This window comes from Eurytemora carolleeae, unplaced genomic scaffold (assembly GCF_000591075.1).
Source record: "Eurytemora carolleeae unplaced genomic scaffold, Eaff_2.0 scaffold965, whole genome shotgun sequence".
Classification (NCBI taxonomy): domain Eukaryota; kingdom Metazoa; phylum Arthropoda; class Copepoda; order Calanoida; family Temoridae; genus Eurytemora; species Eurytemora carolleeae.
Window position 1 is genome coordinate 73,331 of NW_019396854.1, and position 63,238 is coordinate 136,568.

Below are 63,238 nucleotides of genomic sequence, written 5' to 3' on the forward strand. Positions count from 1 at the left end.
TAAATTTTTCAGGCTTTGTATTTATATAAAAATCATATGAAGACACAGTAGCTAAAAATAAATATTGTTCTCCTGTTATTCTAATCTATAGCTCCTTCAGTGAATAACAAATTTCAAACATGTTTTATTCTGAAAATAAAAAATAATAAAAAAGCTTAAACAATAAACATATTATAATTATGAGGAATCTGGCAGAAAATTGTATACTTATTTAATNAAGGATTGTGGATTCCTGCAGCAAAAACAAACAAAGTACAATGATATATATCTTGAATCAAATTAAGGATTGTGGATTCCTGCAGCAAAAACAAACAAAGTACAATGATATATATCTTGAATCAAATTAAGGGGATTGTGGATTCTTACAGCAAAAACAAACTAAGTACAAGCTATGCCTGTCTTTTACTTTACAACATGAAAATTTACTTATTAGACTTAGTTGGAGAAGGAGATAATTTGCAGGGTCACAATTAAAACCGTTTATGGTCTTCAGATATTATTTGAATATAAAAAAAAATTTTAATTATTTTTACTGGTCACCATTTGTTTCTGACACGATTGTCATTTTAAATAAATTAATTTTGGATGAAGTAAAAGCAAGAGAGTGGTAATATACAATGTAAAGAATGAAAAAAAATATGGAATTTATGGATACTTTGATGTTTTTATGTATATTCCACGTTTTTCCTTCGTAATTTCATCTGCGAAGGATCCGAAAAATCATGCGTCTCTGTGCTATCTGTTTATTGTAAACACTCCCTTTAATTCCCATACTCATTGAAACTCCCCCGGTAGAGCCAAATACTTGAAGGCATGTAAGGTGTTTGAAGAAAGAAGCTCTGGTCCGGTTTAATTAAAAAAATAAAGGCTTCTTCTCTAAAAAGTAATTAAACTGACTGCAGTGCACCGTATACCACTGTAACTTATAAACTTAGTTCTTTATAAACCTTTGCAATCTTTCTCTTGTTTCAGGCATTTTTTTCAAAAATAAATTTCTTACAAATGATTTGAATCTTTGCCACAAGCTCTGATTTTCTAATTCCTATATCTTTAAAATCTAATCTCGGAGACCTTAGACATTTCAACCTACACACTTTGTAGGATCAAATAATCTAAATTTGAAATGTCTAAGGACACTTCATCAGGTTGCACAGATAAAGGGATTAGAAATATGTAATAAAGGGATGAGATTTAATCAATGGCGAGACGTAGATGAACTAGGAATTTAAACCACATTTCTTCAAAGCTTGTTTCAACTACTTATATCTATTCATTTAACTATGTCCCACTGGAATAATAACGACGCATAATACTTGTAAAGATGGCTTAAGAATAAAGTTCTATGCTTGTTTATCTTTCTAAAAAAACTAGAGTTCACTGTATTTGTAAACAAATCTATTCTATTGGCCTAATTCTTGATAAATTCATTGCTTTAAGGGTCGATTAAAAAAAATTTAACTAAATAACTCTTCATTTTTATTTTATTAAAAAACATAAAAATAAAATTCTTGACATCGAAAACTATATATTTACGTCAATAACAACATTTGAATAAAAACATATTTTCAAAATAAATATGATACAAGAAGACTTCAAAATATCTACAGTGCTCATACTTTGCTTTTTGACCAAAAGTCAGAACTTTTATGTTGTGAATTTTGGGATCAAGCATTGATATCCATCTTATGCAGATCTTCGGATTTATTTAATTTCTCTTCGATATTCCGTGAAGGCCATTCATGGTGTAGGAATAACTTTATTGAAGGGATCAAGCATTGATCCTAAAATTTGAAAGTGCTCACATTAGATATCGAGATCATGCAAACGTTGTAGATTAACAATACCCGAATACAAGTTCTAATCTCAAGCCCACTAAGTTAGTTTAAACAAGTTCCATGTTTAAACAAAACAAAACACCTATTCCTGCTGGGCGGGGGGGGGGGTCAACTTGACCCCCCCTCTATAGTATTTTTACATAACTCAAAAAGTATTGGTCTGAGGATGTTGAAATTTTCTGACTTTTCCGAAATACCCATAGCCCTCCCTAAAGGTCTAAAACCGGGCTTTTATACTAACTGCCTGAATTGCCTGAAAAACTACGCTTTTACGCGCTAAAAAATGTCAAAGGAATCGAGTCTTTGGCCTTTGCAACAAACTCTAATTTTCTAGTCCTTGTATTGTTCCAACCAAATGTCGTAGACCTTAGATATTTCAAACTATGAATTATGTTACCTTAACTGATCTAAGTTTGAAATATCAAATGTGTACAACATCAGGTCGATAAGATATTGGAATTCGAAAATTTAAGTTTGTGGCAAAAAATCAATTCCTTTGCCAACATTTCCAAAACGATAAGAAAGTATAAAGATGTTACAAATGATTATTTAACAATAGTATTTTCATACAACTTTTTTATTTTGATTTTAAACTCATGTTCACTGTTAATATTTAAGATTATAATGACTGGTAGGTGAAAAAAAATGCATTTCAAAATACTTTATACTATTTACTTTAAATTTATTTTACCTGTATGTATTTTGCTTTACGGTATCTTTAGCCTTTGAGTAAAAATTGAGTTATTTTGTTATTTATATTGCATACACATTGAAATCAGTCTGCTAAACACAACACTATAGTAATTAACAATGATTTCTACTAAAATTAATCGTAAAGGTATTGTACAGTGTATATGAAAGTGGCTTTCCATTCATAGGGTGTCATGTACCATTCACACGGTACTTTTAAAAGTGTCTAATCAAAAATGCGTTAGATTTCCATCTTTCATCTTTAAAATAAGGTAATTTTCAATTGCGGCATTTTGCTAGAAAAACAACGATATCTTCCACATATAAAGTTAAAGGTTTACAGATCTAAGTACCGCTGTGGATCGAACAAAACTTAAAGGTTACTTAAAAACTCCATTTAACATAACAAAAATAAAACATAATTTCTGATACTTTCATGTTTATGTATTAACTTCCAGACTCAGAACATCATAGTATCCTGGGACTACTGTATACGCTAGTGCTGGTGCTGTTGAGGGCGATCTCCTTGAACACCTGGAGCTCGGCCTCGTTAAACGGGTTTATGGAGAAGTAGATGTAGAAGAAAAAAGCTATACCAACTATTATCACCAGGTTGCAGTACAATATACTCTGATAATAATAATAGTAAATAATAATAATAATAATAATAATAATAATAATAATAATAATAAAAATAATAATAATAATAATAATAATAATGATAATAATAATAATAACCTTTTGTAATATGGTCTGAGGTAAATGTGCAAGTTCCTAAAAAAAGCTTTGATAATCTTAGTTTCAACTATTCTTGGATACCCTTAATATTTGTTTTAACTAATGTTGGATATAGTTAATTTTAGTTTCTTAACGTTCATTAAAGTTTAAGGATATTGTATGCATCTGTGATTTACAAACTCTGAATAAGTTTGAATTAAATGTTTGGATAAGACCCAGAAACTCTGTTGAGCTGAAATTGGAATCATTGTTTGTATTAAAGTTTGCTGCAGCATAAAGTTGGAACTTTGCTTCACCTCAATATGAGATTTCAAGTTCTGATGATGTTTCTCTCCATCCTTTCTTTCCACTCCCCTCAGCCAGTCCAGTAGCTTCTGCCCCACCCCCTCCTCAATCCTCACATCATTTTCATCATCAGCTTCATCATCATTGTCACAATCCAAAGGGTCTAGGAGGTAAAAAAATCCCGTCAGGACATTTGGAGGAAAATGTACGCTAGATTCTGACGTGTGTATTTTGCCTAGTCAACTACACTGAGCATTGTTCTTAGGTGCAGTACGTGGAAAAGGGATATGAAAATAAACAAAAATTTCGTGGGAGGAGTGGGGGGGGGTATTCATGGTCTATTTGGGTTATAAAAAGAATTGTAGCTTTTTCTTCACCTTAATCATAAATAATAAAATGGTAAATAAAGACAACTACTTTTCATAAATATACAGTGCTCCCCAAAATAATATGGTAAATGATGATTACCATTCATAAATATAAGGGCTTCTTGAAAAAAGATTACATATCAAATAAATTCGTTTTCACTTCACCATTTTATTACTGTATGTTACTGTAAATCGAAGGAAGAAATAAGAAGAGAAAAAAAGGAAGAAAGAGAAAGTGAGAAAAGAAGATTTATTTTGGAAAGCACTGTATATTTATGAGCAGTCGTCTATGCTTACCATATTATTTTGGTGAGCACTGTTTATTTGTGAAAAGTAGTCATCATTTACCATATTACTTTAGGGAGCACTGAATATTTAAGAGAAGTCGTCTATACTTACCATTTTATTTTGAGGAGCACCGTATATTTAAGAGAAGTTTTCAACGCTTATCATTTTATTTTGAGAAGTTTTCAATTATTATTATTTTATTTTATTTTGAGAAGCACTGTAGTGTATATTTTGAAAAGTAGTCAATGCTTACCATTTTATTTTGGGGAGCACTGTATAATTATGAGAAGTTGTCTTCATTTACCATTTTCTTATAAAGGTGAAGAAAAAGTTAAAATTCTTTTTATAACCCAAATTTAGACCATGAATAACCCCGCCCCCTTCCCACCCCCACCAAATTTTGGTTTATTTTCGACATATCCCTTTTTCACGTACTGCACCTAATAACAATGATCAGTGTAGTTGACTAAGCAAAATACACACGTCAGAATCTAGCGTACATTTTCCTCCAAATGTCCTGACGGGAAAAAATATATTATATATAAAATATATTATATCATTAATCTTGGAAAATGTTTCCGGAGTTAATTATGAATATTTTTCTATGGTACTCTTCCTCCTCCACCTATTAAAGTTTTAAATTGAGGTCCGTTTTTAAACATTTCAGTTTATTTAATTTTTAAGATAAATCCTTATCGTATTGAGTCGTATGAGCAACTTTTTGAATTTTTATGGAAGTTAAATTGTTCGGTATGAGTAGCTTTTAACAAATTTCTCCTTAAAGACGCAACAGATAGAAGTAAGATTATAGTAGTGATCACCATCGATAATTTTTCGCAGTAAGCCTATACTCCCTTTTCATTTTTCGCGAACACTCCCTTTAAAGGGTCTGTAAAGGAAAAATGAAAGGGGGTAGCTGAAAGCTAATCACTATAGCTCTTGATCGCGACTCATGAAACGTCTATCTGAAGTTCCTGTCTCGAGAAATTGATATAAAACTGTGTCAAATTTATACGAAAATTCATATTCATACAATTTTGTATAGAAATAGTAGATTTAAACAGATCATATTCAGCAAATACGCAATCAATCTGAAAAAAATGATATCCCAGAGAAAGCTAATTGTAACTTAGGTTTTCTCCAATTATCATAATTTTTTTTTTTTTATTAGATATAATTTATAATTTCATTTAAAAGTCCGTATTACGTCACCAGAACTCCCACCAATGAGAGTGCAGTATACTGGTCACGTGATACAAACAGAGACACATGACCAACATACTGCACTAAAATTGACGGGAGGGTTGGTGACGTATTACGGACTTATAAATAGAAAATTTTCGCCGTTAGCCTTTACTCTCTTTCATTTTTCGAAAACACTCCCTTCAAAGCCAAGAAACCTTGAATGTTTAAAGAACGGACCTCATAACGATGCCTATTTCTAATTCCTAACAATTTTTAAGAAGTACTAGGTTTTAAACTTGCTGGTAAAAAAACAACCAAGTCCACAACAAATAGGAACAATAAATACCTTTCAAGATTTGAATGATTAGCATAAGTTTAATACAAAAGTGCTAGGAACACGTTGTTCATTTATGATTTAACAAATTTAAAGATAAAGTATGTTTATGATGTTCGTCCTTTAACATTAAATAATTTTGCTCAGCTTTGAAAGCAAAGGATCCAATTACTAACTTCAAAGCACGAGCATTCAAATCTCGTAGATATTTGATATTTCAAACTAGAGTCCGAATTTAATGAATTCAAGCCGCGGTTCAAATCCCCCAAAAACCTGATTCAATTGAGCGCCGGCTCAAGTCTTGAACATTTAAATACAATTTTAAATGAAACCAACCATATTTGAGCCACGACGGCTTAAATTTAAGCCGCGGCTAAAAGAACAAATAGGCAAAGTTTAAAATATCGAAGATTTATGGCATCAAGTTGCAAATATATAGGGACTCTAAATTTTGTATACATGGCTAGTTACCAGTTTCTTATTCAAAAGTCTAAACCTTTGGTTTGTCACGATATAGCAATTAACAATCATGTCAAAAGAAATATGAAATTTTCTTATTTTCATTTTTATATTAAAAATTTACCTTTTAACATTTTTAACCTTATACCCTCGTCATCCTCTTCAGTCATCTTTTTATCTTCATCCTCATCCTCATCCTCCCTAACCTCTTTACTCTTTCTTGTCTTGAAGGTTGTTCGGATCAACTAAACAATAACAAGATTCAGAACAGTTTGTTTGCTGAATCTATGTAGGATGTAGATACTTTGCTTGTGTGTTTTTTGTCTGTTTGTTTGTTTGTTTTCCTTGTTGTATCAAAGGAACGTCAAACCTCACATAAACCTAGAGAAAAATTTTGGATAGTCAAAATTTCAAAAATTAGCCTTCAACAAAATTCGATTTTCATTAAATTTTAAAAATCCACGTTTTTTTTTACAAAATTCGATAACTTTTTTTTCACAATGTATACAAAGAGAAAATGTTCACAGTGAAAATAGAAGATGAACGTGAAGCGCCCTGAAAGCCTACAAGAACAAGTTCATAAGGCCTGATCAAATCAGGGTTCAGTCATGTGTTTGTTGACTATTCTGAACCAATAGAAATAGTATGGCGGTAACACCTATCTTTCTATCTATCTCATTATCCAATTAGAGTTATGAATCCTTCAATCGGCGCTATCTGTAAATGAAAATATTTACTTCTACTGAAATTATAGTGTCTAAGGGATTATGAATCTTTTTTTTTGAATCCACGATATCCATTACGATATTCCATTACATTGTAGCATTGTATCTGCAAGCGCGCGCAGTTCTTTTATCTTTCAAGTTTTAAACCTCTTTTAAATTACTCCTCCCCCCTTCAAAAATATTTGTGGGGGGTATTATATAAAACATGATTGTTCTCAAATTATTAAAAACGTATTTCTTTTTTTAAAATAAAAAGTATTAATGTTAAGTGCCAAGAAATGGTATCAAACATAGAACTTAATAAAAAATTCTTATTAAAAAAATATTAAAGCACATTTAAAATGATTCTCATTCTTATATTATTGAAAATTAATCAGATTTTTCATTAAATACTATTCTTTCAGTATAAGATATCACATCCATAGTAGAGATGTATAAACAGATAGATAGATAGTAGAGATGTATAAACAGATAGATAGAAAAATATCAAAATAATGAACAACTAAATATTATGAAATGTTCATTTTATTTAAAAAAATCATCAACTCATTTTCAATCAAAGGAATTAGTCTTTACCCCACATTTTCTAACCTGATGGTGTAAATCTTTGATATTTCTAACTTATTAGATCCAACAGAATTTATAGTTTGAAATATCTATATCCATTGGGTTGCAAAGATATAGAGATTAAGAAAATCTGAGTTTGTGGCAAATGCACGATTCATTTTTAGTTTTAGTAGAATGTGGAATGAATTATATTCCTAAAGAACCGGTTGAAAATATTTTATATAAAATATCTGTTGAATATCTGAAAAATGCGCAAAATGGCACGTCGGCAATTTGGCAGAATGACTTCTATTTTTACACTCAGAAAAGTGAATTTCATTCTTATATATCTTTCGGACAAAAGAGTATAAAGGGAAAGTTTGCAAACAAATCTTAAAGATGACGACAATGTAATCTCAAGTGAACCTCCATTTAAAGAGATAACCCCTGAAATCTTTATTTCGATAATGTTGAAAATACAATAGTTTTTCTAGCTTTGTTAGATTATACGAATTCCTCCATTCTTTTGTATCACAAATCCACCTGCGCCAAATAAACATCCAATCTGATATGAGCAGAAATCTTTAGAAGGGTGGATATCGTGATAAATTCTTAATCCTTTCTTTTTCTTGATTTCGAGACTAAACTAATCTTGTGTTTGTATCCTGAACAGTGAATAGAATTCAACCAATCAGAGTTAAGTGTTAGAAGCCGTGAAATTGACTCTCTAATTTTGAAAAACCCGGTTTTTGATTTTTCTGTACTATATCCAAAAAGAATGGATAAAGCAAGAAATTAAAAGTGTCCACATTTGACGTTCTGATTAAGCAGTCGGGATTAAAGGTATCCCATTCTAAAGTTCCCAGCTCTGAATACATGTATCACACGTAATACGTATTGTGAAACAAAGGATTCTATGAAGAAAATTTGGTTACCATATTAGCTGGACAAGGAGGAGTAGCTAGACTGACAGCAACTGTAACTAAAAAGAATATTAGTAATGATGTTAATAAAATAATATTAATTATAATTATAACAATAATAGTATAATTAACACATGAGCCTTGTATTAAATCTGCACTCTTTTAACATCAAAACGTAAAACTCTCACGCACGAAATAGCAATTACACTTATCGAGAAATCCATTATTAATTATTTTCAATATTCCGTTGCATTAGAATTAATTAGAATTAGAATTAATTCCTAACAGTTTATGAACAAATATTACCAATGGCAGTAGAGATGAACAGACCAGCTGCAAAGTACATGTAATGAACCTAAACAGAAAATAATAAAATTATTTCAAACCGGGCCATAAAGTAAAATTATATCCCGTTAGGGAATAATACTAAGTAGGAAAAAGCAAGGCATTTTAGTTAGTTTATCAAAATATTATTTTTTCTTTGTCCTACTCGGAGATAAAAACATTCATATTTCAACCAACTTAAAACAAAAGAAAATATTTCAAAGCTGAAAGAATAAATATAATGGGACACTGGACCTTTAGTCGACGTGCTTAATATCTTATAATATGAAGACACGGGACATCGTCATTTTTCTGTTTGTTTTAATTTTCACATTTGAAACTTAGACGACTGATATCGCTGTTAATCGTTAGATTATATTATCAATTAGTTCATAAGGAGCAATTTCTAGATTTTTATTGAACAGTTCTATGCATTAAAGCTCTTAAAATCGAAAAATAAACAGAGCTGAAAACTTTAGAATGAGATATTCTTAATCCCATCCTTAATCTGAGTATCCAACGGACTTACTTTTTATTTTCTTCTTAAACCATAGTATAGAAAAACCGTAGTAGTTGTAGTAGAGAAAAATCAAAAACGGATTTTTTTAAAATTTAGAGAGTCCCTCACGTTTCTGTATATACTCTTTAAGGCGCGCAAATTTTCAAATTTATCGGCTTCATATGCGATTCTGAATGGTTCAATCTTATACATTTTTGAGGATACAAGTACAAGATTAGGTTAGTCTTGATATTAAGAAAAAGAGAGGATCAAGCATTAATCTCAATATCCACCATTCTAAAGTTTTTAGCTCTGGACATATTTAGAATTTATGCATATATTAATTGAGCCATTTAGATAACAAAACAAAAAACCTTCTAGAAAGGCAAAAATGTCACTGACGTTCTCACCTTACTAACAATAGAAGGTCTGTTATCCTGTTCCATACAGTTAGGCTCCTTGAACGAGAAATCTAGAATCATCCGAACTAATCCAACCACCAATCCGTACATTAGCCCCCAGAATGCCCCCTAAACATAACAAGTTAAAAACTCACCTCATAAGACTGTTTATATGTCACATGGGTCCAATCGTTGCACCATATTTCATATTACAACCGTATCTGCTCTTTTTTTACTCTTTTTACATTATCATTAAAATCCTGTCTCTATAAAAAAAAAATATTTTAACCGAAAAAAAAGGAAAATTATCTAAACTTTTCTCCACAACAAGGCAGAAGTATTTTCATTTCCTTTTTAATACAAAAAGTTTTCTACGTGACAAACAGTAATATATGCGGATGGAAAACAAGATAAAAAGTAAGTTTTATATGCTATAATAAAACAAAACTTTAAAATAAATGCTTAAATATCTACTTAAAAACAAAACAATATTTGCAATACTAGCCTTAGAGGGCGCTTCGCGCCCATCTTCTAAATTAATTGTGAACATGTTCTCTTTGTGTACATCGTAAAACAAAACTAAAATAATTCGCGGATTTTCACAAAAAATTTCGTGGATTTTCAAAATTTTCAAAAATTTAATAAAGATCGAATTTTGATGGAGACAAATATTTGAAATTTTGATCATTCATAAACTTTCCCTGGGGTCCCTAGATGTCCCACAAAAATTTTAGCCCGATCGGCTCAGCCGTTATGACGTTTATTCGATACAAACAAACAAACAGACAAGCCAAATTTATATAAAGATAGATAAGAGGTTTTAGGTGTTTAAAGCTGTATGCACTTTTCAGATGGGAAAATCCATACAAAAAACATTTTAAAACTTGAAGTATATTACCATAAAAGAAAAAAAAAACATCCAAATGCTCCTTCGTAAACAAATGTTTGCAAATTCTTATGAGAAATGTAAAACCACCCAAAATTCTATGAAAAATTAAAAGGAGTATAATCAAGCGACCCTTAATTTATAGAGGGGCAGGGCCAATTTAAAACCATACTTCTTTAACATTAAGGATAAAAATAACCTTGTTATCTAAGCTAAAAATTATATAATTTCCAATTTGGGGTTCTTTTTAAATATTGAACTAATTTCAGGCAAGAATTGAACACATTGGAGATGTAAAACAGTAAAGTAGTAAAATAGTAAAACAGTCTTCGAAACTAAATAAATAATCCACTTCTAGTAAGATTTATCTTTTATTAGTTTTGTACTAAATTTTAGACAAAGGACTTGAATCTTTGCCACAAATAAACTTTAAAATCCCTATATCTTTGCAACCTTATTTTGTAAACCTTTGATATTTCAAACTTAGATTATTGGATTTACCAGAATTAATAGTTTGAAATATTTAAGGTCTACAACATTAAGTTGCAAATATGTAGGAATTCGAAAATCAGAGTTTGTGACAAAAATTCAATTCCTTTTACTGAGGATGTTGATTTTGATTAGTTCCAGTAATAGATATTTACCGGTTCATTAGTTCGATCCCAGAATATCGCCAAGCAGTAGACAATAGCTATTGGAGGAGAGAGGTAGGCAGCTACAGACTTTAATAGAAACATTACTTTTCATGCTGATTTTTTCTTAGATATAAATTATAAATTTGAACTGTGGGAGAACCAAAAGTATAAGATTATCAAAAGGAAAAGTTGCCAATTGTGGAAAGAAGTTGATATTTTAGATTTAAAAATATTTGATCTTACAGAAATTAAAGTTTAAAATATCTAAGTTCTACGAAATTGTGATACTAAGTCATAGGGATTAGAAAATCAGAGTTAGTGGCAAAGACTCAAAATTCCTTTATTTTAATTTTTCCCATAAAAACTTTTATAACAAGAAAAAAGAAATTATAAAATGAATGTTTTTAGAAAAAAAATTTAATTAGTTTTTCTTCCTTATAACTCGTAAAAAGGTTATATTTTGTATAACTACAGTAGAACTCACAACTGTTCTCCTTCTCGGGTAAACACAGAGAAGTGTAGGTTTAGAGTTGGATGAGGAAAAAGTTTTCAAAAGTTAAAAAAAGTTAGCTGAAAAGTTAACAAAATTCATGAGAAAAGGATGACTAAGCTAGCTTTACCATGCATTAGCTGGATAAAAAGTTAAATTCAAAACAAAATATCTTTCAATTCAGAAAAAAAAATTTTAAAAAAACAATTCAAAACATTTCAAATCATTATGAAAAATGGAATAAAAAAATTAAAAATATTCCCACGAAAGCACCAAAATTAAATTCTGAAGCCATCAATGCTTCTGAAAGAGATACGGTATCTTAAATAAAGCTATTTTGTTTTAAAAGATTGTTCAATCATTTGGCTTTTGATATTTCAAAATACCAAAAGAACAAATATGAAAAGCCAAAAAAGTGATCAATATAATTTTACCTGTATATACATTTTTAACTTCAATAATCTATTTTAATTAAAGGGAGTGTTCGCGAAAAATGAAAGGGGGTATAGGCTTTATGCGATAAAAAAGGGCTTTTGATCGCTACTAATCTTACTACTATCTGTTGCGTCCATTAGGAAAACATTGTTATAGACGTCTCTTACCGAAGAACGTAGCGCCCATACAAATTGAGGAAATTGCAACATACGACTTAGACCGTAAGAAAATCAATTTGATTTCAAACAAATCATTCAGATATTACAACCTATAGTCATCGATTATCTTTCGCCACATTTGTTTATATTTTATATTTTATAATATTTTTTAGTTAATTTGTTTTGAATTTGATTATTTTATTCATTTTTTTACATTTACTTTTTCAGAAAACGTTTTTAACGGATTTCGAAAAATGTGAGTGGTGCGCGGGATTCCTAGATAGTTGCGCAAGCGACAAGAGAAATAATCAAATTCAAAACAAATTAATTAAAAAATATTATAAAATACCGTTACCTGTATATATATATAGAGCTGTCCTCCTTGCATTTCTTGTATAATAGGAATCCAACCAATTGATATACACACCATCAGCAGTATAAAGCATCTGGTAAATATAATTTTTTTAATTTATCAATTTTTTACATTTTTCAAACCTTCTAGAATCTTCATATATCCTGTATATTGCTCTAAAATAACAAAAATGTGTTATTCAGCCATTTCCTTTCAGTGGTTTTATTTATAAAAATTAATCCCAAAATTTCAAAATAAAAAATGTTTTAGGTGTGAATATATTTCCTTGACTCTTTTATTTAAGATCGGACCCTGCCCAAAACTATACGTTTTTAATTCAATAACTTTTTTTTTGACATTTTCCATTAAAAGTTTCAATACTAAAAGATGACAAGAAGAAAAGTAAATTGGTTCTAGAAATCCTACCTTCCAACCAACAGCAACTCAGGAATACCGGCAGATTTCCTACAAATATATCAAATATATCAAATATGTCAAGAAATATTCATGTATTTACTTCTGATATTGATATATTTTCTAAAAATATTAATATATTTCCTGCTGATATTGATATTTTTCTAAAAATATTAATATATTTCCTACTGATTTTGACAAAATTTTAAAAATATTAATATATTTTCAAAACATATTAATGAATTTTTCAAAAATGCTAATGCATTTTCTAAAAATAATAATGTATTTTTAAAAAATATTAATGAACCGTCAAAAAAGTTTAATATATCTTCTAAAAATAAATTAATATTTGATAGATTTTGAAAAAGAAATATATTTCTGGATAATTTACGCATAATTGAGAGAAAAAAATAAGAGTGTGACATACAGAAGACTGTTGAAAAAATGCTATATGTATAATAAGATAAAAAACATAAAAATACAGAATAATTGATTGAAAACAAATTTCTCACATAACAAAAACAGTGTCAATATTTATATCTATTTATGCAAATGCCTTGTGTTATAAAACTTGACATTATATTTTTACTTAATTTAGTTTGTTTGAGTTTAAAATTCGAAAATATTTAAATCCCGAAATACATAACAACACTGAGTTGAATTATTAAATGGTGATACTTATTTTCTCTTTTTTTTCTGTATCAAATTATAATGATACGGTTTTGAGTTTTTTTTATTAATACATTTGTTAATTAAGAAAGCAATTTGATTATGATGTGCCGAAACTTCCCCTTGGCAATAATTAATGACCTTCTGTCAGATTCAGAAGACATCTTGATAAAGTTAAAAATGCGTATTAGGATCCGGATTCGGATTCTCTGCTCTCTTGGGAGGGATATAGGGACCAAACTTAATGAATAGCGAGAAGTCCTTGAACTACGGAGTACGGAGACATATGTTGAACCGCGGCGCACAAGAGAAATAGTTTATCGGCGTCTACATGGTTCAACTCCTAATTAAATCTGGTCTGAGATAAAGTTCTTGAGAAATATTTTAAAGCCATATTTGATCTTAATCTTTAGACAAATATACACCTGAACTGTTTGTAAACATCTATTGTAAAGAATGTACTGCACCTGAACTGTTTGTAAACATCTATGGTGAACAGTGTACTCGCTGAATTGAAAATTGATGTAAGATCTGACATCAAAGCTGCCAACATTACAGCAATCATCATTCCTCTGAAACAGATTTAAATTCAGATTATTTCAATCCTACTTATTCAAAAATTTTTAAAATTAAAGAGAGATTTCGTGAAAAATGTAAATGTGGGGGGGGGGAATTCAAAAAAATTGAACAGAAAATAATTTTAAGAAAAATAACGATTTATTATCACCGAAACTGATCTAAGAAACATAACGATGGACACGATGTTTCAATATACATGGTTACCCACAAAGGATGAGACTGCAAATACGACCTAAAACTTTTGCGTTGAATAAAGTCTTTTAAAAGCAACGCAAGCTATGTCGTCTAAATTCAATCAAATAAATCAGAAACATAGCTAAAGATTTGTACTTTTATAACTCTTATAATTAAAATCTATTTCCTGAAATATTCCGTGCTCAGTTTCAGACTTAAATCATAATTATTGTATCTTATTAAAAGATTAAACTACAGGTGTAGGCGATTTTATCAATACAATGAAGACGACTTTCGATTTCTATTTATATTTGTACCAAGCTGTTAAACAGCTTGGATACACATAAACACGGAAACAAATAGAAGCTGTTAATAAAAAAAACTTCTCTTTGATTACTTGTAAACTTGTAATTCGGAAAAAGCTTGTAACAATTAAAACTTAAATAGAATAGTCGTCTTCATTTTATTGATATAATCGCCTACAACAGTAAAAAACTTTAACCTCGTTTTTTCTCTGTATGTAGATGTTAACAAGTTAAGCGTTCATGCACTGAAACCTTACCGTAAACCTTCCGGCATAATTCCAAGAACAAGAGCAGGATATGCTGTATTTGAACAGGAGACTGGGTTTCCACAAACTGCCTAAAATATTAAATATGAACAGGATATGCTGTATTAGAACAAAAAAATATGGTTCCATAAACAGCCTAAAATATCAAATATGAAAAGAATATGCTGTATTTAAGCAAGCGACTGCATGGGCTCCTAAAACAGTCTGAATTATCAAATTTGAACAGGAGAAGCTGGTGTTCCTCTGAAACAGTCTGAAATATGAAATATAAACAGGATATGCTGTATTAGAACAAAAAAATATGGTTCCACAAACAGCCTAAAATATCAAATATGAAAAGAATATGCTGTATTTAAGCAAACGACTGCATGGGCTCCCAAAACAGTCTGAATTATCAAATTTGAACAGGTCATGCTATATTTAAACAGGAGATGCAGGTGTTCCTCCAACAGTCTGAATTATGAAATATAAAAAGGATATTCTGTATTAGAAGAAGAAAATAGGGTTTCACAATATTCTGATATGTGAAATATGAAGAGATGTAAACCTTTTATTTAATTACGGTAATATATACTTAAGCTCGATATTCACTGTGACAATTTCTAAATTTCAGGATAATGTGCTTAATTCTAGTAATCCCTGCCATTGGTTCTGACCTGAGAGAACTTAATATAATCTTTCCAACTCAAAATCTCAGAATATATTCTAACTTAAAGAAACTGTAGAATATACAATAAAAAAGAATTATTTAAACTTTTCCTTTATTGCCTGTTAGAGTGAAAGCAATGTTGATAAACCCAATAAAATGAAAAAGTAGAGAAGATTGAGAGAAAGGTTATTAAGTATAAAAGAAAAATGAAAAGAATAAATCAAATCTAACCTGACATATCTCTGGGTCTACGCATCCAACCTAAAACAAAAACAAAAAAATTTCAAAGAAATATTTTTTTGCAAAATATAAATTTTAAAAAATAAAAGTCCAACTCACATGTTCAATTTTTTAGATTTTAATATTTTAGATTTTAATATTTTGGTGGTGAACTGTCAGTACTTTTTTGCAATGAACTATGAATGTATTACGACGAGAAATATATCTATATAATAAAACAAGACATTCATTTTTATTTATGTTGCGTACAGCCGGACAAACGGCTGAACCAATTGGGGTGATTTTTTTTGTGGTCATAAGCCAAAACTAAATTTTTTTTTAAATTTTCTTTTGTTAAAAAAAAAAATTTTCCACGGGCAACGCGGGGCCCTTCAGCTAGTAAGAAATATATACATATTTTACACTAGTTTTGAAAAAATGAAAGAGAAATGTTTTGATTCGTACTGATTTTCGACAACCTTTATGATTAGCTGTATCTATTATTCATCATTTTACACCTATAAAAACATTTAAACAGTTAACACTTGTTTTAAAGAGTAAAAGGATAATTTAAAGTTTTTATTAGATTTTTTTTTATTTACCGTGTCTGGGTAAAGGACCTTGCTAATCATCCCTGGAACAACAATGAGAAACATTGGAAGAATCTGAAATATTTTTATTAGCAAAGAAGAAAAAAAGAATCTTTGATATTTTTAGAAATTTATAAAACCTAATCTTTAAGAATCTTTGTTATCTTTCGATTATTGGATATTTTTCCCCATTGCAATCTAATGCATTTCACCCAACCTTAATTTTTTCATACTTTTCAGGTATTATCATGGAAAAAAATTATCTCCAAAGAAAATTATATAAAATTAGCTATTTTCTCTCCTGCAGTATCTAGATCAAAACTGCAATTTCTATTTATCCCTTTCTAACCTACTGACTTAGCTTTGGTTTTCCGCTAGAAAGCCGAAGAAAAAAGAAACAGAAAAGTCTTTAGATTCTCAAATGATTTAAGAAGATATAAGTTCAAACTATTTTTTTGTTTAGAAGTTAGAAGAGCAGATCAAATACTGAAGATAAAAGTCAAACTTGGGTCTCAACTCTCAACATACTTTTTCCCCACCAGGGCTAAAGGGTTAAACCTTTTATAATATGATCAGTAATCTATCTAAGGACAAAGGATAGTTTTAGCAGCAGCCTCCAGTGCAAAGGTTGCAAAATCTTGTCAAGAAATATCCTTTCAGAATTATTTATAAACATCTTCAAACTTCAAACTTATCAATTAATTTTTGAAGGATACTTCTCAACCATTTTATAAATACTACCTTCTGAAAAACCTTTGTAATTTTTATAAACTATTGTTGTGTTTATAAACTGTTGTTGTGTTTATAAACTGTTGTTGTGTTTATAAACTGTTTTTGTGTTTATAAACTGTGGTTGTGTTGATAAACTGTTGTTGTGTTTATAAACTGTTGTTGTGTTTATAAACTGTTGTTGTGTTTATATTTCAAAGGATTGTTCATCTGTTTTAAAAACATGTAAAAGTAAAACCCTTGTTTCCAAATTAAATGTTTTGCTCTCAATGCATGGTTTTCATTAGGACCATTAAGAACCCCATTACCTTTAAAAAAATCCGGTTCTGAGAAGAAAAGAGACAAGCCTGGGTGAGTTTATTCACCGATTTGTTAGTTGGAGTGAGTCCGAATTTAAACAATTTTAACCACGTCGCTGAATCCCAAAAAAACCGGTCCCAATTGAGCGCCGGCTCAAATTTCGAAAAACTTACTAAAATTTTAGGTGGAACCATCCATGTTTGAAGTTATCAAATTCGGTCTCTGGGCATTGTTATTATCCGTATTTTTTAATTTCAGGATATCTAGGCTTTTATAAGACTCCTACCTTTATCCATCCTGTGAATATTGTTGCTCCCTGAGCATCAGAGAGAGATTTAGCAGACAGTGCTTTCTGTACCATCATCTGATCAGCACACCAGTACCTACAATACAGTACAATACAGTGCTATCTGTATCATCATCTGATCAGCACACCAGTACCTACAATACAGTATAGTACAGTGCTATCTGTATCATCATCTGATCAGCACACCAGTACCTACAATACAGTACAGTACAGTGCTATCTGTACCATCATCTGATCAGCAAACCAGTACCTACACTACCGTACAGTAAGTGCTATCTGTACCATCATCTGATTAGCACACCAGTACCTAATACAGTACAGTACAGTGCTATCTGTACAATCATCTGATAAGCACACCAGTATCTTCAGTACAGTACAGTACAGTGCTATCTGTAAAATCATCTGATCAGCACACCAGTACCTAATACAGTACAGTACAGTGCTACCTGTACAATTATCTGACAAGCACAGCAGACCCTACAGTACAATACAGTACAGGGCTATTTGTACAATCATCTGATCAGCACACCAGTCCCTACAATACAGTACAGTACAGTGCTATCTGTACAATCATCTGATAAGCACACCAGTACCTACAGTACAGTACAGTACAGTGCTATCTGTACCATCATCTGATCAGCACACCAGTACCTACAATACAGTACAGTACAGTGCTATCTGTACAATCATCTGATAAGCACACCAGTACCTACAGTACAGTACAGTACAGTGCTATCTGTACCATCATCTGATCAGCACACCAGTACCTACAATACAGTACAGTACAATGCTATCTGTACAATCATCTGATCAGCACCTACAGTACCTACAATACAGTAGAGAAGAGAATTCAAGTCAGTACTTTTCTTTACAGAACAGAACAGTTATATACAATACAGAACAGTTATATACAATACAGAGCAGTTATATACAGAACAGTTATATACAATACAGAACAGTTATATACAATACAGAACAGTTATATACAATACAGCACAGTTATATACAATACAGAACAGTACAATATGATACAGTACAGTAAAATATAGCAAAGTACAGTGATCAATTAGTTTGGTTCAGTGAAGTATACGAAAAAGTACAGACTACGGTTAGTATTTTGATAACAAAACAAATGTTGTATCTCGTAATTTTGTCCAAAGTCTATGTAAAAAAAAGTTGATGAGAAAATCCTGATTCCCGAGAAGAACGAATAATTTTATTTATTTTATAACTTGAAATTGGCAAGTTCGAAACTTTTTCTAAGTCTGTCAACCCAGAAGAGTTTTTCTTCAAAAGTTTTATCTCTCGTTTTCTCTTGGTAGTTTTTTTCATGTGTTTATTATTACTATTATTCATTATAGAAATATTCGTATTTTGGCCAAAGACTGAAAATATTACATATTCATGAATGAATGAATGAATGAATAAATGTATAACTCTAGAAAACTAGCGAACCAATTATCCTCCCTGTTAGGAAATCAGAAAGAAGAGAAGTGATTGAATGTTGATTTAATTCAGATTCTAAACTTTCTAAGTTTGAACTAAATTGGATTGAGTTTTAAACTAATGAAATGTCAGATAAACTTCTTGAATTATTCATCACAGATCCAAGAGGTTCAGGTTTTTGTATATTTCTATTTGTATCTATATTATATATATATATAATCTATGCACAATCTACATATATTTAAGGAAAACAAGAAATCATGTATCTATATTATATATATATATCATCTATGCACAATCTACATATATTTAAGGAAAACAAGAAATCATGTATCTATATTATATANGGGGGGGAGCGTCCCACGCCACTCCCATTATAAAAGGCCTTAGAGAATAGGTATAGAATTAAAATGCATAATCATAGACCAATTTTTCAACGCCAGCTCATTGAAAAAAAAATTAGACAGATAATTCTAATAGTTGGGCTCTAGGGAAGGTTGAAAAAAAAGCCAAAAAAAGGTAAAATTGTAATTTTTTTAAACAGCTATTTTTTATAATCTATTCTTTAAGGAATTTTTAAAAATATAATTTTTAGATCTGTAGCTTTAATCACAAAAAAGTTGAAGGCCTTATTAGATTTTTTTTTACACAGACCGGACTTTTTACCGCCCTGTACCCTACCCTATGCATTAAAAAAAAATTGACAGAAAAATCCTTTAGATTAACTATTCATTAAAAGTCACAAAATTTCACGATAATAGTGACAAAAATGAGAGTGCTAGGACAAAAAAAAAACTATAGGGCCGGCCAAGCCTGTTTAGGGTTAAAAGCTAAAATAGTTAATGGGTTAGGCCTAGTTTTTACTAAACTTCTTTAAATAAATTAGTAAAAAAATACTCTACAGATTGACCCCGAGAAGTAAAACGTATTCAATGACCTCTTCAAATGACAAGTTCATGATGTACAAGGGGTTGTACAATTTTCAGCTTTACAGTCTGCATGAACAATCTATTCTAATTTATCTAGGTGTAGAGACAATAAAGGAAATTGTCAAATTTCAACTCATTTTAATCGGAGGGTCGATAGTAACTCCATTTATTAGGTGTAAGCAAAAACTTTATATTTGTTATAACTTATTCATTATCTTAAAAAAATATGCAGTGATAACCAGAAAACAATGGAATAGAAAAATGACTTTATAGCAATACATAATTAAGAATATTTGATGTTGTTAGAAAGCAAATAGTTTCACTATATACTTATCAAATCACTAATTAAGTGAAATGGGCCTGTTTAAGAATATATGCTTAACTGCTGTGTCTCGTGTTCATTGGACTATTTAATTAGACAAAAATTGAGTCTAAAAGTCGTCTTCCTATTTAAGAGTTTTCTGGTTATCACATATACTAACCATACAGATGTTGGAGTTTGTCCGAGTATGAAACCAGGCCAAGGCATATCAGATTCATACGGTTCTCTGCTCAGTCAAAANCCCCCGCCTTTGATTTTGCCCTTGAGATATGGGAGTTAAGTGAAGAGTTCTAACTCAGTTTTGTAAACTCTAGACCTTTTAAATTTAATAGTTAAGTTGATTGACTGAAACAATGTTTTACATTAAGTTTTCATAGTTTTTTTTTCTCAAAAATGTTATTTTAAGGCCCGTAGGTCAATGATATATTGAAAAGATGTTTGGACTTATAAAGTTTTTTTTCCGACCATCTTGTATTAACACCCTTATGCATCACATTTATTTATTTTTTGATTTTAAGCATTTGAATGCAAGCCAGCTACTTTGAGTAAGTTAGAAAAGCAGCAGTGGGAGAGGGTGGGGATAGAAAATCTTTAAAAATTTTGGACTGTCCCTTAGTATGGTCCATGAGTCTGGTCTACTAAGTCCACAAACAGAAGTATTACTGGCTGACCAGTAGGTAATATTTGGAGCTGATGTCAAATATCTAAAATATATTTTATTAGGAATTGTTTTTTTGCTTTTATGCCTCTCTGTAACATTTTATGGCAAGACATGATGTAATGGGTATTTGATGTAGTTCATAATCTGTGACCGAGATGAAATATACAAAAAGTGTCGAAAACTGTCTAACCAGAAGATATCAGTCATAAAATGCCACGATTTTATATGATTTGTTCTTTTTTTAATAGTCTTTTGTTAATGCTGTTTCATTCTTTAAACAAGTTATTTTTGTTAAATTTTCAAGTGTAAATTGCATCGACTTGAATACATTTCTGACAAAGATTTAAAACATTGTCCAGGATAAATTCATCCAAAAATGAACATTTTAATAAAACTCTTAATTTAATTCTTAGATTAGATATTAACATATCGTTGTTAACAGTCCTTTATACTCGCCAAATATATTTATAATGCAGGATTTCAACGAAGACATATTTGGTTTCTTTTGCAAAACCATTCGTCAGATGCTGTAAATCTTACATCATATTTGAACGTGCATATAGATAAATATTGGGCGATAAAATTCTAGAAAAATGTGCATGCACAAAATGAATTTTGAGTAGTAACATCTTTCAACAGTTGATTTTTAAGCCGCCATTTTGCATCGTACTCCAAGAAACAAACATTTTCGCAGATTGATAGATTTTCAAAAATAAATCCAGTAAAAAAATTTTGATAAGCTATAATCATCACTTGGATCATGTAAGTTGCCAAAACACATTTGGACCTGATCAGTTAGCAGTTTTGTAACACAGACAGACAAAAACAGACAAGCTAAACTGTTACAGAGATATGCACTGTACTGAAACAATTTAAATATTAAATTTCAAATAAGAAAATCTAAATATTACTTTCTCTGGAGTTCCTCCCATCCTCCCACTGCTTCTAATCCTTAATGATATTCAAATAATTAGAATTTAATTAATTAAAATTCAAGTTTTAATTAAAATTTTAATAACGTGTTCACCTTTGTAAAGTAGAACTGATGACCCTCCGAGCATAATAAGGACTTGGATAACATCAATGTATATAACTGCTGCTAACCCTAAACATTTCACTGCGCTATTATTGGCATCTTATTTATTTCTTTTAAATATTACCTTTTTTATTTGGGGCTTTTCATTTGTAAAATTTTGATAAATATGTGAGTTATACAAATATTACTAAATTCAAAATGCTTCGCAAAATTTCATATTGGAAAGGAACAAAGAAGATCATTCCACAGTTTTCTGTTTATTTCTGATTTGTTTATCTGCAATTTCTATTTTTTTGATAACTTTGATTCAAAATCTGTGTTAACGGAGAACCGCAACCTTTTTTATTTAATTTACTTTTTCTTTCAGTGACTTTGTGATACTTTTTCATCATAAACGCCAAACACGAAAATGGATTCAATTTGATTGTGTTTTTAGATGCCTGAGCTGAAAACTTTAGAATTAGATATCCTTAATCCCGATTACTTAATCTGAGAATCCAAAGAACACACTTTTGATTTTCTTCGTAAACCGTTTTTTCTTGGATATAGTAGAGAAAAATCAAATCCGGTTTTTCTAAATTAAAGAGTTCCTCCCATTTCTGTATATAATCTTAAATGGCGCGCAATATTTCAAATTTATTAGCTTCATATACGCGACTCTGATTGGTTGAATTTTATACACTTTTCAGGATGCAAGTATAAGATTAGATTAGTTTCGATATTAAGAAAAACAAAGGATCACGCATTAGTCTCGATATCCACCATTCGAAAGTTTTCAGCTCTGGAGTTTTTATGCTATTTAAATTTTTATTTTGAGAATTCAATTTTTATTTTGTGAAATGTATTTACTGACCTCCACCAAGAGTACACAAGCACGTTAAACCCAGAAGAGCCATAATACTGATAAAAACATCATCCGATGTCTATTCTATATGTTTAAAAGTATTTATAAATTCTGATCATTTATATACGTTTTCCTGCAGTAGAAATGCGCACGACACTTTTGTAGAGAACCCATCATTAAAACAAATCATTGTTCAAAATTAAAAACATTGATATCTAATTCATACTTGATCTGACAAAGCTTTGAATTAAAGGGCACAGATGTGAATCGAGCATTGATATCGTCACATATGAAGGGTTGCTTGAAAATACTCTTACAGTCCTTTTAAAAAAGATATTTTCTTTCTTCAGAAAAACTGAAGAAAAAAATGTTCTTCAGTTTTTCATTCATTTGCCTTGTTTTAAGATTTAATCAAATACAAACTATTATTTTCTATAGTACCTCCCCTCCCCCCCCTTCTCATAACCAAAATCAGGTTCATAAAATACATCACCAAAATCAGGTTCATAAAATACATCACCAAAATCAGGTTCATAAAATACATCACCAAAATCAGGTTTAATTAATTTTTTCTAAACAATAATTTAACTTTTTTGATACTGATGTAAACCGGATGTAAACCTTTGATTTTTACACTTAAATTATTTAATCTAACAAAAGTCATTGTTTGCTAAATTGTGTTGTAAAGATATTAGGGCTTAGAAAATCTGAATTCCTTTATACTAACCATTACAATTTTACATCGGACATCATATAGAGAATAGGTCTTAATAATCCTATTTTATTGCTTTTACCTTGAGATTTTAATGGAAGAGTCGACCCTAATTTGATATCATAAATTTTTATGTTTTTTTAAGACAAAATGTTTTACAATACTAATGCTAAAACAGTTGTATCTTATATATTCACGCGTGTTTTTGTATATTGTTTTAATAGTATTTCAAATTCATTGTTAAAGAATTAATTAATGATATGTGTAACCCACTATATTCGTTAATTAACTTCGGGCCAACCACTCAAAACAACCAATCCTGGTTAGGCGGGTCCAAACTGCATAGTAAATTGTGATTACTTATTTGTAATATCTCATGCTTTGTTGTTGAATGACAAATATGAATGAATTACTGATTTGAGATGAAGTTTTTCCTGTAGTAGAGATTCCAATTCAAAGCTTGCTGGATAAAAAGCGCACCAGAGTACAAATCAACCTGAATAGTACACACATAACATCTTGTACAATAATTAGGTTTCAGTGGTGTTGATTTTGTTGATCTTAACTTAAAAAGGTGTAAATGTCTTATCATAAATACAATTTTTTGAAGTAAAAGTTTTAGTTTTTGTCCAAAAACAATTATTTTTAATTTAAGACCGAGCTTAAAAAATTGAAACTTTTTTAAAATTTTAATTTACACTGTGGGTCAATTATTATTATGCAAATCGTTTTTTATGACCGGAAGAAAAAAGTTTGAGATGAGATTTTGAAAAAAGCTATTTTTCAGTCAGAATTTAGAAAAAAACGTACTTGCTTAACAACTTGAAACACTGTTTATACTAGTTTGTACAATGTACAATGTGCAACTTTATTTCAACAAGTATTTTTCGTCAATGAATATATTTTTTTTTTAAGTAAAAATTTTAAGATGTGTAGCTTTAAAAGAAAGTTATTAATATAAGCTCAAGAGTGTAATTAAAAAAAATAATGAAATATTAAAGACGACATTAACTGTTTAGAATGGATTCCTACCGATATTTTTGTGAAAATGTATAGTATCATTGAGATGACAGCTAAATATGTTGATATGCGTGATCCTCCAAACCTCTTTACCATAAACTCTGGTACAGTACGGACCTGTAGTAAAGAGTTTATTCATATATTTTAAGCAAAGCAAATAGATAATATAGAGTGGAATAAAGTCTAAAATTTTGTATAAAACAGCCATTTTTCTGTACCGTTTCCATACTGCAGATACGAAACATGACAGTTGATAAATAGTTTTGAATGTCGTCTTCCATACACTGTATTAGATATTAAAGGGTGTTTGCAGTTTATTTCGTTTAAAAAATCTTTTGCTCTAGTATGTTTTACTTTGAAATTAATGTTACTATAATATGACTCCTAAATAATATTTTTATTATTATCTTTCGTATTAAAAAACTTATCAAATTATGGAAGAAGACTTATTAAACTATTTATACCAACTGTCATGTTTCGTGGGACATCCTGTACTTCACATTTGTGCTTTATAACCTTTTGGGCCCTGAAACATCTCTTTCTCTTAATGAATTCTCTGACAACCTGTCATGCTTTCCCGAGTTTATTTCAGCGGAAACTTTTTAAAAAGAAGGGATAATACTGTATTATTGTGATTTAATGGGGATAATTTGTGAAAATTTACATGAATTGTACACTTTGAACTCCTTTTCAGGTTCAAAGGGACTGAAACAAATCACAACGAGGGTTTGTCTTATTTCTCTTCTATTCTAATCTCTGTTCTGTGAATTTAAGTCTATGGAGTTGATAAATAGGGAGAGAAAATAGAGCCGGTCCTTATCACGTGACTGTACTGCTGGGTCCTTACGACGTGACTGTACTGCTGGGTCCTTATCACGTGACTGTACTGCTGGGTCCTTATCACGTGACTGTACTGCTGGGTTCCGGATACAAAAAATAGAATTGGTTTCTTCCTAGCAATGCAATAAGGAATGACATCATACTACATTACTGAAACCGTTATAATTTGTAATTTCTGTAACAAATCTGGGACTTTGCAGTTCTTTGATTAGTCCTGACCCTGGACCGGTTCGATCATCCCTCGATCCATATTTATTTATTCCATTAAGGCGGCTGAAAATTTGAAATTTATTTGAATAAAGTATCCGTTACTAAAATTCTACATATTTAAGATTGGTCTGTGTAATTCGAATGAATTATCAGTTACTGAAATTCTACATATTAAAAAGTAGTCTGGGTAATTCCAATGAATTATCAGGTACTGAAGTTGTATTATATCACCATTTCAGTAGCCAACACTGTATTGATATATATGAGAAAACAAACTTTTAATCCATATTTTAATAGTTTTCATCTTAATTGATCGTTCAAAAATAATTTGTCTGTATTTTATTGCAAAATATCAAGTTATTAAACAAAATATGTACAAAACAAAAAGTGCGAAAATATGCATTTATAAAAAGCTCTTACCACGGCGAATTCAAATATGCAAAAATATTTGTAAACTTTTCAAAAGCTATTCATTGAAAACTGAAAATGTGCAAATTCTCTTTAAGGCTTCTGTGCAAATTTCTTCGCAAAAATAGTGCAATCTACTTTCTTTTGTTCAAGGCTTTCGAAGAGTTATAAAGAGTCGAAATCTTAAGACTGAAAGTAGGACTAAATATATATTTAGTCGGGTATAGGTACAATAAGGCATTCCGCAGTATGCTTGAAGACATGCGTTATGGTCATGCGTTATTCAGAAAAGTAAAAAAATTTGAACAGCCTCGGACCCACACTGGGGGTACCAGGTCCCTCGGACCCACACTTGTTGAATAATCTTCAAACACGTCATGGGGGGGTACCAGGTCCCTGGGAGGGGGTGTCCCATCTGGAATATGGTAAAGCAATTACAAACATTTAGTTCAAATATATGAATTTTGTTTATAATTTCGAACACAACATTCATATTTTCGAAAGGTAAGGGTTTCTTACAAAAGTTTGAACATGTTTTATAAGCACTTTGTTTTGAATAGACGGACAGATAATATTGCTGAAAATGTGCAAAATTTAAAACTTAAATTTTACAAATTTTGATTTAAATGTAAAGACATTTTCAAACTTTGGTGATAAAAAATAACCTACTTTGCTCGCGATGAACACGGGAAGAAAAACGAAACCCAGCAGTTGAAGTAGAATCAGAGACTAAAGATAAAATTACTGAACAAAGGAATTGAGTTTTTGCCACAAACTAAAATTTTCGAATCCTTATATCTTCGCCATCTGATGGTCTGATGGTTTAGACCTTTGCTGTTTCAAACTTAGATTATTTGGTCAAACAGAATTTTTAATTTGAAATATCTCAGGTCTAAGAAATTGGGCTGAAAAGATATATGGATTAAAAAATCAGAGTTTGTGGCAAATACTCAATTTCTTACAGGAAGAATATAAATATAAATTTATATTTAATATCAAAATGAGGAAACCAAAAATTCAAATCATGTGTTGAATACTTCTTTTCTTATATCAAACATTTTAGATATAAATTCATCAAAATTTAATTTTGGGTTTCCAACCGGTTTTCGTAATGACCAGGTGAATAATGTAGATCTACCCAACTAGAAATACATAACAGATAATAAACCATAACTATTTGAAACAAATTTATAATCACAATTGGCTTGTTAAATATAATACCAACATTATTATATTTTTTTCCTTCATTACATTCCTTCATTTTACATTATTTCATTATTAAGCTTTGAACTTAATGAGTAAGGGCCTTGAAAACTTGCATTAAAGTTAAAGAACATAAATTGCAATTTATATATTTAGTTTGAAAAGTTTCTTTGTTAATATACTTACATTGTATTCAAAAGCAGCTGTAGCTAAGCCTGAAGCAGCTCCGGACCCCGCCAACCCTGGAAAACAACAAGATCAACAACAAATCCATGAAAAACTCCAATTTTCTATTCCCTTTATGTCTGGAGCCTGATATTTTAAACTTAAACTATTTGATCCAACAGAATTCAAATAATTTTAAATATTAAAGGTCAACAACATCGGATTACAAAGATTTAGGGAACAGGAATTCAAAAAATTATATTTTTTGCAAAAACTAATTTCATTTATAATGTGTGTAGTTCGATTGAGATCTAAATTCTATATGTTATTAGCTCTGCGGTTAATCAAAACATATTAAAAGCTACGCAAATGTACAAAAAGGAAAAAACTACTAAAAAAAAGTTTAAAAGTAACTTCTAATGTTTTGTTTAACACTGAGATCTTTCTTAAACAAAATCAAATGTGTAGACACATATTTATAGAAACCCTGATAACGATAATAGAGATTTTACATTCATAAAGAAAGAGTCTTTGCCATTTTATTGCTCGTCTTTGTCTGAAAAAACACAATTTGGTTTTCATTATTAGAATAGTACTATTTGTGTGTTTTACATTTTTAATACATAATGTATCCTAATTCGTATTTACGTCAGTAAAAAGTTTCTTTGTTTGGTTCCCTAATGTATTCTACTTTTGGATAATTAGGCTTCAGCATTCACATAAACAGCTAGTTCTCCGCTATTTTCTAAACCCAAAATCTCCATTTTTCAGGAGTTTCTTCATTCTTTTTTAGCATTGAATACTTTTATGTAAGTAACATATGTTAAAAACATTTTAAAACAAATTTTTAAGAATTTAACTTAGGATCCGTAACTATATCGTAATTTCATATAAAATATATAATGTGTTTTATCATTCCATTTTTTTCTTACTGGACCTTGCCGTCATTTACGCGACTAGCTTGTCTACATTAAGCAGCCATCTGCAGAGGGTTGCTTTTTGCTGATCGAGAGGGAAAATGAACATCAAAAGTCAGATTTTTCATACTTTTTGGGATATTTTTTACCCAAAATTCATAATTTTCCTAGCCTAATAAACCCCCCCCCTCCAAAAAAAAAACTACAAATTACCTAACTTCTTTAGGAAAAATATAATTTTGAAAGGGGGTAACATTTTTTTAGATGCTAGATACTTAGGGGACTCATATTATTTTTTTTTGGAAAATTAACGGAAAAATTCTGTAATGAAATTCAAAAATAAACGTTAACAAAACACGAAATGACCAATTATAACGAAAACATATTTTCAAATGGTTAATTTAGTTTACTGATACGGAATACATTTTTTTTATCTATTAACTGTTTGCTTTTCAAGTCACCATTTGTTCATTTATTTTTCCAATAAATATAAAGTTTTGCTGATTAAATTAGCGGATTTATATTAATTAAAGAAAGAAATAATGTCAAAAATTTTCCGGGCAATTTCGTCCAAACCATTTTAGGTCAACTCGATTCAGCCGTTTTGACGCTTTTTGAAAACAAGAAGACAGATTAATTGAAATTCCATTAATGGTTTTCTTACCTATAAAATGCTCACTTCCAATGTTGCTGGCAAACAGGGATGCTCCGACCTAAACAAGTGTTTTTACCAGGGGCGTAGACTATTTTATGTCCCACCGTAAGACTATTTAAGAGGGGGCTACGCCAGACTCCCCCCCCCCCAAAAAAAAACCCCCTAATTTTTGTCTCTTGAAATTAAAGAATATCAATCCTTGATATTAAACAAATGGGGGGGGGGGGGGGGCTACATTTTGGCGTATTAAGAAAATTTGCCCTCTCCTTAGATTACATCCTGTATACGCCCAACCCAATGACATTTAAATGTAGACTTGTCTAATTTTGTTCAAAGTTTTCAAGCAATATTGTGTTATGACTTGCTTGGAAACCCAGCTTTGCCTGCAAACAAACAAATGTTATGCAAAGTATTGTTTTTCTACATTTATTAACATTGACATTCCTAAAGATAAATTTATCTTTTTGTACTTAAACAGTGAAACCCTTAATAACGAATACATCGGAATAATTTATCAAATGTCGTCTTGACAATTTTTCAATGAGTTTATACTATATTACGTAAATTTCAGTATTTGCGAAAATAAATAAATTGCCATGAATATTCGGGAACAGTTTTAAAGAGTTCCATATAATCATTTAATTAAAAAACTAAATATCTGCAACATTCCATTATCAGAAAGTGAGGAATACGACATTTGTTGAATTCTTTCGATGTATTCGTTATTAAGGGTTTCACTGTATCATAATTCATAATCAATATTAAGATATCATTTGATGTATTAAATTATTCTGGTTGGTCAGCGTTAATGATCAAATTGCAATTTTTTTTAGCATTTTCTTGTAGATGTAATGTTGAATAGTTACCGGAAGCCAGAACATATATTTTCCTGCTAGAAAATACCCCTCTATTGTATCCCTATTAGGCCGGAACATGGACTAAAAATAATATTAGAAATATCAGGCAAAATTAAAGAATAATTGATAAGACAATATTAAACAGACAATAATATAGACATTAACAGACAATTTGACGACTGACCACGCTAGACAATATTAAAGAGGCAATAATATAGATATTAACAGACAATTTGACAACTGACCACGCTAGACAATATTAAACAGGCAATAACATAGATATTAACAGACAATTTGACAACTGACCACGCTAGACAATATTAAACCGGAAATAATATAGACATTATAACAGACAATTTGACGATTGACCACGCTAGACAAAATTAAACAGGCAATAACATAGACATTAACGGACAATTTGACAACTGACGACGCTAGACAATGTTAAACAGGCAATAATATAGACATTAACAGACATTTGACAACTCACTACGCTAGACAATATTAAACAGGCAATAATATAGACATTAACAGACAATTTGACAACTGACCACGCTAGACAATATTAAACAGGCAATAACATAAACATTAACAGACAATTTGACAACTGACCACGCTAGACAATGTTAAAGCTAGACCGTAAGACATTAAAAAAGACAATAATTCGGACAATTTATACAATAATATTACAGACGACAGATGAGACACTTATTTTATTATAAATAGAAACGAGCAGAATAAGCGACATGACCTAGTACGGACTACGGACATTGTAACAATATCACATAAATCAATATTACATGAATATATCATGGATGTATTTAACGAATTTTTAATTTGACAGACAGAAAAACAAATGCTATTAACCAATGTTTTTAATATTTTAGATATTGCTAGAGGAATGCAATCAGCTGGTTTTAATAATTATAAATCAAAATGACTTATTGACATTTTATGTGGTTTAATATATTGAATCTTAATTTGACTATTTGTGTAAAATCGTCTTTCACATGTTATTAAATAAATTGTTGCATACCCAAACCCCAATCCCCAGGCAAAGCATGAAGTATCCGGCCACCACAGCATAATCAGTATTACTTAAACTTTCAAACGCCATGCTAGTCACTATCAATATAAGTATAGTGCGTGGAACCAGGAATCCAACAGTATACTGAATAAATTTCAGTTTTTTTCTTCAAAGGTTTCTCACATTTCCCAGAGCTTTCTATTCTAGCAGCTGTTAAAGAGCAGAGGATGAATACTCTCTCTTAAACTTTTTACATTCACACAAACGTTCGTTTCAGACAAATATTGTTCAAGTTCTATGTTCAACTTTCTCCCTCAATCTTTCTAAAGAGAAATTAAATGGTATTTTGTAGGTTAAAACGTATCCTGAGTTTACTATATACACTAAACAGATGTAGTGCCGGCTTTTATGTTTTGTGTGAAAGAAGAAAGCCGTAGAAAGTCTTGTGAGTAGAAAATTCTGCCATTCAGAATTATGATTCAGAAAATAAACCTGAAACGTGTTTTTTGAAAGAAATGATGAAATTTGATACGATAAATAATGCAAGCTTTTATTTTAAGCATACTGAAACAATAAAGTACTGTCAACTAATTCTTAACAGAATATTTATAATATGTTTATACCATCTACCATCTACTACCACCATCTACCATCTACCATCTACCATCTACCATCCACCATCTACCATCTACAATCTACCATCTACCAACCACCATCTACCATCTACCATTTACCATCTACCATCTACCATCTACCATCTACCATCTACCAACCACCATCTACTACCATCTACCATCTACCATCTACCATCTACCATCTACCTTCTACCATCTACCATCTACCAACTACCATCTACCATCTACCATCTAAGATCTACCATCTACCATCTACCATCTACCATCTACCATCTACCATCTACCATCTACCATCTACCATCCACCATCTACCATCTACCATCTACATTCTACCATCTACCATCTACCAACTACCATACTACCATCTACCATCAACCATCTACCATCTACCATCTACCATCTACCATCCACCATCTACCATCTACCATCTACCATCTACCATCTACCATCTACTATCTACCATCTTCCTTCTACCATCTACCATCTACCAACTACCATCTACCATCTACCATCTACCATCTAACATCTACCATCTACCATCTACTATCTACCATCTACCACCTACCATCTACCACCAACCATCTACCATCTAACATCTACCATCTACCATCTACTATCTACCATCTACCACCTACCATCTACCATCTACCATCTACCATCTACCATCTACCATCTACCACCTACCATCTACCACCAACCATCTACCATCTACCATCTACCATCTACCATCCACCATCTACCATCTACCATCCACCATCTACCATCTACCATCTACCATCTACCATCTACCTTCTACCATCTACCAACTACCATCTACCATCTACCAACTACCATCTACCATATACCATCTACCATCTACCATCTACCATCTACCATCTACCTTCTAACGTCTACCATCTACCATCAACCATCTACCATCTACCATCTACATTCTACCATCTACCATCTACCATCTACCATCTACTATCTACCATCTACCGTCTACCATCTACCATCAACCATCTACCATCTACCATCTACCATCCACCATCTACCATCAACCATCTACCATCCACCATCTACCATCTACCATCTACCATCTACCATCTACCATCTACCATCTACCATCTACCATCTACCATCTACCATCTACCATCTACCATCTACCATCTACCATCTACCATCTACCATCTACCAACTACCATCTACCATACCATCTACCATCTACCATCTACCATCTACCATCTACCATCTACCATCTACCATCTACCAACTACCATCTACCATCTACCTTCTATACCATCTACCATCTACCCTTTGTAAATCGCACATTGACATCTTTGAATGAAGTGTCCCTTGAAATTGCGCTCCTATAATAATCTCTTTAAATCAAGCCAATTTTTAAAGTGATAATTAATAAGCGGGAATTTTGAATTTTTAAAGAACGTAGACGACAATACTTCCGCTTTTGATCGGTTACTATTGTAGCATGTTAGTATCTAATGTATAGTTCCCGGCCACAAAGGAACAGAAATAAGCCATGTTTTGGCCGACAAGATACCCTGAATGCAAGAAACGGACTAACAAAATTCTGTGCAATCGTCTCTGAAGTCTCATCCTTTGTGAGTAACCCTGTATGTTGCTTTCAACAAGAGGATCTGAGAGAAACTCACTAACTCTGCCTTGAAGAAATGTCGTCTTCTTTGAATTTTAATTAAGATGAAAAAGAACATCTTAACATTTATAAAAAGAACTAAGTTTTTGCAACAAACCCAAGTTTTCTAATCCCTATATCTTTGAAACCTGGTGGTGTAAACCTTTTGTATTTTTAACTCATAAAAGATTTGCTGGTACGACTTTGTGACCTCTTACCTCCACATCCACTGTTATAATTTTATGCACAAATATGAGTAGAGCAAATATAGGAAGTAGAGTTGTCAACGATAATGTAACGTAACATAAAATTTACGTTTTTGTACGCTACGTTACAGTTATAGGAAACGTTTGAATATATTCTATATAAGGTTAACGTCCAACGTTAACGTTATATGTGAAATATGCTTATTTAATTCAATTCGGTTGAAAGATCTAGAAAAAAAGCTATTCGTTTTTTCACTGAACGAACGATTTTTATTAATGTTTTGATAAAACGATAGTTTTGTATTACTAAACGAACGATTTTTTTAACTTTTGAGAAACGATAGTTTTTCACATAAAAGAACGATATTACTGAACCAGTTATTTTATTAAACAATCGTTCAGTGAGAAAACGAACAAAATCAATAATTTTGAACGATAAAAAAACACGAACGAAATGAAAAACTGAACGCGCCCATCTAATATGTATGTTGATCGTATGATTGATTGTAAATAAAAAGGGGGGGGGGGGCGGAAGTAAGACAAATTTCAGAACTCGTCGCTTATTAATTGTCCAATGACAGGATGTGTTTATTTGATAAACTATATAAACATTCTAAATTGGTTAACTATCCAATGTTTTGTGCATTTCTCGATATTTTCTCGTATTCTTTCTCATTTTTTTTCTAACCTCTTCCTATGATATTAGACGAGAAGTCTTTTTTTACCCTAGACGAGAAGTCTTTTTCTATTTTCTATTATATTCAAAAAGAGAGGTCCTTTTTCATTTCATGTAGGATCTTATTCCAGATCTCAGAGTTGTTAAGTCTTTACTAGTTTAAATTCCATACCTTAAATTAGAGAGTAATTTGCGAGAAGCATTTTTGTATATATATAAATGAATATTCGTGTGTTTTTTATCATTATTACACAATTTTCTCAGATCTGTACCTTTATTGTTTCAATAAAAAGTTTGAAAGAGAGAGTTATTAAAGGGGGTAAATATAGGGGGAGGGGGTGGGTGTCTAGCGGGCGGTCAGTGGTTTTCCAGATTAATCAATTCAATCAACACTTAACTTTCGTAGAGTGAACCCAATATTGTGACAATAAAGTGTTAAAAACAGGAATTGTTTAATAATTTGAAAAACTTATTTTCGTACATGGGAACATCTTAGTAGTTCTTTATACTTTCCCACATAAAGGGACCGTTCACTTATTTGGGTAATTTCATGGTAAACCAAACAGCCGATAAGCTATTAATCTTACTTTTCAAAGACAACTGTGGTCGGAGAAAAAGCCGATCCCTTTTTCTGAAACACTTCTCGACGTTTTTCAGCAACAACAGCCCCAACAAAATTTTAATTTAGCATACTTCAATGCCATTATGTGTTAGTTATTATATACAAAAATATGATAACTTTTGATATTTAAGTTAGCAATAAATTTACGTTTTTCGTATAAAAACGTGTAAAAAGTATATACAAAGACGACGTTCTCTACGACAATCAATTAATTATTACGCAATTTCGGTTCGTAGCTTCAACTCTGCGTTCGATATAAATAAAATGTACACCTTTACTTACAATGATGCAATTGTGACTAATCCGAAATTGTTTATTATTAAAACTTTTGGAGCAGGATGGGAGAACCGCTCTCTATTCTTTTCTCTCCATACATAGAAGCTAGTTTTCCAACCGATTTCTGTTATTGCCAGAAAGATCGAAAATCCTAGTTCCGCCCCCCCCCCCTTGGATGATGACACCCCTCAAATAGTTGTCTAATTTATTATCAACTACCCAAATATAATTTATAATCCCGTTTCAATATGCGCACAACCTTGCATTTTTCATGCCGCGTTCTATTCAGCATTTTACAGAAGTGCAATACAAAATGTTCAATGCGCTAAAAAATGTTATGGTAGAAATAGCAATTTTATAAAAAAAAACTGCAGTTTGATTTTATATTCAATTTTTTTTTAAATCTATGACATCGACAAAAAACATCAAAAAGTTTATTGACAAAGAGACTGTCCCTTTGCGCTCGAATTCTGAACGAAGAATTGGCTTTTTCTCCGGCCACAGTTGTCTTGGAAAAGTAAGACCAATACTAATCAATAGCTAATAAGCTTTTTTATAGTTTACCCCGATATTACCCAAATAAGTGAACGGTCCCTTTAAATCATAAAAACCTTTTCTTTTCTACACATATTAAAGGGAGTGTTCGCAAAAAATGAAAGGGGGTATAGGCTTAATGCGATAAAAAAGCGCTTTTGATCGCTACAAATCTTACTTCTATCTGTTGCGTCTATAAGGAGAAAATTGTTAAAAACGACTTATACCGAAGAACGTAGTGTCCATACAAATTCAGAAAGATGCAACATATACTTAGACCATAAAAAAATCTATTTAATTTCAAACAAATCAGTCAGATATTACAACCTATAGTCATCGATTATCTTTCGCATCATTTGTATATAGTTGATTTTTTATAATATGTTTTGATTTTATTTTTAAAAATAATATTTAGCTTGCAACTTGTTTTCGAACATTCCTGGAAAATATGATAATGTCGTCAATTCCTTTGCAAAAATCCTCGAAACAGGAATTAATGTTTTTATAAGTAACTCTCAGATCATAACAATTAAAATATATTATGAAAAATTAACTATATACAAATGTAGCGAAAGATAATCGATGACTATAGGTTGTAATATCTGAATGATTTGTTTGAAATTAAATTGATTTTTTTACGTTAACGAAGAGAGGAAACCGACCTGAAGAGCATCTGTACTTATTATTGGGTAGTTTTTAGAAGTTTTAGATCCCCCACAACTAGGTTGAACTTCATGTAAGACGACATTCAATAAAGTTGCATGATAATCAAACAGACAAACGAGATTATAACTCTCTCTTAAAGATCCTGACAACTATAAAGATCATAATTTACCATAAATTGTAAACACTAAAAGACCAGGTCGATTTTGAAGTGTCACAACATCTTGGCCTTTGGTTAGTTAAACTAACCCACCCAATTTTCGGCAACGTATTCTAGGTTTAAGTCTAATTTTCAAAATTCTTATATATTTTTCCTTGAGCGTGCACAATTGTTTTCTGGTATTTTATTCAGCAATGTATATGCACTTCTTTATAGATTTAGTTGAACACTGTAGTGTACAGGGGTAACTTCTAAACAAACTGAAGCTGTAGAATGTAAACAGTTCATTTACCTCTTCTTTAAATAAACTTTTCTTGTCTGTTATGTTTGTATCCAACAAACGTCAATACGGCTGAACGAAACAGTGCAAAATTTTGTGTGGGCCCTCACATGACCCCAGGGAAGTTTTATGGATCATCAAAATCACAAAAATAAGTCTTCAACAGAGTTCAATTGTCATTAAATTTAAAAAATCCACGAAATGTTTGTAAAAAATCCGCTAGCTTTTTATGTTTATTTTACAATGTATTCAAAAAACATGTTAACAAATAGAAAATGGGCGCGCAGAGACCTGAAAGCCTAGTTTTATTAGACGAGCAGTGGCAATTCCTGAGTCAAATCTATTAAATTTATTAATTACTATATAATGTTCAAATTGAATTAAATTTCTTAAAAAAATTTATAAAGTTCTTAAGTCTTGTCTTACCTCGCTAAGATCAAGTAGTTTGATATTTTTAAACTTTGCGAAAATGAAGTTGTTCTCCAGTTAGATCTTCAATTAACTGCGGATAGGTTTCAGCACCAATAATAATACAATATAAAATTGTAATTATATTTGTGCTTAGAAGTATTTTGAGAAAACGTAGGCTTCACAATTATCATGTTGTGACTATACATAATTTCACCTATTAAATGAGTAACTGTGTGTTTCTAGTTCGAAGTTTTGGTTACAAATAACAATGTAGTGTAAAGAGTAGAACGGAGAGGAACGAACTGAAGGATTTCTGAGCAGTTTAATATTTCCATGGAGAATATTAGGATTTATTCAGAAATTTTATAGCGATGGGGGTATGGAGGGTATGTAGGGTATAGAACGATATAATTTGAGAGAGAGAAAGAAGGCAAAGAGACGTACACTGTACAGGGTAATTCACAAACAGAAGAGACGACTGTACGGAAACAGTTTATGTATTTTTTTATTTATGACACCCTGCAAATACGAACTTGTTTCTATCTTTGCCAGATCATTATACATGCCTTTTAAAATTTTGATCAAGTATTAAAGTTTACATTTAACCTCAATATCATAGAGGTCATGATCGTCTTTAATTTAAGTGTAATCTTTTGTGGGTATAATGTACGCATAATATAAAACAATATTTATCGTCATCACTTTCTTGTTTATGATCGCCACGGATTTTTTTATACGAAGTGTGACCAGAAACCAGATTTAAAGAATTGAAGACATACAGGGTAAGCCACAAAGAATGAGACTTCAGAGACGACTGTACAAAATTTATACTGCCTCTTTCCTTACCTTTATGATTCCCTGCAACCTTAAACTTGTTTCTTTCTTTGCAAAAATCATTTTCTAAGCAAATAAAAACTCTACTTATTGCAGAAACTTAATTCAACCTTGGGATTGACATACAGGGTGACCCATATCAAATTAGACCGCGTCAATGGGTCTAAATTACGATTTGGGGGGGACAAACCAGAAAATTTAAGAAGAATAAATCATTTTACAAAATTTAATTAGGCTAATAGAATCTTTTTTTTGTAGAAAAGCTAGATTTTTCGAGTATTATGTGCGTATTTTGGCGTTAACGATCGGAGGTAATCTAATATGATATGGGAAGCTCTGTAGTTTAACATTTTCAGGTCGTCTTTATAGTAATATCCTTTGTGGGTAACCCTGTAGCAGTACTGCATCTACTGATTGTTGGACCCATTTTCTTCTACTAGACCAAGCGCACAAGAGTTGTATAGTTCAACTTAGTGTGTGCGGGTCAACTGGGCTAAACACTTCAATTTTAAATCAATCGCAAGTTGTGTAATATTTTAATTTATAGAGTTGTTTTAAAATACTTTTCCAATTAAAACGCATCCGCTGACAAAAAAATAAGAAGGTTTGAAGGCGTGAAGGTTTGATGAAAGTTATGAAACTTGAATCTTCTTTGATATTTTGACACAATATGTTTATTCCTATTCCAAGCTGAAGACCACGTTTTACTTTAGGACCGTGTATTTTCATGTCGTCATTAGAGTCTTACCTTTTGTAAATGCTACTGAATAAAACAAATGAATATTATTCAAAATGTCAGTTTACTTCAGGAAGACGACAAGCCGAAGACGACATTTTATGTTGCATGGAATAATATCTGGTCCACTGAATATGGAGTAATCTTTCAATTCAATTTGCAACCCTGTCCAAAACCTGGGACATTATTGTGATAAAAATCTATAACATTTTATACACTTTTGGAAAGCCCTTGGGTTCTACTTTTATATTCTGCAAAAAAAATTTACCAAACGGCGATTTTTAATATGCAAAAATCGTTGCAAAATACTTAAAAACTAAATATGTATTCAAAGAAAACTGAAAATATTCAAATGTCAAAATCCGATGATACTGGTTTAGAATTTAACAGGACAGTATAATCCTGTTATAGGATTGAACAGGACAGTATAATCCTGTTATAGGATTGAACAGGACAGTATAATCCTGTTATAGGATTGAACAGGACAGTATAATCCTGTTATAGGACTGAACAGGACAGTAAAATCCTTGTTTACGAGTGGATAGGACAGTATTTGCCTGGTTTATGATTGAACAGGACAGTATTTGCCTGGTTCACGATTGAACAGGACAGTATACACTTGGTTTATGATTGAACAGGACAGTATACACCTGGTTTATGATTGAACAGGACAGTATACACCTGGTTTATGATTGAACACTACAGTATACACCTGGTTTTAAGTTTGAACAGGACAGCAATCACCTTGTTTATGATTGAACATGACACTATACACCTGGTTTATGATTGAACAGGACACTATAATCATGGTTTAGGATTGAACAGGACAGTATACGCCTGCTTTAGGATTGAACATGACAGTATACACCTGGTTTTATGTTTGAACAGGACAGTATTCACCTGGTTTTAGGTTTTAACAGGACGGTTTACACCTGGTTTATGATTGAACAGGACAGTATTCGCATGGTCCAGGATTAAACAGGACAGTATAATTATGGTTTAGGATTGAACAGGACAGTCTAATCCTGGTTCAGGATTTAACAGGACAATATACACCTGGTTTATGATTGAACAGGACAGTATAATCCTGGTTTAGGATTAAACAGGACAGTATACGTCTGCTTTAAGATTGTACAGGAGAGTAAACACCAAGTTTTAGGTTTGAACAGGACAGTATACACCTGGTTTATGATTAAACAGGACAGTATACACTTGGTTTATGCTTGAACAGAATAGTATAATCCTGGTTTAGGATGTAACAAGACAGTATACGCCTGCTTCTGGACTTAACAGGACAGTATGCACCTGGTTTTAGGTTTGAACAAGACGGTATACACCTGGTTTATGATCGAACAGGGCAGCAAACACCTGGTTCAGGATTGAACAGGATAGTAAACGCCTGCTTTATGATTGAACAGGACAGTATACACCTGGTTTATCATTAAAGAGGACAGTATACGCTTGCTTAATGATTGAACAGGACAGAATACACCTGGATTATGATTGAACAGGACAGCTTAAAGGATTGAACAGGACAGTATACACCTGGTTTAAGATTGACCAGGACAGTACACACCTGGTTTAGGATTGAACAGGACAGTACACACCTGGTTTATGATTGAACAGGACAGTAGACGCCTGGTTTAAGATTGAACAGGACAGTAGACGCCTGGTTTAGGATTGAACAGGACAGTATACACCTGGTTTAAGATTGAACAGGACAGTAAACGCCTGGTTTATGATTGAACAGGACAGTACACACCTGGTTTATGATGTAACAGGACAGTATACACCTTTTTTATGATGGAACAGGACCGAAGACGCCTGGTTTATCATTGAACAGGACAGTAAACGCATGCTTTATGATTGAACAGGACAGAATACACCTAGTTTATGATTGAACAGGACAGTAGACGCCTGGTTATGATTGAACGGGACAGTATACACCTGGTTTATCATTGAACAGGACAGTATACACCTGGTTTATGATGGAAAAGGACAGTATACACCTAGTTTATGATTGAACAGGACAGTAGAAGCCCGGTTTATGATTGAACAGGACAGTAGACGCCTGGTTTATGATTGAACAGGACAGTAGACGCCTGGTTTATGATTGAACGGGACAGTATACACCTGGTTTATGATGGAACAGGACAGTATACACCTAGTTTATGATTGAACAGGACAGTAGAAGCCTGGTTTATGATTGAACAGGACAGTAGACGCCTGGTTTATGATTGAACAGGACAGTATACGCCTGGTTTATGATTGAACAGGACAGTATATGCCTGGTTTATGATCGAACAGGACAGAAGACGCCTGGTTTACGATTGAACAGGACAGTATACGCCTGGTTTATCATTAAACAGGACAGTGACGCCTGGTTTAAGATTGAACGGGACAGTATTCGTCTGGTTTATGATCAAACAGGACAGCAGACGCCTGTGGTTTATGGTTGAACAGAACAGTAGACGCCTGGTTTATCATTGAAAAGGACAGTAGACCCCTGGTGTATCATTGAACAGGACAGTAGACGCCTGGTTATGATTGAACGGGACAGTATACACCTGGTTTATCATAAAACAGGACTATATATGCCTGGTTTATGATGGAACAGAACAGTATACGCCTGGTTTATGATTGAACAGGACAGTAGACGCCTGGTTTATGATTGAACAGGACAGTAGACGCCTGGTTTATGATTGAACGGGACAGTTTTAGGCCTGGTTTATGATTGAACAGGACAGTAGAGGCCTGATTTATGATTGAACAGGACAGTAGACGCCTGTTTTATGATTAAACAGGACAGTAGATGCCTGTTTTATGATTGAACAGGACAGTAGACGCCTGGTTTATGATTGAACAGGACAGTATACGCCTGGTTTATGATGGAACAGGACAGTATACACCTAGTTTATGATTGAACAGGACAGTAGACGCCCGGTTTATGATTGAACAGGACAGTAGACGCTTGGTTTATGATTGAACAGGACAGTAGACGCCTGGTTTATGATTGAACGGGACAGTATGTGCCTGGTTTATGATTGAACAGGACAGTAGACGCCTGGTTTATGATTGAACAGGACAGTATACGCCTGGTTTATGATTGAACAGGACAGTATATGCCTGGTTTATGATCGAACAGGACAGAAGACGCCTGGTTTACAATTGAACAGGACAGTAGACGCCTGGTTTATCATTGAACAGGACAGTAGACGTTGGTTTATCATTAAACAGGACAGTGACGCCTGGTTTAAGATTGAACGGGACAGTATTCGTCTGGTTTATGATCAAACAGGACAGAAGACCCCCATGGTTTATGGTTGAACAGAACAGAAGACGCCTGGTTTACAATTGAACAGGACAGTAGACCCATGGTTTATCATTGAACAGGACAGTAGACGCCTGGTTGTGATTGAACGGGACAGTATACACCTGGTTTATCATAGAACAGGACAATATATGCCTGATTTATGATGGAACAGGACAGTATACGCCTGGTTTATGATTGAACAGGACAGTAGACGCCTGGTTTATGATTGAACAGGACAATAGACGCCTGGTTTATGATTGAACGGGACAGTTTTACGCCTGGTTTATGATTGAACAGGACAGTAGACGCCTGATTTATGATTGAACAGGACAGTAGATTCCTGTTTTATGATTGAACAGGACAGTATACGCCTGGTTTATGATTGAACAGGACAGTATACACCTGGTTTATGATGAAACAGGACAGTAGAGGCCTGGTTTATGATGGAACGGGACAGTATACGCCTGGTTTATGTTTGAACAGGACAGTAGATGCCTGGTTTATGATTGAACGGGACAGTATACACCTGGTTTATGATTGAACAGGACATTATACACCTGGTTTATGATTGAACAGGACAGTAGACGCCTGGTTTATGATTGAACAGGACAGAATACGCCTGTTTTATGATTGAACAGGACAGTATACGCCTGGTTGACGATTGAACAGGACAGTATACGCCTGGTTTATGATGAAACAGGACAGTATACGCCTGGTTTATGATTGAACAGGACAGTAGACGCCTGTTCTATGATTGAACGGGACAGTATACGCCTCGTTTATCATTGAACAGGACAGTAGACGCCTGGTTTATGATTGAACAGGCTAGTAGACGCCTGGTTTATGATTGAACAGGACAGTAAACAGCTGGTTTATGATTGAACAGGACAGTATACGCCTGGTTTATGATTGAACAGGACAGTATACGCCTGGTTAAACTAAAACTATACGAAAGATACCCCGTGCAGCAAGGAATGTTATTTTCCGCATCTTTAAACATTCTAAAATTGCATTTGCATTTTCCTATCTCGTGGGAGGACAGATAAAATTCAAATACATTCTAGGTTTCAAGATTTAAGTCAATAAAAGTAAAATCTATAAATCAAAAGAACTTTATTTTAAAATTTATGGGTGTTTTTTTTTTAACCTGGACTGGACGTTATTATTTTAACAGCTAGGTCAATTATTTCTTCCAGGCCCTCTTCAGAGAGAGAGCCTGTTCTACTCCAATTACGCGTAACTCCTTATTGTGTACGAAACACACAGAAATCTTTAAAAGACCACATCTAGTGTCCTATCTGTTATTTGTATTAATCTATGGTTTATGTACTGTGTAGCTTGTTCTATCTGCTTTATCGGCCCGGTGCTTGATATTAATCGGAGGTTACAGGTCACTGTAATGATTCTACTTACACCCTAGACCATGTATGTAGGGTACGTCTATTATTATTGATCAATTCAGAAAGAACTAAACTGGATTTTTTAGCCTGACGAATTAAGTTTATTTCTTTAGAATAATTAGAAGTTTAGACCAATCATGAATCCAGGCGCCACATTAAATCGTCTCTTGGCCAATCAAAGATATTTTAAGGCTGGCTAGTGGCTGCGTTATTGTTGAAAAAATCTCTTTACATATCACCATTCTCTGATCACAATAATCTCGCTAGAAGGTGATAGTTCATTTGGTGTACTGTCCCGGATATTGCCGTTTATAGGCTGTATGCATATTGTACAAAAAATGTGCTCTAGCTCTGCTTAAAATCCAGTGCGGTACAGCTAATAAAACTGAGTTTTCAATGTTGTAAACATCCAGCATATTTTAATTGAAATTTCTTAGTTAATTCAGCAACAATTCAGAAACAATTCAGAAGTAGTAAAAGTACGATATTCGAATTTGATGAAGTGTGTTTAAACGTTCAGTTTATTGGATAGATCATTAATGTTTTTAATCCAAATAATACGCGTTATCATATTTAAAGTATTTTCAAATTCTCATGAAAATATTTTCACTTTTAAACCAAACTTCATCCATTAAATGTAAATTTTATATTCTTTGTTAGATGGCTTTTTATTATAAATCAAAGCTTTACTGAATTTACGATATAATGTATGATATAATAAGCTTGACACATTTTGTTTAATATTCATAAATACAATCAATGTATATTTTGTCCTCGTTTATCAAAATTTATAAAGATATTCTTTAAAAAATATTAATCACCCGATACGACTAGTCAAATTAAACTTATCATTCTTTTCCAGTGAGCTAAAAAATGTTCAACTCACAGGATTAATTCTAATTAGCATTGTATTTTCAATTTTAATGAACAATAATTAGGAAGCATTACATGTTTTTTTTTTCAAACGTATTAATTTTAATCATAAAGAGAGAAAGAACATAATTTTTAAGATCTGGAAATTTTAATTTCTTTTGTTGGATTCATAATACTGATTCTGTATCCTGATCCTATATTCTGATCCTGTATCCTGGCTCTGTATCCTGATCCTGTATCCTGATCCTGTATCCTGATCCTGAATCCCGATCCTGTATTCTGATCCTGTATCCTGATCCTGTATCCTGATTCTGTATTCTGATTCTGTATCCTGATCATGTATCCTGATCCTTTATTCTGATGTTGTATCCTGATCCTAAATCCTAATCCTATATCCTGATCCAGTATCCTGTTCCCTGATCCTGTATCCTGATCCTTTATCCTGATACTGTATCCTGATCCTGTATCCTGATACTGTATCCTGATCCTGTATCCTGACTGTATTCTGATCCTGAAACCTGATCCTGTACCTTTATCCTGTATCCTGATCCTGTGTTCTGACCCTCTATCATGACCCTGTATCCAGGCCTTTTATCCTGATTCTGTAGATGTATCGTGTATCTTGTTCTGTATCCCGTATCCTGTATACTATATGCCTGTATATTACAAGTAAATTATATCCTATATATCCTGAATAAGGTTTATAGTCTAGCATAAACCATGGTATAAAGCTTGAATTACTAAATTGAAATGTAAACAGTATTTTTCTGGAACTTTGTCTCTATATTACTGAGCCTAATCCAAACATTGTTATAACTTAATTATTCTCCTTCTCCCTTCAACAACTGTTCTTGTAATCGTTAAAATCAGCAAATTTTGATTAAGTATAAGTTATTTTGAAAAACTCAGAGGCGTATTCAGGGGGGGGGGGCTATTGGGGCTAAGCCCCCCCTGGATCAGTGAAATCTATTGATTTCAGGGGGTTTTCATGCCCCAACGTGTGCTGAGCCCTTTCCTTGACAAATTCCTGAATACGCCCCTGGAAAAACTATATAAATATATAAAGTTTATATATAAAGTTATTTATAAAAAAATTTAATATTTGTTCTAAACAATCTTATGACCGATAAATTAGCTTATGGCGTTCGAATCTTTGGGTAAAATATTCAGTTTGAAAAACATGAAAAATTCCTTTAAGAAAGAAATCCCAAGTTGTCCCAAGAAAAGTTGAAATAATCGTGTTATTGTAGCTAGATTAGTTGAGACGAGAGCAAACGAAAATGATTTGAATTTAAATAAATTGATAGAAAATTGTCAAAGTATGCTGGCAAAACAATATTTATCTTTTTCTTCTGTTTGATTCATAGAAAAGTATTCAAGTATCATCTAGATATAAGAAAAACAATATAAAATAGGACTTCAAAGATAGTTTGTAAAAGTTAAATATTATTGTTTTGAGAACTTGGCATTTTGCATCAGCCCCTGCATTTCTTTTTCACACAAAAAAAAATGAAAATGAAATAGGCTTAAAGGGAATGTAGACGTGAAATCAAAACACCCTCCATTTGTTAAAGCGGAATGTTCGATTCGCAAACCTTTGACTGATAAAGAATTAGAGACCAATTCTTATTATATATGTAGAAACGCTTGGAATTATTCATCACTTTTATTCAAGATGTTTTATATTAGTATTTCAGTAATTATCTTTATGAGTCACAGTAAAGAAACATTTTTATACAAAATACTAGGAATATGTCTTTTTTTTCTGTTGCAAATGTTGATTGTAGTTGATTTAATTCAAAATAGAATATTAATTTATTCATCCCGTCAAACTTAGTTAAACATTGATCTGAAAATGTTAAAGCATGCAGCAGAAGCTCTGGATGCAAAAGAAGGCTAGGCTCCGAAACCAAAATGTGCAACTTTTTCAACATTTTCAACATTTTCACGGGAATCCATGAATGCATTCTTGCAGTGGATAAAAACAAATGCATTAAATTAAATTAAAACCGGGTCTAAAGAAACTCTTGTCTTCGCTTCCACAGTTTAAATAAATCAAAAATATTTTAATGTTAATCGCTTAAAATGGCTTACTTTAAGAGCAACGTTAAAAGCTAAAATTATTTACAGGAATGGAGGCGCGAAGCGCCGTAAAATTCTTATATTTTTGCAACCCAATTGTCATAGATCTTCAAACTATGGTTCTGTTACATCACAAAATCTAAGTTTGAAATATCCAATGTCCCCTGAAGTTCTACAATTAGTTGTCTATTCTTCTCTGGTCTGTAATAAATCTAGGTCCCGAGATTACTCTACTCAAAGTCTAATTATAGTCTCACTGACTCTATCTCTAGCCAAAACTCAAGGCTCTGTATTCGTCCGTATAACACAACGATTCCTGAAGTACTAATTTATTTATATACAGGTAAATCAAACTGACCGGATTGGCCGGTCAGAGTCACATTGAAATAGATAAGATATATTAATATCATGGGTAATAAAGATTGTACTAATCATTACAACAGAAAATGCTACAGGTCTATAATCTATCACCACTCTGTGATCTTGGTTTTCAAACTTGACTTTTACCGATTAAAAAAAATCCCGACCTAACCCTACAATGGATACAAAAATCCCGACCTAACCCTACAATGGATACAAAAAAGGCTTAAATAATAAAAATGTAAACCGAAAGAGAACGAATGTCTGTTGAATTATATTAAATAGGACCAATTCTAGAACATTTAAAGCACAGAAAAGCCCTTTCAATGCAGATAATGCATTTAACTTGACATCTGTGAAATAGACATTAACTCTGTGCAAAGTATTCACTTGAATTCTTTTTATGCAGGCTTTTATTCTTAACAGATGCAGTTAAGCTTATATATACCATTATTTATTATCTTACCAAAATATATAAATTCTTTTAATCCTCTTTTTCTCTCTACTCTACAATCCACATAGATCCAAACCGGTTTGAAAAGCTGGAGCAATTTTTTAGACTGGGTCGACTTTACAGTGTCTTAAAGTGGTCTTTGATTTTACCTAATTAACTCACTATACACTTGTTTGTAACCCTCAGACATGTACAATTAAGATTTATAAAGTACTTGATTTTACTTTAGTTTAAAAAAAATAATGCAAAATTCTCATCGTTTTTTTGTAAAACCTTGCAACACTTTATTCACAGTCATGGAGAAGTAAAGAAACACATAACTTTTGTAATGCCATGTTTGAATCGTCTTCATTGATTTGATAGGCCTATAGTCGACCCAGCACGACATGATTAGAGCTTACTTGTCACGTGAAATGTGACAATAATACTGCACTGCAATTGGTTGGAGTTTTGGTCACGTGATACTGACGTATAAATAATATTATCAATTATATTTATTAAAAATGAAAATGAATTAAATTACAATAATAAAAGGAGCAAACCTGAGTTTTTCAGGCTTCTCTGGGATATAATAGTTTTCAGATTGGTTGCGTATTTGCTGAATATGATCTGTTGAAAACCAAGAATCATATACCAAATATTACATATATAAGCTTTGGTATATTTTTGACACAGTTTTATATCAATTTCTCGCGACAGGAAGATCAAATAGAACTCTTATAGGTCTCAATCAACTCCTAACATGCTCACTTTTTAGCCTATACCCCTTTTCTTTTTTCCTTTACAGTCCCATTAAAGAGGGTTAAAAAGATGTCGACATGAACTATGATCCAAAAAAATTTCTTGTTCGTTGAAGATGAATTTAGATTGTAGAAAAAACAGGCTACATCTACATTTGTTTGGCTAAACGTCGTCTGCAAAAATATTCTTGTCCCATGGACAAGCGTAAAATTGTCCAGTTTTTAAAATTAAATTCAGGAATTAAGACTTGAAATGCTTCACGTTACTGCCACTTTTTAAAAAATCTAACTTTCTGAACCATAAAGAACGGGATGAACATGAATGCATGCTGAAACAAAAAAATCTTTCTGAGAATTCCTTTTATAAACCAGTCCTTTAATTAGGTAATGCTTGTATTAGATACATGACCTGTCAAGTCAAACTGAAATCTACGTAAGATTGACATCTCAGATAGTTTTAATAATGTAATAATATTGAAGAGCTACTAACTAGAAAACCATGTTTAGAATGTTTCATATGCAACCGAGTAGTTTTACTCTTCCTATACCTGTGGGTAAAATCAAAACTAGAGAAGTTATAAGGTCTTAAAGTCGTACCAGCAATATTGCATAAATTTGACCTTCTCCGTCTGTTTAGTTCAGTTTGCTTTTCTTAATTTTGAGGGAATTTATCAAACCTAATATTTCCCGTTGTGGAAAGGTTAAGTAACGTTATCACCCTACAACAGTTGATAAAGTAGGTTTATCACCCTACAACAGTTGATAAAGTAACTTTATCGCGCTACAACAGTTGATAAAGTAACTTTATCGCCATACAACAGTTGATACATTAACTTTATCTCCCTACAACAGTTTATAAAGTAACTTTATCACCCTACAAAGGTGGATAAAGTAACTTTATCGCCCTCCAACAGTTGATAAAGTAACTTTATCGACCAGCTCTTGAAATTTTGAGTTTTAAACCTAATTTTTCCCGTTGTAGTCCGTACTATATCGTCTTCACTCATGGACTAACCACAACCTGGACGAGATGAGTTCGGTTTGTTCTATCTGAATTCAATCGTATTTTGGTCTGCAATTCAACAATTTAAAAACTTATGGAGTTTTCTTTTTTAAATTTTTCATTTAAAACGCATTTGTCGACAAAAAGGTATAAAAGAGAAAAGGCAAAAAAAATGTATATGTTCAGTTGAAATTGTGATAAAAAGTCCCAGCAATTTTTGGTTTAAGGCTGAAACTGTTCTCGTGTTCTACAATAGTCAGCTAAACTAAAATTATTGACCTGCTATTTAATAAGTTGAGTCAAATCTAATAAAACTATTTATATTGTTATCATTAATCCATGCGATCCAAATGAGAGTATTTTCTCACTAAACGATGTGAGGTGTGAAGTTAAATTCTTTCATCTTGATCTCAAACAAACTGGAGAAAAATAAAAATTTCGGCAAAATAATACCAATTAAAATGACATAAAAGATATTATTGTACACAAACGCAATAAATATGTATACTCATTTGTTTACAATTCATTCTCTCTTTATGATGAATTTACCTTTTAAAGAAAAAAGTTATTTGTGGGATCTATATATTTCTTATATCCAAACTTCTTGATATAACCTGCAGCATTTACATTGTGTATATATATATATTTTAATTTATTATGAATGCATCTCTCGTAAGTACTCTTTTATGTTGTTATATAAATGTTTATTGGACTGTTTTCCGCGGAAGAAAGCTCTTGCACTCCGTAATACAGGGGGTTTCGAAAAAAAATCAACTCCAGAAATGTTCCAGATAATTCAGAGATTTGAACTTTTGAATAAGATATCGTTTATCTTTAACAGCTGAATCGGCTTGATATCTAAAATGGAAAGTTTGATGTCAATCTGTGAAAAAAAATTGTCTAATGGTTACGAAATCTCTTTCTATAGCCTATTCATCTCAATATAGCTGACGCTTTAGAGATATCCTAAAAGTTTTACTTAATCCGTCGGACTACAAAGATAAGGATAAGTCCTTTCTGAATCCGGATGAACAAAACAAAGTCCCGATCTCAGAACCCTATAGATATTTCGAATCTATTAAAAAATGAGGACTATAAAAAATGACCATGTCATCCTGGACTAACCAGGGCAAAACAAGTATCAAAAAGAAAAGGCGAAAAATTTATATTTAATCAATCAAACTGTAATCGTAGTTGAAATCCGTCTGATGTTTTACTACAGAGGCTCCAGAAAATCTGAATAACATATTTTCAGGCATTCAATAATATGCGTCTAGCTGAGATATAGAATCAAGGTAATCCAAAAAATACACTAAATAGACCTAGCTTACTTTTTCTGAAAAGATTCAGAAACAAATTGTAACATTCTTACATACATGTAGTTAGGTACAGATTTAAACTGCCGAAAATTGGATCGACTAACAATTTATAAAAAAATCATAATAATTAATTTGCGGTTGCGTTGAATAATTCAGAAGTGATTTATACAATCAGAAAAAAATAAACTTCAGACAGATCGTACATTTTTATTCATTATTCCTGGGTTTCGAAAGTATTTTTGGACAGCCTGTAGAATGCATATTTGTGTGAAATGATATTTTATTAGATAATTAGAGAAGGTTCTGTTTATATTCTCTAGGGGACTAAGGACCATAATTCAGGAGGATGTATGCATAGGTGGGAGGTAGGAGGAGGTAGGAGGTAGGAGGTAGGAGGTAGGAGGTAGGAGGTAGGAGGTAGGAGGTAGGAGGTATCCAATCCTATCCAATCCTATCCAATCCTATCCAATCCTATCCAATCCTATCCAATCCTATCCAATCCTATCCAATCCTATCCAATCCTATCCAATCCCATTCAGTCCTATCCAATCATATCCAATCCTTTCCAATCCTGTCCAATCCTATCCAATCCTATCCCATCCTATCCAATCCTATAAAATCCTTATCATCATATCCAATCCCATTCAGTCCTAACCGATCATATCCAATCCTATAAAATCCTTATCATCATATCCAATCCTATCCAATCCTATCCAATCCTATCCAATCCTATCAAATCCTTATCATCCTATCCAATTCAATCTAATCTAATGATATTATATTTAAAGAATTTCTGAATATTTTGTTATATATATATATTTCGACTGCTTGGAAACAAGATTTTGGCCTAGTTTTACTTTTTGCTGCTTATACATTGAATAGTTTAAAGCTTGGAATGCATTGGTAAGAAAAGAAATGAACGGAATGAACGGAAACTAAAATTATGGGGCTGGATCAAAAGAAACTTGCAGATAAACCAGGAAAAAGGAAAATGACGATAAAGAAGAGATATACATTGTACACAAAATAAAACTGAAGGCAGAAAGTTATAAATAAACTAGAAATTCAAGGCGCTTCGCGCCCTTCTTTCTAGCCTTAGAGGGCACTTCGCGCCCATCTCCTAAATTAATTGTGAACATGTTCTCTTTGTGTACATCGTAAAACAAAACAAAAATAATTCGCGGATTTTCACAAAAAATTTCGCGGATTTTCAAAATTTTTAAAAATTTAATGACGATCAAATTTTGATGGAGACAAATATTTGAAATTTTGATGATTCATAAACCTTTCCTGGAGTCCCTAGATGTCCCACAAAAAATTTGGGCCCGATCGGTTCAGCCGTTTTGACGTTTATTGGATACAAACAGACAAACAAACAAACAAACAGACAAGCCAAATTTATATATAGATAAAGAGAGCAAAGTTACCTTTCTTCTATAGGTCATTGATTCCTAACACTTTTGGTTCTTTGTTTTACTTATCTTCCTTTGTTTAATATTCTAATGTAATTTCTTTGAATTTGACTTTATTCTACGAAAGTGGTTTTAACTTTGCCAATAAAATTGCAGAATTGCACAACGCTAAATATTCCTGACAAATAACCTTTTAACTCAACTTGAAAAGAAACTAGAAACTTGATCCAACTTTTGGTTCCTAGTACCAAGAGTTGAAACATTTAGCAAATTTAATTTTGACTAGTTTATACAGTTTTATTGTTTAGTTTAATGTGTCCCAATTAAGCTGGTTATTGTTGGTTATATAGAACTGAAACTGCAGTTAAACTCAGGATTTTCTTTCTAATACTAGAAATTATATTAGTGCAATGCATGCATATACATCCTCATCCTTCTTTCCCCTCCCTCCTTTTTTATTTCTTTGTTATTATTTATTTTTCTTTAAAACAACTGAAAAGAAGAAACTAAAAATAAAGTGTAAGAAAACGAAAGAATGGAATTCTTCATGGTGATCATAAGATAATAAATGCATTCAATTGAACATCAACAAAATGCTTTGCTGTTTGAGATAAATTTTATCCAACTAAAAGAATGCATATTAAATAATGAATTTGGTTTTCTTTGAATTATCAGATTTGGTTAGCAACTCTGTCTAATCACTAGACATAATATTCTCAATTATCACTAATCCTCTTTATATACGTACTAGCTTGAAAATTCAACTTGGCCTGGAAACAACTTTTGGTGTAATCCACTATAATTACTTACAACTACTTTACGAGGGAATTTTACTTTATCAAGGGCTCCAAAAAACAAATTTGCCTTTAAAACATCCAGAGCGCAGCGAGATATGTTATGTCGCCAAAATTGGTCGAGGAAAGCCATGGTTAAGTAAAATTTGTAATTTGCCGAAAAAGTAGTTGTCCAAAATCATATCGTCTTTTCAGATAAAAATTTGCTGACCTTGTGGTTGTTTTATTTAATTGTCCCAAGGGACATAAAGTAACTTAACCTCCATCTTTTGGTGGAATCAGAGGTCGGTAATATTGGTCAAAGGTGGTAAAATTCAAAATGCTTAAATCAAACTTGGAACATTCTTGGGGTTCTAGCCAATCAAAATTTTATGCAAATCGATTAAAGGGTTAAAGAGTTATGATCGGACATACAACCAAAAAAGAGCAGAAACCAAACAGACGTTCTTTATTAGGATGAGTAGATTTTGAAACCAAGCTTAAGGCCCTTTAGTAATATACCTGCCTCTTTCTATTGTAAAAACTTTGAAAAAACATGATTCAAAAATTTTCAAAAACGGAGAGCTGAGAGCCATTTTATAGAAATAAAAAATAAAAAAATCACTTGAAGGACCGATTTTTTTTCTTTGAATTTATCGATAAAGGTATCAAAAGATGTATCTTAAACCGCTGAATACTGTTAACATTTTTTTTATTTATGAATTTGTTTGATTTCTGGTCAAAAAAACGAGATTTAAGTGATTCTGCTAAATTTTAATTCAAAAACCAATTTTTTGTCTCTAAATGGTTAAATAAAATTTTTAAATTTCGAGAACATTTTTATCCTACATTTTTACTCACAATTTCATGATCTTGGGTATAAAAAGTTCCGAGGCAAATAAGTAAAATTTTATACCGGCAAAACAGGTTTCCCTTTTTATTTAATTCATGGATTTCAATAAAAATTAAACAATTCGATAAAACTTGAATTAAATAAATTTATATATCCAACTGTATTGTGTTATAATTTTGGGGAAATAATGTTTTTGTTGTTGTGATTTTTACTTGTTTTGTTTGTTTTCGGTTTAAATTCAAACCTTTAACAAACAAAAAAAGTAAAAATCCCTGCCAAAAAAACGTATTGTTTCACATGATAACACAAGACAGTAACATAAATTGATATTTTCAGTTTTACTGGTGACTTTTTTAATTATTTTTTTAAAATTGCTCTCAGCTCGGCATTTAAAAAATAATTCTTAATTTTGTTTGCAAAGTTCTTAGAATATTTAGGAGCATTATCCCGCACAAACCCTAAGCTCTAAGGGAGTACAGTTAAAGTTCGAACCAACCTATTCTTTATAAGAGTAATGAGTATACAAGTTTAAAAATGCCTCGGAAAACACATACATGTTCAAGTTGTAATTTAAATCAAAATGTTAATAGCTGTCATTAACACAAAAATGACCCAGGTTTTCATTAATTTAAAATTGAACCAGGTTGACATTAACATAAAAATGACCCAGGTTTTCATTAATTTAAAACTGACCCAGGTTGACATTAACATAAAAATGACCCAGGTTGACATTAACATAAAAATGACCCAGGTTGTCATTAACATAAAAATGACCTAGGTTTTCATTAACATAAAATTGACCAGGTTGTCATTAACATAAAAATGACCACAGGTTGTCATTAACATGAAATTGACCCAGGTTGTCATTAAAATAAAAATGACCAGGTTGTCATTAACATAAAAATGACCCAGGTTGTCATTAACATAAAATTGACACAGGTTGTCATTAACATGAAATTGACCCAGGTTGTCATTAAAATAAAAATGACCTATAAGGTTGTCATTAACATAAAATTAACCCAGGTTGTATTAACATGAAGTTGACACAGGTTGTCAATAACATAAAAATGACCCAGGTTGTCATAAACATAAAAATGACCCAAGTTGTCATTAACATAAAAATCACCCAGGTTGTCATAAACATAAAAATGACCCAGGTTGTCATAAACATAAAAATGACCCAGGTTGTCATTAACATAAAAATGACCCAGGTTGTCATAAACATAAAAATTACCCAGGTTGTCATTAACATAAATTGACACAGGTTGTCATTAACATGAAATTGACCCAGGTTGTCGTTAAAATAAAAATGACCTATAAGGTTATCATTAACATAAAATTGACCCAGGTTGTATTAACATGAAATTGACCCAGGTTGTATTAACATGAAATTGACCCAGGTTGTCATTAACATAAAAATGACCCAGGTTGTCATTAACATAAAAATGACCTAGGTTGTCATTAACATAAAAATGACCCAGGTTGTCATAAACATAAAAATGACCCAGGTTGTCATTAACATAAAAATGAACTAGGTTGTCATTAACATAAAATTGACCAGGGTGTCATTAACATAAACATGACCCAGGTTGTCATTAACATAAAATTGACACAGGTTGTCATTAACATGAAATTGACCCAGGTTGTCATTAAAATAAAAATGACCTATAAAAGCTATAGTTTCAAATTCAAATAAAATATTACAATATTTTGAAGAACAAACTATCAGTGTACACGGGCATTGTATTAGCGCAAATCACTTGAGTGGACATTTATTTAAATGCAGAGTAGATATATCAAAAATATTTCAATATTATTCAAAATTAGGCTTTTAACCCTATCCCTGCTGGGGTACTTGAAAACCAGGATACGCTGGGGGGGGGGGTCAATTTGACCCCCCTCTAAATCCCATGTTTTATGTCCAAATATGACAAATGATACATCATTAGAAAGCTCTTGTGCTCTACTTTTAGAATCTGCAAAAAAATTTGCAAATTTTCGAAAATTGAATTTTTTATCGCAAAATCCAGTTTTATAGTAAAAATGTTTGCAAAAAAAATTTGTCCAAAAAATGACAAATTATACATTTTTGAAAAGCCCTTGACCATGCCATTTCAAATATGCAAAAATTTTTGCAAAATTTTAAATAACCTGATTTTTAATCAAGAAAAACTAAAAATGTGCAAATTTCCTTTGACAGGTTGTTTGCAAAAAATTTGCAATTTTTTTTCCGCAAAACTTGTGCAATCCGTTTCCTTATGTCATAGGCTTTCCAAAAAGCTAAATTTTATCAAAATCTGACAAGTGAAAGTGGGTCAAAACAAAGATTTAGTTTGTTACAGGCAAAAGCAGTCATTCAGGCAGTGTGCCTGAGGACTCAGGCAGTTAGTATTAAAGCCCGGTTTCAGGCCTAAAGGGAGGGCTTTGGGTATGTAAGAAAAGTCAGAAAATTTCAACAGCCTCAGACCAATACTTTTTGAGTTATGTAAAAAGAACTACAGGGGGGGGGGCAAATTGACCCCCCCCCCCAGCAGGAATAGGGTTAAAAGCTGCAAACTTTATTGTTAATCACCGATTTATTGGTGACAATCTTTAATCTTGAGAAAAAGTATTCCATAGAGAGATAGAATTGTAAACCAGTTAAAATTGAAATAAATATTTAGTTTATAATGAAATGACTTTAGAAACAGTGCTGTTTCTATAAAATTCAGTAAATAGCTATCACACACGTTTATCTAGTAGGGGTAAAAACCCACTGAAATAGGTAAATTTTAAGTTTTTAAGAAAATTGCTATAAAATGGCTGTAAAAAAAAAACTTGGCTGTGGTCTAAAATTTTGTCTTGGCAACACTGCTAGTTATAGTTTACTCAAGGCCCTTGAGTTTATATATATAATACAAGGAGGGGGCGATAGGTTTTCTGTACACTGCGTAACAACAATAACAAAGGCAGTCGATCTAATGTAAACAAACAGGATTTAGTAAACAGTGAAACTTCATCTAACGCCAGAGATGCCAGATGTTTGGCGTTAGATGAAGTTTCGCCAGATGTCTGTTTATCATCTTCAACAGTCCAAAAACGTGATAGCAAATTGTACGGGAAAGCTACCGCCCCCTCCTTGTATTCTATTGTCCTTGAGTTTACACACAAAGATTTAGCAACTTATAAATGAAAATGAGCGTGAAAATATTCATTTTAATTGTTATACTAGCAGTGATTGCTGACAGGTCGTACAGGTAAATTTTATGGGGAAAAACACCACTAAAAATAATGCTTAAATTATAATTTAACGATAATAATAATGATAGTGATACCAATGATAAAAGTAACAACAATAACAGTAACAACAATAACAGTAACAACAATAACAATAACAATGATAACAATAATAACAATAATAACAATAACAATAACAATAATAATAATTAATATTTTAATAATAATAATTTTGTTTGCCAGAATTAAGAAAATGTTTGACGTATTTCCTTCTCAATATAATGATGGTAACTGTAAGTTGAAGGTACAGTGTACAGTCTACAGTACAGTACAGTGTTCAGTGTACAGAATAGTACATTGTACAGTGTACAGTGTACAGTACAGTAAAGTGTTCAGTGTACAGAATAGTACATTGTACAGTGTACAGTACAGTAGTGTTCAGTGTACAGAATAGTGGAAGAAAAAAATTTGTACTAAAGTAAATGACAATGCCCGATTTTAAACATTACCCTTGAAACCTTTTTATGATCAATAATTTGGAATATATCTTCTATATAATAAAACAAGACATTCGGATATATATATGTTCCCTATAGTTGGCCAACGGCTGGACCGAAATGGCTGAATTTTTGTGTGGGCACTTATGGGTGACCGGTTGGTTTTAAAGGCAAAAAAAATTCGATAATTTTTTTCCATGGGCAACTTCGGGCCCTTCAGCTAGTAAATGTTTGATTCCAAAAATTCCGAGAGGTTTTCCTGCATGCTGAAGAAAAGTTAAAAAAATAATGGAAACCACAATTGAAAATAATCGCTAGCATTGATATTTAATTCATACTTGGAGTTATGATTGTTTTATAATAATTGTAATTCTAAATTTTTAATCTCATTTTCATTCTAACCTGATGCTCTTTAATATGTTTAAGTATTTTATCTGCACGGATCAATTGGTTAAAGTCAAAGATATTCCTAAAGTAACAAATGTCGTCTTTTAAAATTCAAGGCATGTTTTGCTCTTTTAAAGAAAATTGTTTACTAATTAATCTTCTATTGAGAAACTTAAAGGGATTGTTTACTATTGTATCTTCTATTGAGAAACTTAAAGGGATTGCTTACTATTTAATCTTCTATTGAGAAACTTAAAGGGATTATTTACTATTTAATTTTCTAATGAGAAACTTTAAGGGATTGCTTACTATTTAATCTTCTATTGAGAAATATAAATTTAAAAGGAGCATGTTAACAAAATCATATTCTAGGGTGAGATGATGGGAAATGAAGACATGGCTCTAGGTAAGTTAGAGCGGAGAACTAAATTAACAAATTCGGAAAAGCAAACTTTTTTTAATAGTGTGGTTAGTGATGTGCCTTATGTTGGGTTTTTTGGGATCGTTTTTTAAACATTTTTTTAAGAATCGTTTTTGGTTCGTTTTTATAAACATTTTTTTACGGATTGTTTTTGGTTCGTTTTATAAACATTTTGTTACGGATCATTTTCAGTTTGTTTCTATAAACATTTTTTTCGGATTGTTTTGGTTCGTTTTTATAAAAGTTTTGTCACGGATCGTTTTTGGTTCATTTTTCTTAAGATTGTTTTAGAGATTTTTTTTGGTTCGTTTGTATAAACATTTTTTACGGATTATTTTTTGGTTAGTTTTTATAAACATTTTTTTACGGATCGTTTTTGGTTCGTTTTTATAAACGTTTTGTTACGGATCGTTTTTGTTTCGTTTTTATAAACATTGTTTAGAGATTGTTTTTGGTTCGTTGTTTTAAACATTTTTCTAGAGATTGTTTTTTGTTCGTTTTTATTTAGAGATTGTTTATGGTTCGTTGTTAAAAACAATTTTTAAGGGTTGTTTTTGGTTCGTTTTTAAATACATTTTTTTAAGGATCGTTTCTAGTTCGTTTTTATTAACATTTGTTTACGGATCATTTTCGGTTCGTTTTTATAAACATCTTTTTACGGATCGTTTTTGGTACGTTTTTATAAACATTTTTATAGAGATTTTTTTGGGTTCGTTTTTATAAACATTTTTTTACGAATCCTTTTTAATTCGTTTTTATAAACATTTTTTATGGATAATTTTTGGTTTGTTTTTATAAATATTTTTCCAGAGATTGTTTTTGGTTTGTTGTTATAAACATTTTTAAGGGTTGTTTTTGGTTCGTTTTTATAAACATTTTTTATGGATCGTTTCTAGTTCGTTTTTATTAACATTTTTTTTCTGATCATTTTCGGTTCGTTTTTATAAACATTTTTAAAGGATTTTTTGGTTCGTTTTTATAAACATTTTTTAAAGGATTTTTTGGTTCGTTTTTATAAACATTTTTTAAAGAATTTTTTGGTTCGTTTTATAAACATCTTAATACGTATCGTTTTTGGTTCGTTTTTATAAACATTTTTTAAAGAATTTTTTTGGTTCGTTTTATAAACATCTTTTTACGTATCGTTTTTGGTTCGTTTTTTGAAAATATTTTGTTTCAGCGTCAAAATTTTGCATAGTGTAAAAAAATCAAATGTTTTTTAAAATTAAAAAACTAACCAAAAACGCTCTGAAAACAATCATAAGGATCCAAATGTCATAAGGATCGTATTTGGATCCTTTTCCGTTTGTAAAGATAAAAATATTTATTAATAGTAAACTTGAACAGAATACGTTTTTGAAATCTTGAAGGTTTTTAAAACCAAACCGATTTATAATAACACCAAGTGCGGCAATATAATTTTCACTTATTTTAAAGTTTATTATAGAGCTACATAATCGATTCACAACTTTGCTCTTTTCTAGTAAATATTAGAAAATATTTTCCTTTTGTGAAATTATAGTATTAATCTATGGTGTGAATCGTTGATGAAACTCTTAAATTAAAGGGAAATCAAAATGACCTTGAATTCTCCTTCCAATTTGTGCTATTTTTCTTTAGGATGAATTTTCATGCAAAAAGAGAAAATTATGAAATAATATTTAGGAAAGTATTCAGTTCTTTTTATTGGTTCTAGTGGAAACCTAGATCAATGCTTTAAACATGGATCAGCTTCAGCTCAACTAGGTAAACCTTCCTTCCCATTACACCCATCCCCTGCTCTCTTCCCCTACCACCCTTCCCAGCTGTCCTCCTTCCCCTGTCCTCCTTCCCCTTTTTCCCTTTTTACTCTAAGCATCGTGGCAAACAATTTCTTTAGACGAAGGGTTACTCTAAGAAAAAAAGCAATCTCTTGTTACTCTAAGCATCGTGGCAACAATTCCTTTTAGAAGAAGGGTTACTCTAAGAAAAAAAGCTATCTCTTGTTACTCTAAGCTCGTGGCAAACAATTCCTTTTAGAAGAAGGGTTACTCTTTGAATTAAAAGCAATCTCTTGTTACTCTAAGTATCGTGACAAACAATTCCTTTAGACGAAGGGTTACTTTATGAATTAAAAGCAATCTCTTGTTTCTCTAAGTATCGTGACAAACAATTACCCTGCTATTCAGGGCCTGAATATATGTTCAGGGGTAATTACCCCTAGAATTCTAGGGAGGGGTATTTACCCCCAGGATTCTAAGGGGGGGGGGGGTAATTACCCCCAGGATTCTAGGGGGGGTAAATGACCCCAATAACCCCCTTTATGGGCGCCACTGCTGGTGTGACCTAGTGACATGTTATAAAGATATTGACTATGACTAAATATTTTTAAGCTTTCCTCTTTCTCCCGTCAATAGGGATCGCATATGGGTATGTATGTGGTCGGACTCTCAGACACTAATAACTCATGGAAGAACGCGTTGAACAAAATACTATTTTTCCGTAAAAATGACGAACACTATAGGAGACGTCATGTTGTCGACCAATGTAGTTTATGTAAGAAACGGCCTCACACAAACAGAGATTACTAATTTATATACAGTCCTCTTCGTATATATCAACACAATAAACAAACAGTGAAACCCTTCATAACGAATACATCGGAAGAATTTATCAAATGTCGTCTTGACAATTTTTCAGTGAGTCTTATACTTTATTACGTAATTTTCAGTATTTACGAAAATAAATAGATAGCCATGAATATGCGGGAACAGTTTCATATAATCATTTAATTAAAAAACTAAATATCTGCAAGATTCCATTGTCAGAAAGTGAAGAATACGACATTTGATGAATTCTTTATATGTATTCGTTATTAATGGTTTAACTGTATATTTAATATTCTTTAGATATTTTATATATATTCATATTTTAATTTTAATTTCTACCAAGCTTTTAAACAGCAGACACACGTGCACATTTTAACTAAAGAGAAGTTAAAAATTTACATATTCTTTGTATTTCCATGTAATTTGTAAACTTAAAAAAATTAAATCATAATTTATAAAAAGTTATCTTAATTGTATCTATATCATCGCCGACCACTATTCATAGAAACCATCAAAACCATATATTCTAACAAGAAGATCAAGTTCAGAGTTCATATTAAAAATGTTAAAGGTCGTCTTTAAACTCTTATCGTTTGTGGTTATGCCTGCAAATGAATATTGATTTTTTTTGATAAAATTTAGTTTGCTGTTCTTTTATAAATATACATTTGATAAATGTATTAACTCTAATTTCCGGTAAACGGTAAACCACATTTTAAAAAGCTCCATAGTAGCTCAAATCTTGCAAAAAATGTTCTTTGTTACCTTGTGACGTAGATTTTTGAGTCATTGTTTCCTTCTACAACATCATTTATTCCGTATCTGAATATTTATACAACCTTCTGCGAGGAAGGGGGGGGGAACCTTCGTTAACGATCGTTAACGACGACCCCTTCGTTAACGATCGTTAACGAAGAGAGGAAACAAACTGAAGGGCATTTGTACTTATCATTGAGTAGTTTTTAAGAAAACATCAAGGAGTTTAACTCCCCCACAACTGTTAAACTTCATGTAAGACGACATTCAATAAAGTTGCATGTAATTTTTTTCCAAAAACGACCGTTTTGATAAAGTTTGTCGTTTTGTTAACGATCGTTAACGACAACCCTTCGTTAACGATCGTTAACAACGACCTTTCGTTAACGATCGTTAAGAACGACCCTTCGTTAACGATCGTTAACGACAACCCTTCGTTAACGATCGTAAACATAATTGTCAATAAAATTTTTTTTCTAAAACTATTGTTTTTTCAAAAACGATCGTTTTTTTAAGAACAATCGTATAAAAAACGGTCGCAAATCGTTTTAATAAAAACGATTGTTTACAAAAACGATCGCTATTCGTTTTCTAAAAGTTCAAAACGAGTGAGTCATTTTTAAAAACGATCTTTTTTTCCGAAAACGAAACGATCGTTTTTGAAAACGAAACAAAAAACGATCGTTTAACGATCGTTTTCAAAAACGATTAACAACCCTACATGTAATATACAGGGTGTCCCACAAAACACCATGTTGTATGTGCGATAGCGGAGAGGTTTCTTTACTTCCATAGTATGTACTCCATTTCCCCTCCATAGTAAGTGCTATGGCGAAGAAATTACTACACCACCATAGTATATACTCCAGATTTCCGCTATACCTCCTCTTTCATAGGTGCGATGGCGAAGTAATTATGTACCACCATAGTATATACTCTATATCCGCCATAGATACTCTGTCGAAGGTGCGAGGGCGGAGTAATTACGTACCGCCATAGTATATACTCCATATTTCTAAAACATCTCCTCTGTCGTAGGTGCGAGGGCGGAACAATTATGCACCTCCATAGTATATACTCCATATATCCCCGCTGTAGTTCCTTTGTCGTAGACGCGACGGTGAAGTGATCAATATACCGCCGTAGTATATAATCCATGTTTTCGCTGTCGTATATACTAAAGAGGAGATCAAAGTAACTAAATCAAACATTTGAACCGTTAATTTTTTATCAACCCGCGCAGCAGCAGTACACTCTTGAGATTCAGTTACTCTCAAACTCTTCAACATTAAACACCCATGTGAATCTATCCCGTGTGATGTTAATCCAACCAAGAAGCCTGTTGTTAATCCAACCTTGGAGCCTGATGTGAATCCAACCAAGGAGCCTGATGTGAATCCAACCCAATTTGGGTTATAAAAAGAATTGTAACTTTTTCTTCACCTTAATCGTATACATGATAAAATGGTAAATTAAGACAACTTCTCATAATTATACAGTTCTCTCCAAAATAAAATGGTAAGTATTGACTACTTTTCAAAATATACACTACAGTGCTTCCCAAAATAAAATAATAATAATTGAAAACTTCTCAAAAATATACAGTGCTCCCCAAATAAAATAATAAGCGTTGAAAACTTCTCTTAAATATTCAGTGCTCCCCAAAGTAATATGGTAAATGATGACTATTTTTCATAAAAATACAGTGCTCACCAAAATAATATGGTAAGCATAGACGACTGCTCATAAACATACAGTGCTTTCCAAAATAAATCTTCTTTTCTCACTTTCTCTTTCTTCCTTTTTTTCTCTTCTTATTTCTTCCTTCCATTTGCAGTAACATACAGTAATAAAATGGTGAAGTGAAGACGAATTTATTTAATACGCAATCTTTTTTCAAGAAGTACTTATATTTATAAATGGTAATCATCATTTACCATACTATTTTGGGGAGCACTATATATTTATGAGCAGTCTTCTTTGCTTACTATATTATTTTGGGGAGCACTGTATACTTATAAAAAGTAGTTGTCTTTATTTACCATTTTTATTATTATGATTAAGGTGAAGAAAAAGTTACAATTCTTTTTATAACCCAAATAGACCATGAATAACC

The 63,238-nt window shown here is 31.8% G+C and overlaps 1 protein-coding gene across 1 annotated transcript; it reads right to left on the reverse strand.

The window, feature by feature from the left end:
• Window positions 1-2,576: 2,576 nt before the first annotated feature.
• LOC111709420 (sodium/myo-inositol cotransporter) lies at window positions 2,577-31,399 on the reverse strand. Its single transcript, XM_023483082.1, has 27 exons — window positions 31,019-31,399; window positions 29,992-30,063; window positions 29,135-29,183; window positions 27,575-27,630; window positions 26,855-26,914; window positions 24,740-24,844; window positions 24,142-24,203; window positions 23,005-23,051; window positions 22,143-22,220; window positions 22,027-22,066; window positions 21,066-21,158; window positions 20,615-20,680; window positions 17,737-17,833; window positions 16,434-16,496; window positions 15,844-15,873; window positions 14,955-15,034; window positions 14,107-14,211; window positions 12,983-13,021; window positions 12,560-12,650; window positions 11,131-11,208; window positions 9,610-9,729; window positions 8,683-8,731; window positions 8,389-8,435; window positions 6,307-6,427; window positions 3,560-3,711; window positions 3,264-3,299; window positions 2,577-3,155 (listed from the first exon to the last, which is right to left on the reverse strand). Exons 1-27 carry the CDS (start codon window positions 31,097-31,099, stop codon window positions 2,994-2,996), a joined length of 2,079 nt encoding a protein of 692 aa, XP_023338850.1. The 5' UTR covers window positions 31,100-31,399; the 3' UTR covers window positions 2,577-2,993.
• Between the last annotated feature and the right edge of the window lie 31,839 nt (window positions 31,400-63,238).

Coding starts and splice junctions, on each gene's coding strand:
- LOC111709420 (XM_023483082.1), bottom strand. CDS start 31,099: ATGGCGTTTGAAAGTTTAAGTAATACTGATTATGCTGTGGTGGCCGGA. Junction 30,064..31,018: donor GCCTGGGGATTGGGGTTTGG/GTATGCAACAAT, acceptor TATTATTTTTAG/TCCATGTTCCGGCCTAATAG. Junction 22,067..22,142: donor ATCAGTTCTACTTTACAAAG/GTGAACACGTTA, acceptor AATATCATTAAG/GATTAGAAGCAGTGGGAGGA.